Source organism: Solanum dulcamara, chromosome 4 (assembly GCF_947179165.1).
Source record: "Solanum dulcamara chromosome 4, daSolDulc1.2, whole genome shotgun sequence".
NCBI classification, from domain to species: Eukaryota; Viridiplantae; Streptophyta; class Magnoliopsida; order Solanales; family Solanaceae; genus Solanum; species Solanum dulcamara.
This window is the reverse complement of record NC_077240.1, coordinates 71,290,374-71,362,462: the sequence shown is the minus strand read 5'-3', so window position 1 is coordinate 71,362,462 and position 72,089 is coordinate 71,290,374. Positions and strand designations below refer to the sequence as shown.

Sequence of the window (72,089 nt, the reverse complement as noted above, 5' to 3'; positions counted from 1 at the left end):
ACTTCTTCTAAGAATTATCTATTTTTCCTTTGATTATGACAAGCTCACATTAGTATTCTTAAGTCATCCGCTGATGAATAAATAAGAAATGAGACCAAGTGGTTCTCTCAGAAGCCAGAAATGGTTTCTGAGTGCCGGCCACGCCTAGGGTACCCACTCGGGGCGTGACAAATTATAATATCGAAATCTCATGAGAAGACAGATAATTAACCCCTAAATTAGTGGAATTTGTGTGATTTGTCAAAAAAATATTCTCCTACCATTGCGACTTTAAAGTTAGTGAAATACAAATTTAAATAGATCTAGGATCACTTTAATTTTAATTGTTCAATATACTTTTTGAGCATCGTGATTATAAGGAAAGGCATGGGTAGCTAGGCTGGGAAAAATTGAATAAATAGGGCAGGACACTTTTCCAACTTACTACGACATGACTTTAGATTAAAAAAATATGGAGATCGGGGATTATGATAAAAGGATAGTATTGTCTAGTTTTCTTGTCAGTATTGTTATTATTATTTTAATTTCCTACTATCTTACTTTTTATTTTAGTATAACATGTTATTTCATTTGGTTCAGTTATCATATTTTAATTATTGTCACTTGTTCTCTTCTTAATTGTTCTCATGGTTCTTTGCAATTGTATTCGCTTTAAGTACTTATTTTTTAATACTTGAGTCGAGAGGATCTATAGAAAACAACCTCTCTATTTTTATAATATATATATAGACACACACCACCCTCCAACTTACCTTTTAAGTACTTATTTTTCTAATGATTGATGATGGGAAAAGGAAACCACTTCTTTAAGTTACTGCTCCTTCTGTAGGAAAAAAATCATTTAATTCATAGTACAATGAAGAAAACAAAAACAAGTGGTTAAAAAGGAGAAAATAAATATACTGTTTTTTAATTTTAAAAAATATAGATATATAACTGGAAAGTAGACTTCATGGTTGAATTTGAATTCAAGAATTTAAGAAAGTTCAAAGACTTTTGGCGGAATGATCTGAGAGACATTGATAAGTAGCTTGGATTGTCAACTGAACTCTTTTACTCATACTTTGCTAATTAAACACTTAACTTCAATAAAACACAATATTTTAAACACATCTTATCATTGACCTAATTTATGCAACATTATTGTTGCTAAGTGGGAAAAATGGGTGATGTATATGCATATTAAGAGCGTGAATTAATAATTTTCATTAAAAATAAACATATAATCAGGAAAAATTATGAAAAGATAAAAAAGAAAAGGCAAAAGAATTATGCAAAATCCACACAAATCCATTTCTCAAGTTATATGTTCCTATAGCATTTAGGTATATATAGATTTTGAATCTTGAGAATAAAGAAAAAAAACTGTTTTTACGTCCATTGTTTTATTGAGGCTATAATATTTTTCTACTTTTTTGAGAGAGAGAGAATTTACAAAATGAAGATGAAACGGTGGTGACTATGGCTTGTCGCCGTTGTTTTTTTTTTTTATGGTTAAAAATGGGTTTTCTTCGTATATCATTTATTTTTTAACATTTAATTTTTGACTTGTCATTAGAAAAGGATTGGGAATTTCAAGTATAGTTGATTGTATTATATGTGATGAGAAAAGAATTTAAAATATTGTGTTTCATTAGAATTAAGTATTAAGTTGATAAAGTCGAGAGTAACAGAATTCAATTGACGATCTGAGCCAAGTACAAAGGCTTTTCAGGTCATTTCACTAAGACATTTTGTAAATCTCTTTAAATGTTCTTATTTCTCACACACGAAGATGTGCAAAGAAAATCGATAAATCACACCAAATCGAAGTAAAAAATTAGCCAGTAATTTGATTTGATTTTGGAAAGAAAAAAACACTCATGTCTTATTTGGCTTTAAATAAAAAAAGTCAGTGTCAAACTAAACTCAAACCAAACCAGCATATTAATAATTATTGATTTTATAATTTAAGTATTTATTATAATGTGATTAAGTATTTCATAAAAAAAATTCATAATTCATGTTTTTTAACCTATTATTTCAAGTTTGAATTTATAATTTTTTATGGTACAATAAGTCGTCATAGAATCATAACTCTTAAATATCTAGTAACTCAAATTTTTTTCTGTAGTAACTCAAATAAAGTAATTCAAATTAATCCATGTTCATTTTCAATATCTCTTTTTAATAGTATTTCTTTTATGATTTTTCATTATCTTTGTTGAGTTATGTTGAATTCAAAGTTTTGATGATTAACAAGCATAACAAACAATATATGGCTAACTCCTTTTTGTTATGTGTAGTTCCTCCATTGTTTGCCGTAAGGAAGCTAAAAGCAGATAAAGCAGAAACTCTTTTTGCTCGACATATAAAACCATCTAGCATTGGTTATTACTGTAATGATCCTACATCCCCCTCCCTTGATATTAGCAACAATCATGCTCTGTCACTCTCTTATAATGATGCATATTAAATTATAAAATACTATTTTTTGTAAAAAAAAAATACATTTTATAAGAATCAAATTCTTAACATGCCTCAAATAAGTAACTGATAGAAATTATGATTGACATAGATTACAAAAGAAACAAACCCTTATCATGTTTATCGGAAGAACTAGATTACTCAGATGCATGAAGCAAAGGACCCCAAGTCCTTCACAGAAGATTGAAAATGCCAAGCAGATTTCACGTGCAAGAAGAATTCCTTGAGAAATGTGGTTTATGATCAGTGGCGAAGTCGGAAATTTTATTGAGGATGTTCAAGATTTAATATATATATATATATATATATATATATATATATATATATGAAAAGTAATTTTTGACCGATATATTTCGTACAATTTATTATATACATAATATAATTTTTCGACGAAAGATGTACAATTGGCCACCCTGACTTATATATGATTTTTAGACGAAGAGTGTCCAATTGACCACACTGACTTATATGTGGCTACGCTATTATGACATAAACATGTGGTTCATAAAGAAACAGAATTCAAGATGGAAATCTTACCATATTTGCACAAAAGAAAAAAGCTTTGGAATTAGAAAAATTGTGTGGAGGTTGAAAGTACTTTGTAAGAGTCAATTATCAAGATTTATTCTCAATAAAGAGTTGTCATTGTGAAAAGTAATTTGTGAGAGTCAATTATCAACAAAGAAAACTTGTTCCTATGGAAGTTGTACATTTCTCTAGTTGTTAGATTGTTTTTTTTTATTCGGAATATTGTAACTTTTTACTTTATTAGATATTTTGTAATAGGTAATTCCTCGAGTTGTAAAGACTATTAACTTAGATAGAATCTTGAAAGGGAAATTGAAAATTATAGGAGGGGTAAGGTACTAGAGTTAGTTCATGTTGTTATTGAGTTGTAATGTAAAAAAATCTTGAGCACTTTGAGGAAAATTTGACAGAGGTAGATCGTGATTTTTACTCTTTTGAACAACGAATTTTTCATAGTAAAATTATTTGTTTTGATTACGTTGGACACTTTATTTGTTATTAGGCAACTAAAGAACCTGGTTCTTTAGTGCATCAAGTGGCAACTTGAGCCTTAAAATAACTACCTTTATCGTTGCTGACACTCAAATTTAGCATAATGCTATAACGTATTTCCCTTTTTTTTTTTCTTCATAAGCGTCACATAAATATTGAATCTTAGTAGAATAAAAGAAATATTTGGAGACATTAATTATATGTTTTGTATTGCTTCTAATTAAAAAAAAATCACAATTTCCATTAAATCTAATTGCTAGAATTTATTAAATATTTAACTAAAACCAAAAAATGGTCGCTTTCAACAAACCTAAATGACTAAAGCTACTTAGGAGCCAAAATTAAATGTATTTTCAAGCATAGGAATCCGGCTATTTTCCATTACATTTTCTCTCCATTTCGTGGAGTACATATTTAGATAAGAAATGTGTGTCTTATTTAATCTTTAAAGGTCAAGATTATATTACATTAACAAGTATCTTATAACCATAGTTAAGTAAATAAAATTAGAAAAATACTCTTCAAATTTGATAAGAAAAAAGATATTTTCCAATAATTTTAAAGACCCATTAATATCATTAATTTAATCTTATTTATTAATATTTAAATATTAAACTCTACAAGGCTAATGTATTTGGAGAAGGAAAAAAGAAACCTTACATATATATTATGTATTATTTTAAATGCGTGGAGGCAATTGTGTTGGAGGAAAAAAAAAAGGGAATTTGTTCTGTTTTTTCTTTAAAAAATCTTTTATCAATTTTTTGGTGAAATAAAAGAAAACATTGTTCTAAGGCTAAAATATTTTTGAATGTTCTAAAGCCAAAATATTTTAGAAGATTACTCATCAGGCTAAATAAACATGTTAAAATTATGTTCTTCAATTTTAATATTTGAATAATATAAAAATAAGATTAAATTAATGATATTAAAGGATCTTCAAAATTTGTGGAAAATATCCTTTTTCTTACCAAATTTGAAGAGTATTTTCCTAATTTTATTTACTTAACTATGGTTATGATACCTGTTAATGTAATATAATCTTGACTTTTAATGATTAAAGAAGACAAATATTGTAACGACTTGTTCCTGTCGTTATGAAAAGGTCAATGGGCAAGGAAATTGGGCCAGAAAACTTCTTGAAAAATTTGAGCCTAGGTCAGACTTGGAAGAAATCTTAGTTATGCAAAGTCTAGGGTAATCCGGTAATGGATGGGGAATTGGATTCTGAGTTTGATCATTTGAGTTCATACCCAATACAATACGGAGCTTGTACGTCTTTACGAAATCGTATACGGACGAGTAGAATTCCCGTAATTGATCTTGGCGTGAAGTATTGAATTTAGAATATCATGGGTTGAGGGTGTGTTGCAAAATGGGAGCTTGGGACTCAAATCCCAATGTTTTGTCTCCGCGCATCCCATCAGAGCAAGATTATTCCTATCAAGTCGGGGCCGCTGTGGTGGGACGGCAGGCCAGTCGGATAAAAACAGAGAAAAAACCCCAAAACATTATTTTTCTACAAAAACCCGTTCATAAGACCAAAGAGGCGACCTAGGGCAGTTCTCTATCATCTTTCCACAAATTCTCGCGCCAAAGGTAAGTTAATTACTCCCTTAATCCGTACTTCAATTCTTAGAACTTAGGATCATGTTTGATTATCATTGGTGGAGGGTTTTGACCTGAAATTAATGGTGGATAAGGTCCTAGTTGGGTATTAGGATCATGGGTTTGGCCAAGGGTTAGTAATTTATTATAATCCAGATAAATTAAGTCATTTTAATGATCCTTTGCATATGTGTGATTGTTTTTAGACCAAGAACACACCGAAAGGTTTCGGAAAGGGAAAGATCCAACTGTTTAGAGTTTCCAAGGTTTGGTTTTGAGGTAGGTGGTGGTTTGTCTTTCTGTCTGTGTCATATGTGCTTGTTAAATACTCCATTGTATGCATATGTGTGTGTGAATAAGGGAAGGTGAAATGAACCAAATGAAATGGCTGTTTAGGATCAATTGTATGCAATAAACTCGTTCTTGATATTTATAATTGTTTAAAACTATTCATTGTAATTGTGATTGTGTTGTGTTAGATTGGATCGGGTGTCACATTTCGACACATAATTGGATCGGGTGTCACTTTCCGACACAATATTGGATTGGGTGTCACATTTCGACACACTAATAGGTGGAGTGTGGGTTCCATGAGAGAACCATTCTTTGACGGTTGCATACAAATTGAAACTGTTGACCTGTGTATATGTATGTGTACTGTTAAGAGATGACAAGTGGTAAAGTATTATATATGTGTGTGCTTATTGTGTTGTAGTTACCTGTTATATATCTCATTTACTGGAATAGCCGCGTGATCCTATCAGTACATCATTGTTTTGTGTAATGATACTGCACTTGCTCTTTTTTTGTTGAGTACAGGACATCTTTAGGCGGCTGTTGAGAGACCTCAAGTAGGAGATCGCTAATTTCAGAGTTCAAGGGTGAGCAATTCTTTCAAGCTTGCATGAGTTCTTCTCAGTCTTGGTCCCTCCTTTCAGGACGTAGACCTTTCAGACTCTTGTTTGATGTTATGGTTTTTAGGGTGTCATCCCTTTTTCTTTAGACTTGTTGGTTAGTAGAGTTTTGGTATGACGATTTTCAGGTTCTAAGGGTTGAATTTTCGCACGTTATGTTGTGTTTTGTTAACTTACTGAGTTTATGGGAACTCATCTTTTTAAACTGATATTTGAATGCATGTTTCTTGTTAACATTGCTTAGTTGGGTTGTAGTAATGGTTCTCCCACCAGAGGGTTAGAGTGGGTGTTAATCACGTCGGGTCAGGATCGTGACAAATATCTCTCATCGAAACGTGCACTTGACGAAATAGGGAGAAAGTATAATGGAGAGGAGCTGGGAGTGACCATTTTTGTTATTTTCTATTGGTTAAAATCTTCTTAAAAAGAGAAATGCACAAAGATATTCTTTTTCTTATGTTTCTTATTAATATTATATGTTATGGAGTAATGGAAAGAAAAAAAAACACTAGAAAGAGAGAAAAATCAATACATAAAACAAGACAACTTGTTTATGTTTTTATTCACCCAACCTTTATTATTTTCATCCAATAAATTTACTATTCGTTCGTACTGTTAAGTAGCTACTAAACAAATACTGAAGCAGCAATTTATTTATAGGCCAGTCTGGAATATATACAAGTAGAAATCTCTTTTAATACATTCATTTTTAAAAAAATAAACTCACTTAGTGTTCATATTTTTTTTTATTTTCTATATGGTGTCCGATATCCACATTGGAACCCGACTAAATTTGAATTTATGCCAGAAAATTTCACATTGGGGATAAAGGGCTCCCTAGCAAATGATTTCTACTTTGTGTTTGGTACCTATATTAGGGCCCAACAAAATCTATAATTCTGGATTTGTGTCGGAAAGTCCCACATTGGTATATCTAACCTGAGTAAATTTGGATTTGTACCAAAAAGTCTCACATTGGGGGTAAAATGTTCCCTCACAAAGGCTTTTCAGTCAGTATCAAATACCTACATTAGAGCCCAACTAAATGTCTAAATTTGTATTCGTCCAAGGAAGTCTCACATTGAAGGTAAAGAATTTCCTAACAAACAATTCCATACCCAATAAGACTCGAACCTGAAATTTTTAATTTAAAATGAAGGAACATTTTCCGCTTTATCACATTACTGGTTGGTATTAATAAATCCATTTAACATCAAGGAAACAAAGATGTAGAGAATACTAAGGGAGTTGGGTTTGAACCTAATGTAGTTATTCCATTTGTTAGAAAACTTATTATTGTATCATAAATATTTGTTCATACTGTCTGCTAACATTTAATTTCTTGGGTGTATTTATACATCAAAGTTAGCTTCCTACTGAATAACAACACAACTTAATTACAAACATTATATTATATTTTTACAACTTTTTTGCTCTTTGTAAGACAAAAGAAAATGGGAAGGTCACCATGTTGTGAGAAAGTAGGACTGAAGAAAGGGCCATGGACTCCTGAAGAAGACCAAAAACTCATGGATTACATTGAAAAAAATGGTTGTGGTAGCTGGCGTGCTTTGCCAACTAAAGCCGGTACGTAATGTATAGTGTAAAAATATTTCTATATTATTAGTATATTTTAACATGTCGTAGCAAGTAATCACATATTTTATTTTTAGGTTTTTAAAATCTTATCTTTTTATGAACGATGATAACATGTAGTTAACTTTTAGGTGATATGTTAGTATGAAACTTTTTTGCGTCATATATACATGAGATGGTTTAATCAATATGTTTGATGTCAACCTACAATTGTTTTTATTAGTTCGTAAGTGTGAAACTATGGTGATTGAAGGTGTTAAAAGGGATAAGATAGATTTAAAATTACATAAAAAAAATTGATGTTGTCTCAAAAGGCGTACAAATTCTTGAAATTAATGTAGAATTAGCTAAAGAAATGAGACATGAAGGAAAAAAGATTCATATAGATGATATCTAATATAGTTGCTGGGAATATATTTTAGTCATGCTAAAGGACTTCTAATTATTATGTAAATTTAACTTATTCTTGTTCTTATTTTTATTTGATATGATTATGATATGAGTTCAACATGTTTGATCAACGTATATAATAGTTATTGTGGAATATAGAAGTTAAACTCTAAAAGTTAGTAATATTATACATAACTTAACAATCCATTTTAATTTGGTTCGTTACAAGTGTATTTTAACATGTTAAAGTACATACTTCATCCATTTTAAAAGGAATGACTCACTTTTCTTTTTTTCGTTTGTTTAAAAAAGAATGACCATTTTCTTATTTTGGGAATACTTTAATTTCAGTTTTCCACGTGGCATGTTTAAAGCCACAAGATTAAAGGGCATTTTGGTACATTTAACATAACTTTAATTTAGGACCACAAAAGTGAAAAATCTTCTTTATCTTCTTAAACTCTGTGTCAAGTCAAACTAGGTCATTCTCTTGAAACGGAAGGAATAAATATTTTTTCAGGTTGTCAATCTTTTTTTCTAATGAAAAGTTAGTTACCTTGTAGTTATCTTTATAGATGACATATGCATGTATATATAGTGGAAGAAAATACACTTTCTATATAAGTTAAACTCTTAAAACTTTGTTATTTTGCATTAATGAAATTTTGATTATATATATTGTAGGACTTAAGAGGTGTGGAAAGAGCTGCCGATTAAGATGGATAAATTATCTAAGACCTGATATTAAAAGAGGAAAATTCAGTTTGCAAGAAGAACAGACAATTATTCAACTCCATGCCCTTCTTGGTAACAGGTAACAACCCAACTATTCATGCACAATTATTGAAAAGTTCAATCTATATTGTTCACATTTTTTAATAATGTTATCTTATTTGTGTCAGATTATTAAAAAACATACTATTTTTGAAGAATTCGATAGACATCAACGACATTTTTAAAGAATAGGATTGAATAGTAGGAAAAATAATATAGAGAAAAAAGTACTATCTATAATTATTCCAATACGACAACAGAATATGTATCTTAATTTGTACTGTTCATTCAATAGAAGTGTACATCTATAAATATGGTCTAACATAAAGAGATTCTAAATATAATTAAAAGAAAAGAGTTAAATATATCTCTAACTATATAAAATGAGTCAGTTTTATCCTCTGTTATATTTTTAGCTCAAAAATACCCTTTTTATTTTGTTTTTGGCTTAAATATGCCCTCTAACTAACAATAATATATTTCCAAAATACCCTTCTCACTAACTATTGCTAAATGAGTCAATTTTGCTCAAAAGAGCTTTTATACAAATTATCAAAATAGCTTTTTCATGTGACAAGATAATTTGTATAAAAGTTAAATACCAAAAAACTGATATGAAAAATATTGTTATCATATGTATGTGGTAGCAGATAATTTTCATGACTCAAATTTATTCACTATATATCAGCTTCTAATATAGAATTATTTGAATTTAGAATATATTCGAGTTTAAGTTATATAAATTAATAAATTAAAATTAAAATTAAAAGATACTTGTACTACGCAATTACTACTTACAATATAAATTCATTATTTTTACACTGACAATGTACACATACTAATATTGATTTTTGATTTTCAATTGTCTAGGTGGTCAGCTATAGCGACTCATTTGGCCAACAGAACGGATAATGAAATCAAAAATTACTGGAATACACATTTGAAGAAGAGATTAACCAAGATGGGCATTGATCCAAATACTCATAAACCAAAATCCAACTTTTTTGGTTCTGCAAACCTAAGTCACATGGCTCAGTGGGAAAAGGCTCGTCTCGAAGCTGAAGCTCGGCTTGCTCGCGAGTCCAAAAAACAACAACAACAACAAATTATTTCGAACAACAGCAATAGCAACAACATTAATAATTATAATAATATCCACTTTGGTGCTAATAATTTGACGACTACTACTACTACAAATGTTTTACTACCCCTTCAAAAAAAACTACCCTCACCACCTTGTCTTGACGTGCTAAAAGCATGGCAAAGAGGGGTAAATTGGTCAAATATGCCAAAAATTACCAAAGACAATTTTTTCGATAATTCTCCAATATGTACCTCAAATTTATCGAACAACTTATTATTCATGGTACCAAATAATAATAATATTTCAGGAGCTGGATTAATCGACAATTCATGTTTGGTTGGTGTAGGAAGTTTCATGGAGAATAATATTAATGGTATTTCATACTCTAATTATCCAAGTTTGAATAATATTCAAGGGCTTACACACTTGGAAAATGTTCTTGGAAGCTGTGAAGATGAAGACGACGACGACAACAATTATTGGAATACTATACTAAAATCTTGTTCTTCACTTGTTGATGGTTCACCAGTATTTTAATTAATTAGAAAAGAAGAATTGCCTAGAGTTTTTAATGATTTATTAGGGCATTAAATAAATTGTACTAGCTAGTAGTGTAGTCCTTTAATTTGACAGCTTATTAAACTTGTTAGTTGTCAGTATCTATCAATTTGAATTTCATGTTTATGTTGGTGAACATTTTCAAGGATTCGTATTTATGGTGGATCCATTTGTGTTTTATATCATGGGCTCCTCCATGTAGCTTGTTTTTGGAACTGAAGATTAAAGGGAGTCAAATCGAAATGTGCTTTTAAAGTAAAATAAAAAAGGGCCATTTGGATACCGATTGGCCAAGTAACCAAAAAAAATAAAATAACGAGACGAAAATTGAAAAATATTTTAATGTACTTACATAGAGATGAGAGTGAGTTACAAATAGAGATCAACTGCAATTTTATTTCCACATTCAAAAGCTGCATATTTCTTCTAATACATTGCTAAGTGCTACAAGATCTCGTGCATTGAAACCAATGATTATGGATCCGAATCCGTTAGTATGGAACATTTTCTTTTCCAAGTGAAATCCCCTAGTATATGAAAGAGTGAAAAAGTGGGAAGCTTTGCAGAATTATTATGAAGCTATGTGACTAGAAATTGATCCCTATGATTGAAGTTATATACTACTTTATAATATAGGGCTTATCCACACAAGTAATGGAGAACATACGAAAGCTTTGGAATATTATTTTCGAGCACTAGAACGAAACCCATTCTTATCACAAGCTTTTAATAATATTGCCGTGATCTGTCATTACGTGCGACTATCTCCACTATAAAAAGCAAAAAAAAATCTAGTAAAGTAACTACTAGAACCAAATAGGTTGCAAGTTTAATATTTTGTAGCTCTATACCAAAATTGGACAAAAAAGAGAAGCAAAATTGGACAAAAAAAAGAGAAGCAAAATTGGACAAAACTAACAGCCTAAACTGGACCAATAAACAACGTTAAAAGTGGACCAAAATCCACTAATAATTGTACAATAGAAAAAGCGGTCCAAAACAGCAGCAAAAAAGAGGACCAAAACAACATAAAAACTGAACCAAAACTGGTCCAAAATGTAACAATTGAAACCAAATAAGTTTTTATTGTATTCTAATTTGATTCGAGGACAGTAGATTGAATCAAATAAGGAGTTCATCCAATTTCACTTCTTCTCTACTGCAGTCTCTTGGTTTGTAATTTGTAAACTTGCATCATTTAACAATTTGTACAACAACATAGGCTTCTAGCACTACTAGAAACAAAGGTTTTTTTCCACCGAACGAATCAGTGAAAAATTTATGCTATAAAACATGACTTTTCCACTCATATCCGGCCGAACCAGCTCATTAAGAAAAGGTATGGTGGAAAACATATTCTCACTTAAATACTGGGGAACTTCCTAATTTTCCATATGAAAACATTAGTAATATTTCTTCTTTTCTCACCTATTCTATCAAAATATGTGTGGACAACCCACTAATTAAATATCTTGCAGTGGAAAAATAGTAGTAATTTTTTATTAGTGTAGTTGAATATATTTTTTGGAGGAAAACTAGGCAATTGCAAACACACAAGGCTTGAGGGGTTTACCCTTAACAAAGAACAAAATGCATTTACTAGGAAATGACCTAACTTTGTATAGTTGAATGTTGCAAAATAGAATGAAAGAATTGAAAGGAATGCAAGAAAATGAGCTTCAAAGCCTCAACCACTTCCAATAGTAAGAAGAAGCACGGATGGCACCAATCCTTTTTCCCTTCTCATGTTGAAGCTTACGAAACAACTCATCTATCGACAACACATCTCTTTAAGAAAGGCCACATTTTTTGCCTTTCTCTAAAGAACCTTGACGTGTAAACGAAAAAAATTTAAGCCTTTGGCTTTTCTTTTTCTATATAAAAAAATGTCTGTGCATTAGGTTGTGGAACCGAATACCTATGTAATTCATGATCTTGGTGGACATGTCTCATTGAACTTCAGTTGAATTATCAGGGCCTTCACATCTAGCACTCTCACAGAGACACTCCTGAGGATTTGCATAAAAGTAATCTTCTTCTTTGGGTTTGTCCTCAATAACTCTTCGACGAGCTGGTTGTCCGATTCTTCCCTCGTGCAACTGTCGCACAGCAGCTGAAAACTCATCCCATGAAAGGGTCCGGTTGTGATGCAAATCCAATAACCCAACTAGAGTTTTGCGATCCAATTGGATGGTTTTTCTATAACCACGATACCTGCAACAGATCTAATCAGGACCGTCTTCAAGATATACATAAGGAACATTCATAAACAGAAATAGTAGATCGTATGCACCTACGATGACCTTCGACAAGTTTAGCCATGTTGCCATCATAACTAGGAATAAATATGTTACTGGCGGTTGATACTATGAAATCCAGAGCTGCCATTTGAGAAGAATGATTCTGGAACTGCTGCAACTCTTCGGGATCAAGCAACATTTCCTTTTTCACCTGCAACATAAACATAGATCAGAGATATATTAATTGGATGTAATGGTCAAAACGATGAAGATAGAATCAGCTAACGATTTACAGTTTTGCATGTGAATTAGCCATGTTGGAGTTTGCAGCATTAAACATAGGAGCATGAAATTCAGAATAATAAACCTACAAAATAAGCAAGCAATCAACTATCCGTCAACCCCAAAATAGTTTGGTCGGTTATATGGATTCTCTGTAATTCATTTCCATTTCATTCAAATATACTCCCTACACCAATATTTTTTATTTCAATAAGTGTGGTGTCTAGATCAGCTTGCACACACTTGCTACATCCCATCAGCATAGGTACTGAGGAACTCTAGCCACCAATGCTTGGACAAACGAGAAGAAATCACCTAGTGTTTTTCGCCTCTACTGGGAGTTGACTCTGAGACATGATGGTTCCCAATCCATTTCATTGACCATTGGGCCACACCCTTGGGTGCTATTCCCTACACCAATATACAAGTCTCTTACCAAAATAAAAGATTCTTGACAAATATCAGACCTAATGTAAGTGTAACAATGCTAATCCTTAATCCTGGCTAATTGATATCGCCTATACGAATTTATTTTATATAAAAAAAAAACTATGGGCTTATTGCCAACTCCTATTGGCACATAGGTTCGAGACATCGAGGAGTATGGTCCCCCTCCTCTATCTCCCGACTAAAGTACCACGGCTTGCCATAACATGATTCCAACCGGTGTCTAACCCACACATCACTTCTTGGGTCTTTGTTGTCGAACCAAAGCCCTATAGCATATCGTCTATATGGATATTCTACTTTTCTTCTCTGTTCTAAACTAAATTCACATTGATTTTGAGATGTAATAGACCTTTTAATGACAACTTCCCTTCAGTAATTTTGTATCTACCTCGTCTCCACTTTACCACTTTTAAATCTATAGAAACGAGTAAAATGGAGTGTAGAACATAGTCTAATCATCTCAAACTATTTTCTCTCTTTTTCTTATTGGTAAAACCATCTAGGCTAAAGTCGTACGCAGCCCCCTAAACTTGTCCTCATCTTTAATTTTGACGCTAGAACTTGGACTTGTTCGCATTAGACACTTGCACTATTCAAAAATGATCCTATCACACGTTTATGATAACCTGCCAAAAATATGAAGAGTGAGCAATACACTCGTGGATGACGTGGCAAAGTCACCAATTAACTGAGGACATTTGAAATAGAGACGCAAATTAATCATTAAAAAGGAATTATGAATTTTTCAAAAAAAAAAGAAGAAAGAATTTAGACTTAAACCTAATCCCAACCCTAAGCAACAACCACCATCGTATTCATCCACCGTTCCGACTGTATTTTTCTCCCCCTTACGTCTCCTTCCCATTCCCCATCAAGTCTACCTTTTTTGTTTCCAATCTAAATGATGGCCAGAGACGAGTTGAAAGTTAAGCAGAAGGAATTCTAATGATTCCTTGGGGGAAAATAGAGATTCCTTGAGTAGTGTAAGTGTCTAATAGGAACAAGTCTCAGTTATAGTGTCAAATGAAAGCTGCGGACAAGTTTATGGGCCCTTAAGTCTTTGGCCAAGCATTTAACTATAAACAGACGACTTTCTATAATCGTAACCTTTGTGTATGTTACATGCATCCTCTACTGAATGTTATCCTCTCTCATTGTTCCTGATCTATCTTCTTTATAACTGAACAATCATCTTCATATCTATATTTTTATGCATTCAATTTGTGAATATAGTTATCACGTAGAGATCCTTCTTCTGCTCAGTATAAATTCTCATCAACCATCCTAACAGAATTAGTCTTTGTAATGGATCTACTAAGTACAAATTAAAATTCATTTTCTATCATCATTATGATGTCCGGGTCCCTAAGTCTAAACTCTATTCTTTATTCCAAAGTTTTATCATGACTTCTTCATCAATCATCCTAACAGAATTAATCTTTGTTATTCAAATTGATTCTCTATCATCATTATGATGTCCAAAAGTGGCTCAAGGGAAAGCTAATGGAGCCTTTACTTTAGGCCCACCAAAAATTGGGGGCCCAAAAATTTTAATTAATAGTGAACTTTATGATTTTATTTTTGTTTAAATAATATAAAATTTAATTAAAAAAATAAAAAATGTTAAAATATTAAGTGGGTGGATGTCCATAAAATTAGGGACCCACCACTAATTTATGTTGTGAAATCTATCCCTATAAAAGAGGCAAAATACTTCAATGAAAGATACACTGGATAAGCATATTACCTTACTCCTCTGCCTATTTCTTCTACTACCACTTTTCCTCTTCCTTTCTTTCTTTAGTTTTAATATTTTGTTTTATAACAAGTTATTGAGCTATTTTTAAAAAGTAATAAAAGGTAAGAATTTTATTTTTTTAAAATATCGAATATCTCTAAACTTGAATTTGTTGTTCTTGATATATCTGAAAAAAGCTACTCATCATGGGCACTAGATGCCGAAATACACCTAGAATCGATGGGTCTGGCAGATACCACCAAAGATGACAATAAGGCATCTAGTCAAGACCGTGCCAAAGCCATGATATTTCTCCGCCACCATCTTGACGAGGGTTAAAATTACAGTACCTCATATTAAAAGACCCTCTTTAACTGTGGAAGAATCTAAAAAAAAAATATGACCACCTGAAGTTGGTCATCCTTCCACAGGCACGTCATGATTGGCTCAATTTGAGATTAATAAATTTTAAAAATATAACTGAATATAATTATGTCTTGTTTAGAATTATAGCACAATTAAATTTATGCAGAGAAGAAATCACTGAGCAAGACAAACTTGAAAAAACATACTCCACATTTTCACCCGCAAATATGCTTCTGCAGAAGCAATATCGCAAAAAGGATTTTAAGAAATATTCTGAATTACTTTCTCACCTTATTGCTGAACGCCATAACGAACTGTTAATGAAAAATCGTGATAGTCGGGTCTGTTGGTTTTTTGCCACTCCCTAAAGTGAATCAGGCAAACTATAACCAACGAGAAAGAGGTCATGGCCCTAGCCGTGGTCATGATCGAAGAAGAAATTACAATCATCATGCTCGACTGCCACCGAGAAATGATCAGCAATATAAAAAGAAGAATGAAAAGCAAAAATTATACCAAAGAAAAATTCAGAAAGTATATGTCATAGATGTGGAGGTATGGGGCACTGGTCACGGACCAATCGATCATCAAAACGTCTGGTTCAGCTATATCAGGCACCCTTGAAGACAGCAGAAAATAATCCAGAGAGAAACTTTATCTCTGAAGACAATATTGAGCCTATGCATCTGGATATAGCTGATTTCTTCAATTTTCCAGAAAGAAATATGAATATTGATAAGCCTGATAATATTTAAATAATTTTCTTTTTATTTGTCTTTAATAAATAATATATTTATATTTTTCTAATTCATGTAAATAAATAAAATTTATATAATAAGTCATGCTTTAATTATAATGTTTACTTTATTTCTTTTTGAAGAAAAATATGGATATGCCTCAAATTTTGTTTGGATCAATGATCAATCACGAGGATATTTGTGTAATTGATAGTGGAACAACTCATGCCATTTTTAAAGACAAAATATTTTTTCTATTTGCTTAGAAGAAAAGCAAACGTTACTACAATTTCTGGTAATTCGAAAATGATTGAAGGCTCCGAAAGAGCTACTATATTTCTGTCTAAGGGGACAAAGATTGTTATAGAAGATGCACTGTTCTCTTCTAAATCCCCAAGAAACTTGTTAAGTTTTAAAGATATCCGCAGAAATGGATATCATGTTGAGACACTAAATGAAATGAATATTGAATATCTTAGTGTAACCAAGAGTGTCTCAGGCCAGAAATATATTTTGAAAAAATTACCAATTTTGTCGTCTGGACTATATTATGCAGAAATTAGTGCAATTGAAGAACATTTGATCATAAACCAGAAGTTTACTGATCTAAATACATTTGTGCTATGGCATGATCAAATAGATCATCCGGGATCAATAATGATGAGACGAATTCTTGAAAATTCAACTGGACATCCGTTAAAGAACCTGAAGATTCTTACAAATGATGAATTTTCATGTGTTGCTTGTTATCAAGGCAAATTAATTGCCAGACCATCAACCCTGAAGGTTGGCATCGAATCTCCTAGCTTTTTAGAGCATATACATGGGGATATATGTGGACATATTCATCCACCTAGTGCATTATTAAGATATTTTATGATCCTAACAGATGCATCATCAAGATGGCCTCATGTGTGCATCTTATCATCTCGCAACTTAGCGTTTGTGAAGTTATTGGCACAAATAATAAGATTAAGGGCGCAATTCCTAGACAATCCAATTAAAGCTATTTGCCTTGATAATGCTGGAAAATTTACATCCCAAGCTTTTGATAATTATTACTTATCAATTGGGATAAAAATTGAACATCATGTTGCTTATGTTCATACTCAAAATGGTCTTGCAGAGTCATTTATTAAGCGCCTACAATTGATAGCAAGACCTCTACTTATAAAAACAAAATTGTGGATTACTGTTTGGGGTCATGCTATCTTACATGTAGCAGCACTTGTACGTCTCAGACCAACAAATTATAATAAATACTCTCTGTCACAATTAGTATTTGGTCATAAGCCAAATACAGCACATCTACGAATTTTTAATTGTGCGGTATACATGCCTGTAGCACCACCACAACATACAAAGATGGGCCCTCAACGAAGATTGGGCATATATGTTGGGTTTGAATCATCCTCCATAATTTGCTACCTTAAATCGTTGACAGAAGACTTATTTACTACTCGATTTGCCGATTGTCAGTTTGATGAAACAACTTTCCCACAATTAGGGGGAGAGAAAAAAAATCCGAAAGAGAAATTGCGTGGAAAGCTTCATCACTATCTAATTTTGATCCACGTACCCGCACATGTGAGCAGGAGGTCCACAAGATCATCCACTTACAGAAAATAGCAAATCAAATGCTGGATGCATTTACTGATTTGAAACGGCTAACTAAGTCACATATTCCTGCAATGAAGGTGCCTATCCAGATTGATGTCTCAAAAGGACATCTACTAGTATCATAGCTTCTGAATCTCAAACACGCCTGAAGTGTGGTAGACCATTGGGTTCAAAGAATAAAAATCCTAGAAAGAGAAGCGTGAGAAATAATAAAGATGATACTACAAAAGAACCTCCTAAAGAAGGTCAAGATTTGAGTAATCCTAACATTCATGAAGAAATCAGTGAACCTGAGATTCAAGTGAATGAAGAACTTTTAATAAGTTCTACCGATGATGAGATAAATTTAGATCGATCGAAAATCACGATTGATAATGTTTTTGCATATAATGTTGCACTTAATCTCATGCAAGATAATGAAAATTTTGAGCCTAAATCTGTCGAAGAATGTCGACGTATGGCAAAAGGCAATTCAATCAGAATTAGACTCACTTGCTAAACATGAGGTTTTTGGACCTGTAGTCCAAACCCTTGAAGGTGTAAAACCAGTTGGCTATAAATGAGTTTTTGTGCGAAAACGAAATGAGGGAAATGAAATTGTAAGATACGAGGTACGCCTTGTTGCAAAAGGATTCTCTCAAAGACCCAGGGTAAACAATGAAGAAACATTATTCACCTGTTATGGATGGAATAACTTTTCGATATCTCATCAGTTTAGCTATATATAAAAATCTTGAAATACATCTAATGGATATAGTTACAGGTTACCTTTATGGTTCACTTGATAATGAAATTTACATGAAAATCCCAGAAGGATTAAAATTGCCTGAAGCATGTACTAAATCTCGGGAGATGTACTCAATCAAATTGCAAAGATCATTATATGGTCTGAAACAATCAGGGTGTATGTGGTATAATCGCCTTAGTGAGTACTTGATAAATGAAGGTTATATAAATGATGTCATTTGTCCATGTGTTTTTATTAAGAAAACGGAATCAGAGTTTGTTATACTCGCCGTTTATGTTGATGACAGAAATCTCATTGGAACCCCTGAAGAGATCCAAAAGGTGTTTGAAAATATAAAGAAAGAATCTAAGATGAAAGATCTTGGAAAGACAAAACTTTGTCTGGTCTGCAAATTGAACATTTAGCAAACGGGGTCTTTATCCACCAATCTGCTTACACTGAGAAAATCTTAAAATGATTTTGCATGGACAAAGCACATCCATTAAGTACTCCAATGGTTGTTCGATCACTTGAAGTGAAAAAAGATCCATTTCGACCTCCAGAAGAAAATGAAGAACTTCTTGGTCCTGAAATACCATATCTTAGTGCTATTGGTGCACTTATGTATCTTGCTAACGCAACCAGACTTGATATAACATTTTTTGTTAATTTTCTAGCAAGGTATAGTTCATCCCAACGCGGAGATATTGGAACGGTATCAAGCATATTTTGCAATACCTAAAAGGTACCACTGATATGAGTTTGTTTTATACTAACAAAGGCTGTGCAAACCTTATTGGTTATGCAGATGCAGGTTATTTATCAAACCCACATAAAGCTCGATCTCAAACTGGCTATCTATTTACATACGGAGGAACTTCTATATCACGGCGATCTACAAAGTAGTCTATTATTGTTACTTCTTCAAATCATACTGAAATAATAGCAATTCATGAAGCAAGTAAAGAATGTGTGTGGTTGAGATCGATGATACAGTTCATCAAAGAAAGATGCGACCTGAAAAATGATGTCAAAGTACCCACAGTTATATTCGAAGGCAATGCCGCGTGCATAGCTCAATTGAAAGGTGGCTTCATAAAAAGAGATAGAACGAAACATATTTCACCAAAATTATTTCACACATGATCTCCAAAAGAATGGTGATATTGATGTACAACAAGTTCATTCAAGTGATAATCTTGCAGATTTATTCACAAAGGCATTATCAACATTAACTTTTGAGAAGCTAAGATATAAGATGGAAATGCATCGTCTCCAAAATATCAAATGAAGTTTTTCATCAAGGGGAGTAAAATACGTGTGTACTCTTTTTCCCTTAACCAAGGCTTTGTCCTACTGGGTTTTCCTGGTAAGGTTTTCAATGAGGCAGCAATCAAGGCGTATTACCAGATGTGTGTACTCTTTTTCCTTTACTAGAATTTTTTCCACTGGGTTTTTCCTAGTAAGATTTTAACAAGGCACAACATCTATGGGTGTTCAGGATAACTATGTACATTGTTTCTTGTAAAGTTTTTAATGAGGCACATTACACATGGACATCCAAGGAGGAGTATTAAAATATTAAGTGGGTGAATATGTCCATAAAATTAGGGACCCACCACTAATTTATGTTGTGAAATATATCCCTATAAAAGGGGCAAAACACTTTAATGAAAGATCAACTGGATAAGCATATTACATTACTCCTCTGCCTATTTCTTCTACTCCCACTTTTACTCTTCCTTTCTTTCTTTAGTTTTAATAATTTGTTTTATAACAAAAAAATAATTATAGAATAAGTAGACTAGTTTGTATAGTAGATAATATTTTAGAATTTTTAATTAAACTACTCACATTTTCATATTAATAAATACAATTTTACACAACATTATCCAACAAATTGTATTGCAAACAAATGACCAACATCTTATTAATCCCTACTAATATAAATTATTAGCAATTTCCAAAGTCCTACTCCATAAGAAGCATTAGAGGTCTGGATACTCAAGTTATCATTTTCCCCATGTATAGATTTGATCACCTCTTTCTATAGACTTGGTTCTTCTGTGACATACATCCAAAGCCATTTCACTAATAAACTTAAACTTGGTTCTTCTGCGACATACGTCCAAAGCAACTTCATTAATAAACTTTTGTTGTGAGCTGACAAATTTCTCACTCCTAGCCCTCCCTCACACTTTAGTTTCAAGACTTTGTCCCACTTTATCAGATGAATCTTGTGGGAGCTGATGTTGCCTTCCCCATGAGAAGTCTCTCCTAGTCTTATCCAATTTTTCTAACAGCTTACTAGGATAGGAAACAGAGACATGAAATAAGTGGATATTCAATCAAGTACACTACTGATAAGGGTAACCGGGGCCCCTAAAAATAGATACTGAAGTTATCATGAAATCAACCTCTTTTCAAATTTTACAACCACCTCATTCCAAATTTCACCCAGAGGAAGACCCAAATATATACTCTGAAGATACCCAATGTTGCACCCCAGAATTCCATCCAATTAACTAATGTTTTGAACATCGTTGATCGGATAAATAATGTTTTTCAACTTCTTGTTATATAGTCTTGACAAGACTTCGCAAGGGAGGAGTGTGAGCTTTAAATGTTGCATTTGAGTCTTCAACTTCATAGAAGACCAACGTATCGTCAGCTTACAAAAACTGCAAGACTACAATTGGGGTTTCGGTGTTTGAGCCACCAACACTGAACTCTAGATCCGATGTAATTGATTGGTTTTCCCCATCATTTTGCTTAATCCTTCCATTGCTAGAATGACTAGAATAAAGAGAAAAGGAACACTGCATATTCAACAGTAGAAATACTGTATCTCATCCATTTTAACCACTTCACACCAAACCCGTCTTACTCAAGATTGCATCAGATGAGACCAATTTAATTGATCAAAAGCTTTTTCAATATTTAATTTGCACATAATTTCAGAAAGTTCAGATTGATCCTCCATTCTAGTAGCAAATGAGAGTTGCATCAGTTATCTGTCTTTATTTGATGACGGCATTAATAACCTTCTCCGGTCTCTCTGCTAACCGATGAGGTGAGGCTTATTGGCCAGAAATGCCTAAGTTTAATGGCACCCTTATTTTTGGGAATAGGTTGATTAGTTTTATAATTTATCTCTCCGCAATACTTCCAAAACATTATTGGCATGCCATCTCTATCATAGGTTTTTCGAATATTCATACTTTTTTCATTGTGCAACTTCAATAGACATAATTCTCTAATGTTGCTAAGGTTTTCATTATATCAGAATTATAAATAGTTTATTAAAATAGAGTTTTCGTATCTCTATAAAGGGGCAAAACACTATTTTAATAAACTTTTATATCCCAATAAAAGTTTGAAGTTTTTCAACAACGTTGAAACTTTAAATTCAAGTTAGAATCAGAAACAAAAAATTATGAGGAAATGTTGTTATAGATATTCGCATTTCAGTTTTGGTCTGTAACCAACTTGTACCACTAGTTAGTCAATCACATACCGCTCATAATCAGCTTTATTATTCTACAGCTACCACCATGATGAAATTCTAGGTGATCAGTAGTTACAAAAGTAAAAGAAAACTAAGGTGTAAATGGGAACAAAAAATTGATACTAGAAATATTCTTGCGCTATAAGAATTTGCTCTGATATCTCACCACTTGTGAGTGTTTCCGAGAGAGAACATCAGAGGCTGCCTTCTCTTGTTTTACTTCTCTTTTGCCTAGGTTGGGAGAGTTGGGTTAGGCATTATTCTACATTCGCTGCCAAAGGGGTCTCAAAAGAACAAACAAAAATCAAAAAGCTATTCTTCAATGTCACATGTATCATCAGGTATCATCGTATAACTACACGATAGGAATGTCAAGGCATGGAAGCCATTCTAAATTAATGTGTAACAAGGAGCTATCTAGATAAACAACCAGACATGGAGTTGCTATGAGGAGCCAGAAATTAAATAAGCATTACAACAGTAGCAACAACACTACACCTTAATCCAAGTAAGTTGAGGTACAATCTCATCCTCACTATCCATGTCACTCCAATTAAGCTTTTTCCGTGCAATAAATAAAAACTTAGTTTCTAAAGCATTATAAATCCCCTACATTTTCCACTAGCATATAAATGTTCAATGAGACTAAAAAATTCCTATCAAACATTAGAGCCTAGGTAACGTAATAATAATACTAAAACCTCATTTTTAATTATGGTGTTGTTTGTGCTAGTTTGCGCAACTCGACTATTATGTCGAGTACCTATCAAACTCCCCAACACATGTATCGGGTAACTTCGCCCATTAAAGGCATAAGCAAGTGGGAAGAAATCACATAGTGTATTTTGTATCTGGTAGGCTTTGCATACTGGTCTCTAAGGCACACTTTATTGACCACTAGGTTAGACTCTATGATGCTGACTAAAACTTAATCCCAACTGATTGGTACCACCCATATAGATTTTATTTCTTCTGTTGTGCTCTACTTTTTATTAGATTTAGTGAATTCCAAGAGATCATAGGTTTTTTAAGATAACTTCCTTCCATGTGATTTTACATCTACCTCATCCCAAAGATTGACAACCAGTAAGAAAGAACAGAAAAAGGTGATGCCATCTATCTTGACCAATTTCTCAAGACATTGAACCAGCTTAGAAAATCACCATTGCTATTTATCCCTTCCTTCCGCCATCAAAGAAATCATCCTTGACGATTTCTCATTCCTTCCTTGTCAAGCCACCTCTTTGGCATTCGATGCTTCCACCCTCCCTTTCTATAGCATAGACGGACACACTTCTTTCAGGCACTAAGATGAAAATATCAATCAAAGCTTCATCTAAGTATAGCTTTGTCTGTTGTTGTTTCGACCCAGGAGAGTTTATTCGACCCATTCCCTACTCTCTTGCACTGCTCAAGTAAGTGTGTGACTTCGTACAGGACCTCCTCCACTTCTTCCCACACTCTGTGAACACAGTTCTCAAAGCAGAGGAAGGGCGGGCACAAGTACCACATTTCCTGTTAAGATCTCAACTCTTCACTCATCATGGTTTCACACATACGAATCGGTGCATCTGGAACTCCATGTAGGAGTCAAGACATAAATAAACCATCTCAAGCTACCTTCTCTCATATAATCATCTATGTGTGCTACTTGCACCTTCTGTCGAATGTAGTCACTTAATCTTGTCTAATCTTCTAAGTCTGTGTACCCATCTTAACATCTTCATTTTTGCTATAGTCGCACATCTTATGGACATATGTGGATTTTAGAGGCCCAACATTCACTTCCATGCAACATTGATGGTCTTACAACCATTCTAAAAGACTAATCTTTTTAATTTTATAAGTACCATTATATCATATAACATGGCAATAACACTTCTTATTTCAACCAAACTATTTTGAATAAGCTTGTAACATCTTCATCTATCATAACAAATCTCCATGAACATCAAGCATCGATATTTGAATTGTTTGCTATTAAGCATGCAATCCCATCTAATCTCACCTCATTTTCACTCTTTTTATGCAAGTATTCTGTAGTTACACATTCATTTTTACTTACTTACCCTAAAACCCTTTGGGTTCATTTGGTTCAGAGACTATGTTATCCCGGAATTATAGTCCTGGCATTATAATCCTTGGACCAATTTATCCCATCTGGGAGGTCAAATGAAATAACACAAAGTTTGATGGGATAAGGTGGGATATCTAGGACTAAGTTTGGGATTGAATTTATACTTTATTTGATTGAAGGTATATTTTTTCCCTGGATAAATTTATACCTTCAACCAAACAAAGTATAAATTTAAGCTCAAACTTAATCCTAGAATATCCTACCTTATCTCATGAACAACAACCCCTTACTCTCTAAAATTACTTCTCTATAGTTCAAGCTTTTGGTTGACACAGTCAGTAGTCTCGTCAATTACCATAATAGCATACACCAAGGGACCTCCTCCAATATAATGATAGTTAGCTCATTCATGACCAAGGTAGAAAGGTATGTACTCAATGTAGATTCGTTGTGTAAACCCACGGTTATGAGAAATAACTTTGCATCTAATACTACTGTTCTCACACCACTGACAATTTATTCATACATATTCCTTTATGGCATTCATATATTTAGTATGAATTCTTTTCTTCTTCAATGCCCACCAAATACCCACCAAAGGACTCTATCTTGGCATTCGATCATATGCTTTCCGGTGTAAATTTTTATTCCGCTGCCAATAAATTTCCATCAATGTTCTTAACAAGAATATAGCCTTCACGGATGGTGTAGATCTAACATGCATAAGTCCAAACTGATTTTGGCACTCTTGTAGTGCCCCTTGTCTAAGTTATATCACTTTTTATGGAGTTTCAAATTAGATAATCATTAGTTTATCCAAAAAGAAAAGAAAGATAAAAGCCCATGTACCTAAGTAGGTAAGAGAGGAAACGCCTATTCTTTAGACAATCCTTGTGCCAGATGTTACTAAATCTGATCATGACTTGTGCATGACCAAATAAATGATGCTACCTGCACATCATCATATACTCCCTCCGTCCCAATTTATATGAGCTAGTTTGACTTGGCACGAGTTTAAGAAAGGAAGAAAGACTTGAAACTTGTGGTCTAAAATAAGTGAGAGATGTTTATGTGGCTATATAATCATTTCATCAAGAGTAAAATGGGCATTTTAAAGTTAAATTGTTACTAAATATAGAAATATGTCACTCTTTTTGGAACTGACTAAAATTGAAAGTAAATCATATAAATTGGGATAGAGAGAGTAGTAACATTAAACTCAACTATTATACCTATGTAAAACGTTACACAATCTTAAGCAAAGATACATGAGTGTAATGTAAATACCATACGTTACTTCAATTGGTAATCACCTTAACTGTTTGAGCTCCTCTGCTTCCTCCTCGGTGCAGCCTTGAGTGCAACCAGAGAAAGCCAACATATCCATCTCATACCGTAAATGCAATGCTACAAATGGTCCTCTCTGCTGAAGTATATGGACTAACTTTTGTCCCAATGCCTCAATCTTTTGTGTGAATTTCAGAGCCTGAAAATTGACCTTACATCTAAGTCTCTGAAGCTCAAGAGGGATCCCATTATTTGCTAGCCTAGCATCTGTCCTGTTGAAGCTTATAACCTGATGCTTGCTGAAGAGAGGCAGAATCTGTTAATACATATAATACGCATTAGACCAAGATCTTCTACTGCTAAATAACATGTAAATGTTCAGTGTGTGACACAAGGAATATTCAGTTATCAAGGCTACTGATTTTTAATGATTACGAAATCATCGTTCGACTGATTACAATGTCTAAGTAGTACATGAATGTACACATAGCAACAACATCACTTCGTCAAGACTTGTGAAGTGGAAGTACTTATATAAGAGCCTGTTTGCTTAGCCGATACAGTTTAAGTGATGAAAAGCATTTTAAGTGCTGAAACTAATTTTTATAAGTAAGCAGTTACGAGTTATGTGTTTAAATAGAAGTGTTGAAACTGAAAATAAGTAGTTGATGTACTTGGTAAGAAAATGCTGATAAGCTAATCTTTGTTAAAATGACTAAAATACCCTTAAAACTTTTACCAATAATTAAAAATTTACATGTATCTTTGTAAAGAAGAGGAATGAGAGATATGGGGTGAAGACTGAAGAGGAAGTCCTACATTTTGTTTTGGAAAAGGTATTTTGAGAATTAGAAAAAATATGAAGGATAGAGTGTTTATAAGCTGAAAAGCCATATGTTGGGGATGACCAACTTACAGCTTATGATTAATTTTGGCTTACAAGAACTTAGGTATTTACCAAACGCGTAGATAAGTCAAAAAGTGTTTATAAATCAGTTTGACCAGCTAATAAGCTAGCCAAACACCCTCGGTCTTCTAAATGATGACTAGTAATATTGTTGCACAATCATGAAGAATAACTAATTCGGTCAGGTCAATCATGCATCTACCAGTTAATGAATTATATGATAACAACGTACTGCAGAAACAAATAGACCAACCTGTTGCAAGTAGTACTTTTCACTTGACCAGCTAACAGGAGGCATTACAATTGGATGGTATCCATCGCTCCTGGTAACCTTCTTTGGCAGTCTCCTTATTATGCGGATTTCATCTCTTAACGAATCAATGAAGTGTCTCACATCAAAAATATCCTCAAAATCGCTGCCAAGATATGCTACAGTTATTATAAATCACTAAGCAACAGGTCAAGGAAACAGTAGTACATAACACCAGAATTACCTAGGATCTGCCCAGAATGATGATTTATCAAGCTCTGGGACAACCAGAGTTAAATTTAAAAGTCGTGCAACAGTCACCATGTCACAGATCTACATTCAAATTGGCTGAATTTATCAGGTTAGGAGTTTGTATCCAAATTTTGTGGGTCTAATATAATTTGAATGTACTTGTACAATTTCCAACTTCCTCAACACCAAAAAGAGAAAATTGATATACAAAGAGAAAGCGGAAAAAAAACCAACCGCCGCACGCATTTGGTTCAAACCACCATTGCAGGACACTTGAAGAAACCCATTACTTGTATAATTTCCTGCAAGGTATGAGAAATTAATGGAGTTATGACAGCTCAAAGTTTTGTGTGGTTCCTACTCATTGTCATGTATGGCAGAAGCAGAATTTGGATTTGCAAAGAAGGATTCAAAGGTTTCCTCTTTTCATAAATGCTACATTTATAAGATGAGCTGTAGCACTTCTCATGAAAACACGTTTTGTTGGCGCACTAGCAACATTAACAGATTAAGATACACTTCTTCATATTCATTAAATATAATCACTGATGCATTTCTCATCTAGAAAGCATTTCTTTTTTTATACAATTATCAAGAAAGTATTTCACATTCCATCTCCTTAAGGTTGAGAATATTTCATCTGACAGCATCAGTTGACGCCATAAGAACTTCAGAGAAAATACATGTATACTTCTACAACAGCAAGATATTTGTCCTTGTGGAAGGAGGGAATGGTATGAGGCTTTTTCACACATTCTAATTGATTTTTTTTATTGTGGTATTTTACAACAGAAAAGGAGGTAAAAACGAATACTGCTGAGGGGTTTAAGAAAAGCATTGTTATTTTAATTAATGTCTTGCACTAAAGAGAGTGCTGATTACAAATAGTATGAAATATAAAAAGGTAGCTTCTTACTAGATATGTAGGGAGCTAATAAAATCAAAAATATTGTCTGTATCATTTCCAGACACTTAATATAGACTGGACTATTTTAGATCCTAAACATGTTTTCTACATCCTTCAGAACTTCTGCTATTCCTCTTTTTTTATGAAAAGGGAAACTCGCAGCCACTATCATTTGGGTGCGCACAAGGTAAAACCTCACTTCTATGCAATAGCTTGCAAACCGCACAAGAGAGGTAACCCGCACTAAGCACTTCTGCTATTCCTCTCACTCTACATATAATCAAGATGATGCACAATGGCATGGCATACACCCACTTAACTTCAAACAGGTTGAGAAACATTTCCATATCTAACCCCTTCTCGTAAAAGATTATCTCGTGTAAGGCATGCAATTTATCTGAGACGAGATCCTTGGGGAACCTTGGTTTTCCAAATCATTTGTCATGGTCACTTTTGCTAACGTCATTCACTAGAGCTTTGTCTCCTGATTAAATTGTGTAAATCCCTTTGCAGACCTTCGGCCCTCTCAAAGGATCTGGTACCTCTCTCTCCATTTGTTACCTTCTAGTTAGCTGAACAACTGAATAACACTATCAAGTTCCAAATCCTAGCAGTTACTTCTAGGGATGGAAATGGTGCGGGGTGTGGCGGGTTACAGTGTTTGGGGGCAGTGCAGGTTAGAGCTTTTGCAGGTACTAACATTTTTTTAAGAAAAAACACGCGGGCCGGGGGTTAATCTTTTAAGCTAAACCTAAAAGGCTAAAGTGGATTTAAAGCAACTTTTATAATGAATAATTGAAGTAGACAAAACAAAACTAGGTGAAATAAGATTAGATGAAATGGAGAATATGTATATTCGTGCGGAGAGCATAATGAAGTTCATCGTTGTCAAATTCAAGAACCAGTCTTTGGCAAATTCAAGAAACAGTTTTTGTGTAACAACTGACTGCTTTCTGTTCTTACAACATTCTGTTGTTTCGTTTTTTTACAAGATTTTAATAGGAAAAAGAATAATGTATCGCAGACATCCAAAAGAGTCTATTTAGCTTTACAATATTTCGGAATGTGTCATGGCTCTATGTATTCATTAAAAAAAGAAGAAAGAGCTCTGCATCTCGGGTGAACAAATAGGCATTGGGAAGAGAGGTGGGGGGGGGGGGCTACGAGCCCCCTCTAGATTTTGTTCCCGGACCACAAACTAAACAGAATTCATTATCCTAAACTACCCAAGAAGGGAAACAACAACAACAACATACCCAGCGAAATCTCACAAGTGAGGTCTGGGGAGGATAGGATGTACGCAGACCTTACCGCTACCTCATGGAGATAAAGAGGTTGTTTCCGAAAGACCCTCGGCTCAAAAGTCACAATCCCAAGTAATAGAGAAAAACAATATATATATAGCATAATGGCAATAAAACGAAAAGCGATGCAAATTTTACAAGACAAAAATAATAACAATATCAAAGTAATGTGATAAAAAAGGCACTAACAATACAATTATAAAGGCACGCCTAGACCTACGACCAACCTAAATCGACACACGGCAAGACAACATTCTATCCCTACTAGCCTTCTATCTAAGGTCATGTCCTTGGTGATATGGATTATGGAGTAGAGCCATATCTTGTCTAATCACCTCTTTCCAATACTTTTTCGGTCTATCTCTACCCCTCGGCATAAGCTCGCACCTCCTAACTGGGGCGTCGACAACCCTCCTCTGCACATGCCAAAACCATCTCAGTCTCGCTTCTCTCATCTTGTCTGCCATAGAGGCCACTCCCACCTTCTCCCGAATAACCTCATTCCTAATCTTATCACTCCTAGTGTGTCCACACATCTATCTCAGCATCCTCACCTCCGCAACATGCATCTTCTAAACATGAGAGTTCTTTACTGGCCAGCACTCCACTCCATATAACAACGCCGGTCTAACCACCATTCTATAGAACTTATCTCTAAGTTTAGGTGGTACTTTTTTATCACACAGGACTCCAGAGGCAAGCCTCCATTACATCCACGCTGCCCAATGCGATGCGTGACATCATCATCGATGTCCCCACTACTCTGGATGATGTTCCGCTTTCTGTCTTGGGGATAGGTTGAATAGCAAGCCTCACTTCTATGTCCTCTTCATCCATCGCAACACTAAATTTGCATTCTAAGTATTCTGTTTTGATCCTGCTCAATCTGAATCCTTTGGACTCTAGAATTTGTCTCCAAACCCCCAACCTATCATTAACGCTGTCCCGAGTCCCATCAATCAAAACTAGGTCGTCCGAAAATAGCATACACCATGGAACCTCCTCCTGAATAGACTGTGTCAGCTCATCCATTACCAAGGCAAAAAGAAAAGGACTCAGCACAGATCCCTAATGTAGTTCCATCGCAACAGAAAAATGATTTGAGTCACCTCCCACCGTCCTAACCGAGTCTTGGCTCTAGCGTACATGTCCTTTACCGCCCTAATATACACCATCGGGATACCTTTAACCTCTAGAGAACATCACTCGAAACTTTGTCATAAGCCTTTTCAAGGTCAATAAACACCATATGGAGATCCCTTTTTCTTTCTCTAAATTTCTCCACCAATCTCCGCATAAGATGAATTGCTTCAGTAGTCGACTGCCCCAGCATGAATCCAAACTGATTCTCTGAGATTGACACTCCTTTCCTCACCCTCATCTCCACCACTCTCTCCCAAATATTCATAGTGTGGCTTAGCAATTTGATACCCCTGTAATTATTACAGTTTTGGATATCACCTTTGTTCTTGTACAATGGAACCATAGTACTCCACCTCTATTCATCGGGCATCTTAACAGTCTTCAAAATAACATTAAACAACTTAGTCAACCATTCCAAACCTGCCTTGTCAGTGCTCATCCAAAAGTCCACAGGAATCTCATTGGGCCCAGTCGCTCTCCCCTCCTCATCCTGCTAATAGCACGTCTAACCTCCTCAACCCTAAAACACTTTCAGTACCCAAGGTCTCGAAGACTATAAGAATACGTCAAATCACCTAGTACAATGTTTTGCCTCCTTTTTCATTTAAGAGTTTGTGAAAGTAAGTCTACCACCTTTGCTTGATAGAGGTCTCATCCACTAACACTTCACCTTCCTCGTCCTTGATGCACTTTACTAGATCTAAGTCGCAGGCTTTTCTCTCTCGCTCGCTTTGGTGAGCCTATATAATCTCTTATCCCACCTTTTTCCCCTAACTCGATATATAAGCATTCCAAAGTTGTCGTCTTAGCACTAGTGACCGCCGACTTCGCTTTCGCCTTTGCCTTCTTATAAATATCTTTAAGCCTACTCTTCTCCTTCTCATCCTCGCACTCCGACCACTCCATATAGGCAACCTTCTTAGCTTTCACTTCGCGTTGTACTTCTCCGTTCCACAACCAATCTCCTTGACGACCACCAAAGATTCCTCTCGATACACCTAGAACCTCCGTAGCTATTTTCTAATGCAATCAACAGTCATGTCCCACATGTTGTTCACATCCCTCCTACTACTCCAAGCCCCTAAAACCAATCAACTTCTCCCCCATCTCTCAAGAAAGGGCGGGAGTTAGGCCCCCCATCTAACCCTCGGTCGGTCATAAAGGGTCTTCTTTCTCCTATCCCTCTTAATTTTCTAGTCCATCACCAAAAGCTTATGTTGGGTAGTAATATTTTCACTCAGAATAACCTTGCAATCCTTACAAATGTCTCTATCACCCAGTGTTGTGAAAAAGCGCTAAAGCGCTCGCTTTAAGCGTGAAGCGAAGCGAGGCGAGGCACTAGCGCTTCAATACCGTGAAGCGAAGCGATATCAGAAAAGCGTGTGCTTCATGAAAGAAGCGAGAAGCGCGCTTCATGTAGAAGCGAGAAAAAAGCTCGCTTATTTGTTAAAAGCGGCACTAGGGTTTATTTTAAAAGAACAAATATGTAAACTTACAATTAATTATTCCAAGCTACTGTGACTTCTTCGAGACTTCGTCAGTTCAAACTTCAACCAGGTTAGTTTTTCTTCTCTTCTTCTTCTCTTCTTCTCTTCTTCTCTTTCTCTTTATATTTTTATTTCTACTCAGCAGTTCTGCCGTCTGCGCAACTGCTGTGATGTTCTTCTCTTTTTCTCTTCATCACTTCTTCTCATCTTCTTTTTCTGTTTCTATCCAGCAATGCAGTTCTGCGCAGCTGCTGGTATGTTTTGGCCATTTTTTTTTTTGATTTGGGTTCTCAGTGGATCTCTGTTTTGTTAAGCTATGCTCTGTTTTTTTATATCTGTATCATGATTTTCTTTTTCTCATAAATCATTTTATCATATAATATTAATTAATTTGTTGAGCTGAAAAATTTGGTTGAATTTTTTATAGTGATTTTATTACACAAAACAAGGGCTGCTTTATTACACAAAACAAGGGCTGCTTTATTACCCACTGCAGCTGCTTTATTTTTTAATACTGCTGCAGCTGTTTTATTAGGCTAGTGGGCTGCTGATATGAAGTGGAGAATGGTTATTGAATGTTTAATTAACTGCATAAAGGGAATTTATCAAAAAGTGGAGCCCATAGACCACTTTCATGGCCAATTTTTGACTTAAAACTCACTGCAGCAGGCCAGCAGCTTTATTATTTTTTTTTTAATTTTGCTCAGCTGCTCTATTACTGCTTTATTAATTTTGCTGCCATCTGTCAACTGCTCTATTATTGTTTTGACAATTTGACTTGTGTGACTGAATTATTATTTTATTTTCTTTGTAGTAAGTTGTATTTTCTTAATGGCACAAAAAAAGGATCCAGCTTGGGCATATGGAATTGCCATGGGAAGTAACACAAAAATCAAATGTGTTTTTTGTGATATGACATATAATGGCGGAATATTTCGTCATAAGAAGCATCTTATTGGTGGTTATAAAGATGTTAAAGTGTGTCCAAAGGTCCCGAATAGTGTGAAGGAAGAAATAAAGGAGTATTTTACGAAAAAAATGAATTTAAAACTCAAATGAATCATGAAGCATCCATGGTTAATCTTGTTGATAATGATGAAATGGATGATGAAGTTGAAGTGAATATGCCAATGGGACCTCCCTCAAAAAAGAAACCTTCAACTAGTGAAAGTGGGTCATCCACCGCTAGCAATGTCAAAGGTCCTCTTAATCTCTATTTCTCGCAAAAACCAAATGAAAAGAGAAAAGGTGGACCTATTGATCTAGAGGCTTCTAGCAAAATTTTACGGGATCGTGTTGTATCTGCTTTTGCTAGGTGGATGTATGATGCAGGATTGCCTTTCAATTGTGTTAACTACACCGAAAGTTTTGGTGAATTCATTGAGGCCGTAGGCCAATATGGCCCTGGAATGAAACCCCCTACCTATCATGAGGTAAGAGTTCCTTGTTTAAAAAAAAGAGGTGGAAAAGACAAACAAAATTGTAGAAGATCATAAGGTTCAATGGAAAACGTATGGTTGTTCCATTATGATGGATAAATGGACAGCAAGGAATGGGAAAATGATCATCAATGTTTTGGTGAATTCTCCAAAAGGGAGTATGTTCCTTGAATCTCATGATGCTAGTGACTCTTGTACTGATTCTAATAAGATGTTTAACTTGTTTGAGAAGACTATCTTGAAAATAGGCAAGGAAAATGTGGTACAAGTTGTGACCGATAACGCAAGTGAAAACAAAAAAGCGGGTGACATGTTGAAGGGAGTGTTCCCGCATATTTTCTGGATTCCTTGTGCTGCTCATTGTATCAACTTGATGTTTGGTGACATTTTCAAAGAGGCCCCGTATTCTACAAGTGAACTTGAATCTTGATATTTAATGTTCTTTTTTAATCTTCATGTTAGTTTTCTTACTTATTAACTATTAAATTTTTTTGAATAGTTTTTGGTAAGGCTGTTAAGATACATTCTTATATCAGTCAAAGGGCACTGTTGTTGAATATGATGAGGAGATACACAAAGCAAAGAAACTTGGTAAAACCTGCTAAGACAAGATTCGCAACAGCTTTTTTGACATTGCATAGTTTTTATATGCAAAAGAAAAATCTGAGAACCTTGTTTATGTCCACTGAATGGAATAAGAGTGTCTATGCAAAGGAAACTCTTGGTAAAGAAGTTGCGAGACACATCATCAGTCCATATTTTTGGAATGACACTGTTCAAGCACTTAGAGTTGGTGGTCCTTTAATTAATGTACTTCGTATGGTGGATGGGGAGAAAAAACCACCAATGGGCTACATTTATGAAGCCATGGATAGGGCCAAAGAAAGTATTGAAAAGGCATTCAATTATGATGACAGGAAATATATGAATGTTTTCAAAATCATTGATGCAAGGTGGACGGATCAACTTCATCAACCTTTACATGCAGCTGGACATATTTTGAACCCGGGGCTCTATTATAAAAATAATGAGATGAAGACTTTAACTGAAGAAGTGTGGTTGGGATATCATGCATGTGTTGAGAGGATGATCCTAGATAAAACTTTACAAGACAAAATAGGGGATGAGCTTGGTGTGTACATGAAAGCTGATGGGCTACTTGGAATTGAGTCGGCCATTAGAGCTAGAACCTTAAGGTCACCAGGTGAGCATTTCAACATTTAACTATTAGAGCTTTAACTTTTAAGTTATTACATATTAACTTTTAAAATAATTCTTCTACAGTTGAATGGTGGATGCAATATGGTCATAATGTCCCAGACTTGCAACAATTTGCTATTAGAGTGCAAAGTTTAACTTGTAGCTCATCAGGTTGCGAGAGAAATTAGAGTGTGTATGAACATGTGAGAACCTATATTACGTTATTACTAAATTAAATGGTATCTTAGTTGTCCAAAGTCCTCCCATTAATTACTTTCTACATATTCTATGCAGATTCATACAAAAAAAAGAAACAACTTGAGTTAAAACGCCTGAATGATCTAGTGTTCATCAAATATAATAGAACATTGGTGCGTCGCTACAATGCTCGCAATACCATTGATCCAATTTTGTTGGATAATATTGATGATGCAAATGAATGGTTAACTGGAGCACCCCAAAATCATGAAGATGAAGAAGTATATGAAGGAGAAGGTCTCACTTATGGTGAAGTTGCTACGGCTAGTGGTGTGGAGGAGAATATTTATGGTTTTAGGGAGAGTACTTTAAGGGGCAAGGAAAAAAGAGTAGCTATAGGTTCAAGTTCATGTTCAAAATCAAATAGAAGTAGAACTCTTGTTGATGAGTCCTCCGATGAGGAAGAAGATGAGGACCAAGTAGAAGTAGAACCCTTGTTGATGGCACTTCAAGAGTTTGAGGATCTTGTTGAAGAATAGGATTTTGCTCTCTTTGTGATTTGGTTATGCATTTGCTTTTATATGTTGTTACTTATGAGGATTATTGACTATCTAGTTACTTTTTAATCTAAGTCTTTTGAGTTCTTGATTATTTATCTATGCATATTTTATATTTTATATTTTTATACTAAATAGCGCTTTTTCTAAAAAAAGCATGCGCTTCGCTTCACGCTTCACGCTTCTCGCTTCTGTGCAACGAGCCCCCGTTGCTTTTTTCCGCTTCTCGCTTCTCAAAACACTGCTATCACCCTTCCGGAGGAGTAAGTAGTCAATCTGAGTTCTAGCTACCGTGCTACTAAAGGTAACCAATTTATTATCCCTCTTCAGAAAACACGAGTTAGCAATAACCAACTCAAAAGCTTTAGCAAACTCCAGGAGAGATACCCCGCCGCCATTCCTTTTCCCAAAACCAAAGCCTCCATGGACATCATCAAAACCATTAGAAGTTGTACCGATATGATCATTGAAATCTCCACCAATGAAAAGAATTTCAATACTTGGTATACCTCTCACTACCTCATCCAAATCCTCCCAAAAGAGCCTTTTGACTTCTTTATCCAAGCCCACATGGGATGCATATGCACTAACAACGTTCAAAATAAGTCTGCCTATAACTAGCTTAATAAACATCATCCTATCACTGATCCTCTTTACCTCCACCACACACTCCCTAAGATTCGCGTCGACTAGATTACCTACTCCATTCCTATCTCTTGGCCTCCTGAGTACCATAATTTAAATCTGTACACATCCCGAGCTTTGGAGCCTACCCATCTAGTCTCCTGAACACAAGTTATATTAATCTTTCTCCTCTTAAGACTCTTCACTAGCTCTATGGACTTTCCTGTAAGCGATCCTATGTTCCACGATCCTACTCTCAACTTACGAAAATCCATCTCCCTCTTATCACTATTTCCCCTCCCCTTCAACCCCAATTGAGGGCATGACCCTAGTCCACCATCAGTAACCAAAGCCACTAAAACGATATGAACTACAAAGTGAAAAATTGATAACAAATAAATCCAAAAAAGACAAGCAATGAGATAATAATTGACAATATAAAATGTATAATAGAGAGACAACACACACTAGTTAATAGGCAAATCAAGAACACTAAACACTAAGTGAAGAAGAAGAAAATCTAAAGTAAGGAAGATCAAGGAAGAAGAAGAAAGCCTAAAGTATGCAAAGTACAGCTAATCACTAGGATGTGGTAGATAACATGGTTGCATCTCACAAGTACATTTTGACTTGGATTGAAAAGGAATAATTTATTATGCATCAATGATGCTATTTGATAGTATCAACTATCAAACCCATTCCAAATAGTCTTTTTTAAAATTTAAATAAAAAGAATCAGCAAATTACGTGGGGCGAGTTTACGCAGGGTGGGTTTATGAGGGGCGGGTTGAAAATAGCAAATTATGCTATGCTATGTGGGTTGAACTCTCCAGAGGCTTTCCTTGCAACCGCAGCGCACCGTATTCCGTCCCTAGTTCTTTCTAATTAAAGGAATGAGGATGATATTCAAGTCGTCATTTGATATACATCGAATCATAGTAGCTAAGGCAATTAAAAAAATGTGGGGAGATATATGAAGATCAAATAATATATAAACCATGAACTGAACATACATTTATAATTGGGTGTTCGATCGGATCATACTAAAATAGGGAATATGTATATAAAACAACATTGTAATTGGTTGGTGATCAAGTTACCTCTTTTCTCCACCATTACACAACATTTGGTCCCTCTCATTATAAGCAATGAAATTATAGTCATATTAGGAGCTTAAGCAATGGATTAACAAACATTACTAACAATACCACTTCCCTTTGTATTGACAATGAGGATGTTCCATTGAACACACAAGATTGTTACCACAGAGTGCCAAACAGCCCCTTAGAATATTTTATTGGAAAAGTTAAGCTCTTTAGGGTAAGGACACTTCCTTCCACCCACATGACTCCCTTTCCCTTTGGGCATAGGGCCTTTTTTTGTTTTCATCAATATGACTGACTATCGGCTGACTCCCTACTAATCCCGTTGACTTGTTCTTCAACCTACTAAGCAGAAATTCTCTGAGTTAATGGCCTAATTAACTTTTAAAAATTAATAAAGTTGAAGTTCATTTGAAAGACTATTACAATTGCAATCAAGGGATGGACATAGCACCGGAAATAAGGAAAAACAAGTGTATCTGTCAGAAGCAAACCATATAAGTGTAGCAGAATACTGGTAAGCCAATTGGCACAAAGAGAAGACATTTGAAATCAAATACAAACCACCAAGTCTAAAATAATATGCTTACTTGTATTCCCGAGCTATTGGGGTTGGGGTTTTGTTTTCATATCATCAAGTGTGAAAAAGCTACTCTTGGAGAACCAACTCATTTAATTTCTTCTCATTTTCATTTTTCACTATACTTGTGGAACTAAAGTCGTCAATATCAAGTGTCTAGTTTACCACATAAAACACAACCCAAACTAAAACAGAAACTTTTTCCTTCCTTTCTTTCACGTTCATTTTACAAGAACAAAAATTTTAAGCTTGACTTTTCCCGAAATCTCACTACTATGAAACTATCCACAAGCTCAAGTGAATCCCTTGTCCCCTAATGACTATGTAACAAACATTTAAATGTCTTCCACGCTAATCCACCAATAAAATTACATATCGATCAATCGATTGATGTCAGCTATATGAAGTAACCAGGGTCAATTTCTCAAATGTACACCCAACTTAATGAATTTATCTAGTAAAGTCATTTTTCTTTGTTTTGTAACAACAAAGTCACTTAACTGTTCATTTTTTCTCTAAAAAAATCACGCAGGAAACATCAATAAAACCAACGAAAAACTACCATTAATAATAACTTTTTCTTTATAAAACCACCGGAAAAATTACTCTTTTTTTCATACTTCATCAACTTACTCGACAGTGAAGTTGTTGACAAAATGTTTACTCAGATTGGGAGCCTTTTGATGATGCCATTGCTAATGCCCCTGATCCCCATTCCCTCCTTCAGGCCTTAATGCTCTCTTATTGGCATACATGTGTCATGTATGCAGAACACACATATATGTATGTTATATCTCTAAAATAAATAGGAAAATAAAGCTGTCATTTGTCCATTACTCTTGTGATTTTTTGTTCAAGTGAAAAAATATGCAGGTTAATTTGATAAATTTTATCTATTGTTAAATAGAGCCAGAATGGACACAATTATCAATTAAATACAACGAAAGAGTAAGCTTTGCGGTGGTTTTATAAAAAATACGTTACTAATGACAGTTTTTCGGTCATTTAATCTAACTTTTTAGAGAACAAAGAAAAGTTAAGTGACTTTATTGATACAAAACAAAGAAAAGTGACTTTATTGATATGAAACAAACAAAAAGTGACTATTGATACAAAACAAACAAAAGCATTATGAAACAAACAAAAAGTGACTTTACTGATACAAAACAAACAAAAGCTAATTTACTTGAAGCAATCACATAAGTTGATAAAAATTGACCAAATAAAAGATAAAACTTATTGATAATCACACAAAACATCAAGATTCAGGCAAATAGAGACTCACTAAGTGGAGGAGAATGCATTGTCTCATCAACACGAACCGATACTTTAGTTAAACGATTGAAACCCGAAAGCAGTCTCAAATGCCAGAGCTGAACCAAACAGGTCCATAGCAAAATGCTTGAACAAATAGTAATAAACCACAGTTTCAACCTAGTCCTATGTATCACTACCCCTTGTAAAGGTGGTTGTACCCTCACTTGTACCACACTCTCCATTTTTCTCCTCTTCTTCACTCCTCATTGCCAACAATTCATTCTAAAAATCACAACTTTATAACATTACAAACAAACCCATTTCTCCATATTCAAGAATCATGTATATTATTCAAAATGGGAAATATTATTCAACATCCATTATAAAGTTTTGATTTTTAAAGCAGAATCAAGAAGGGCATTGGGAAAAAATTTAACCCTAGAATTCAAAATGGAAACAAAAGATTCAAGACCCAGTATAAAGATTTGCACTTTGGAGCAGAATCAAATGAAAAAGGGGAAATTTGGGAGATCTAAAGGCATTGGGGGTCTAAAAAAATCTAATCAAGAACTCAAGATGCAATAACATGAATGTTCCTTCTGATTTTCAGAACAGTCTCATGTCTGTAAAAATAGGGGGAAAAACTAATATAAATAATTTTTGGTTTTATTTATTTATTTATTATTGAAGGAAAGAAAATCTCACTGTGAGGAAAGATAATACTCTTCTGAATAACTATTTTCAACTTTATATGATGATTAAAATATTATTAATATATTATTCGTCTGATACTTGGTATTATTTATTATTTTTATTACTTTCTGTACTTTCTGTATTTTGATTGTTCTATCTTATCTGAACTGCTTTCGTTACTTGCTTTTTCATATTGCTTTGAACTTCTTATTCGTATCTGACTTCCTTTTTTGATTTTACTGAGTCGAGGGTCTTTCGGAAACAGCCGTCCTACATTGGTAGGAGTCAGGTCTACGTACACTTTACCCTCCCCAGACCCCACGTTGTGGAATTTCACTGGGTTGTTGTTGTTGTTGTTGTATATTAAAAGACTTTACGATTTTGCCCTTTATTTATATTAATGCAATATATATAAAATATAGAAATAGTTAATATTGAGAATTGTTTATATTCAAAAAGTCATATGAATTGTATGGGTAAAATAGGAAAAATTTAATTAATCCTATCTTAATTTAGTAAGTGATCAAATAATATGGGACAAATATTTTTAGTAAGATGTCTATTTAATATAGGACGGAGCTAGTATAATTTACTGATTTGATTTATTTAATACAAGCAAAAATTTTAGTGAAAATTAACAGAATTTAGGAGCTTTAAGCATGATTAACATGTTTTTGGGCGACAGATTTTAGTTGTTTAATTTATAAATCAATTCAAATATGTGTGATAATTATGACCTACTTGTTGTTCTTATCGAATTATAATTATTTAATTTTAATTTTTTTAGCGACCTGAAATAAGGGAGAAGATGAGATAAACTTTCAAAAAACAAAGTATTTATAGTCGAGATTATGGTCTAGTCGTAGTCTTTGTTTAGCTTCTAAGTTCAGAAAAAATTATTTAGGAAAAAAATTGTTTGTTTTTTTATTGTTGAAAAAGATTTAATATTGTTTTATTATCATAACTCCAACGTGTACAGTAACTTCGAAGTGAACAGTGTTTTCCGGCGGCAACCAGGTTCATTTCAACTAGAGTTGGTACCTCCGGTTTTCATATCTTTCCCTATCTATTCCTTGCTCATACAATTGTAGTTACATTTTGATGACTTTAGACATTTGAATAATTTATTAGTTCATACGCGTTTTCGTGGCTTTGGATAGTAATGGTAGACCAGGGTCATGTTCTCGCTCGGGGACGGAGACGGAGACTAGGGTTAGAAGGGGTAAGTGGGTTAAAGGAGCGTCTAGACTGAGTGTAGGTTCTTGGAACATTGGGACGTTGATGGGAAAATCCGTAGTGCTAGTTAAAATTCTAAAGAAGAGGAAGATTAATATAGCTTGTGTACAAAAGACCAAATGGTAGGTTCTAAACCTAAGGAGGTAGATTGGTATAAGTTGTGGTTCTCTGGTAGATCGAAGTATAGGAATGGGGTAGGCATTTTAGTAGATAGTAATTTAAGGGATCGGGTGGTAGAGGTTAGGAGAGTCACTGACAGGATGATGTCGATTAAGGTGGTCGTTAAAGGGATCACGTTGAACATTATTAGTGTTTATGTGCCGCAAGCGAGCTTAAGCGAAGAGGATAAAAGGCGTTTTGGGGAGGATTTGGACGAGTTAGTGGGAGGCATACCGCCTACTGAGAAGCTTTTCGTGGGAGGGGATTTCAATGGGCACATCGGGTCTATTTCGGGAGGATATGATGATGTGCATGGAGGCTTTGGCTTCGGGGACAGAAATGGAGAAGGAGTCTCACTCTTGGATTTCGCAAAAGCTTTTGGGTTGGTGATAGCCAATTTGAGTTTCCCAAAAAAGGAGGACCACTTGGTAACCTTCTGGAATGCGGTGGCTAAAACTCAGATAGATTTTTTACTTCTTAGGAAGGATGATAAAGGTCTATGTAAAGATTGTAAAGTCATCCTGATCGACAACCTTACGACCCGACATAAGCTCCTGGTGATGGATTTAGGGATCAAGATGACGAGGAAGAAGAGGGTCGAGGATGACCGACCTAGGATTAGATGGGAGAGTTTGACCACGGCTAGTGCCCTGGAGATGGGAGAGAAATTGAAGGATATGGGGGCCTGAGATAGTAGTGGGAATGCGAACACTATGTGGGATAGGACGACTAGTTGTATTAGGGTTGTAGCAAAGGAAGTGTTGGGAGTCTCGACAGGTAGCCATGGCCGGCATCGAGGGGACTGGTGATGAAATGGAGAAGTGGAAGGGAAGGTGGAAGCAAAGAAGATAGTGTACGCGAAGCTGATAAAAAGCAAGGATGAGATGGAGAAGTGGACGAATAGGAAACTTTATAAGATAGCGAGGTAGGAGGCAAAGTCTGCGATTTCGACGGCAAAAATGGCAGCTTTTGAATGCCTTTATGCTGAACTAGAAAAGAAAGGCGGGGATAGGAAATTGTTCAAGCTAGCCAGGGTGCGGGAGCGAATGGCACGCGATATGGATCAAGTGAAGTGCATTAAGGACGAGCATGGAAACGTATTGGTAGAGGAGACCCTCATTAAACAGAGATGACAGTCGTACTTCCATAAACTCTTGAACGAAGAAGGGGACAGAGAGATTGTGTTGGGAGATTTGATACATACAGGGAGTCTTCACGATTTTGGGTGTTGCAGAAGTATTTCGGTCAAAGAGGTTAAGGGTGTTGTGCGTAGGATGCACTGGGGAAGAGCGACCGGACCTGATGAGATTCCTGGGGAATTTTGGAAGAGCGCGAACTCGATAGGTTTGGAGTGGCTGACTAGATTATTTAATGTCATCTTTAGGAAAGCAATGATGCCTGAAGAATAAAGGTCGAATATAATGATCCCTATATACAAAAACAAGGGGGATATCCAGAGTTGCAACAACTATAGAGGTATCAAGCTGCTAAGCCATATTATGAAAGTGTGGGAAAGAGTGGTGGAGATGAGGGTTAGGAGAGGCGTGTCTATTTCAGAGAACCAGTTCGGATTTATGCTGGGACTCTCAACTACAGAAGCCATCCATCTTATGAGGAGACTGGTGGAGAAGTATAGGGAGAGGAAGAGGGATTTGCATATGGTATTCATCGATCTAGAAAAAGCTTACGATAAAGTTCCACGAGAGATACTATGGAGATGTTTGGAGGCTAAAGGTGTACCTGCGGCGTATATTAGGGTGATTAAGGATATGTATGAGAGTGCCAAAACCAGGTTAAGGACAGTAGGAAGGGACTCAGAGCACTTCCCAGTTGTGATGGGGTTGCATCAAGGATCAACCCTTAGTTCGTTTTTATTTGCCTTGGTGATGGATGGATTGACGCGACAAATTCAAGGTGAGGTGCCATGGTGTATGCTTTTTGCGGATGACATAATCCTGATCGATGAGACTCGTAGCGGAGTTAACGCTAAGCTAGAGGATTGGAGACATACCTTGGAGTCTAAAGGGTTTAAGCTGAGTAGGACCAAGACAGAGTACTTAGAGTGTAAGTTCGGTGAGACACCTCAGGAGGCTAGCGCGGAAGTTAGGCTTGGTGACCAGGCCATCCAAAAAAAAAGTAGTTTCAAGTACCTTGGGTCTATCATGCAAGGTAGTGGGGAGATTGATGATGATGTCACACATCGTATTGGGGCAGGATGGATGAAATGGAGGCTCGCTTCTGGTGTGCTATGTGATAAGAAGGTGTCACTACAACTTAAGGGCAAGTTCTACAAAGTGGTGGTTAGATCGGCTATGTTATATGGGGCAGAGTGTTGGCCAGTTAAGGTCTCTCACATTCAAAAGATGAAAGTAGCTGAGATGAGAATGTTGAGATGGATGTGGGCATACCAGGAGCGACAGGATTAGAAATGAGGCTATTTGGGACAAGGTAGGAGTGACCTCGGTGAAAGGTAAGATGCGGAAATGCGACTAAGATGGTTTGGGCATGTGAAGAGGAGAGACACAGATGCCCCAGTGAGGAGGTGTGAGAGGTTGTCCATGGATGGTTTTAGAAGAGGTAGGAGTAGGCTGAAGAAATATTGGGGAGAGGTGATTAGACAGGACATGACGTAGTTACAGCTTACCGAGGACATGACCTTAGATAGGAGGGTGTGGAGGATCCACATTAGGGTAGAAGGCTAGTACATAGTCTCATTATTCTTCTCTATTAGTAGGCACATATAATTTCTTTTGTGGAGGATTCAGATTAGGATAAAAGGCTATGTGACTTACCCTTACACCATAGTAGTTATAGTTCTGCTCATTGTTTATTATCAGTTGATTTTTGCATTGTATTGTTGCTTATAGGTGTGGGGCCATTGTACGTTGATTATCTTATTTATTTTTAGTAGTGAATGCCTCTTTCTTTCCGTACTATTCTACCATGACTTTCCCACTTTTGCTATTCCTTATTTTCATCTTGTTTTCGATATGCTTGTCCCTATCTGACCTTTTATCTTATTTTTTTCTCTTGAGCCGAGGGTCTTTCGGAAATAGCCGCCTTACATTCCAAGGTGGGAGTTAGGTCTGCGTACACTCTACCCTCCCCAGACCCCACATGGTGGGATTATACTGGGTTTGTTGTTGTTGTTATTATCATATATGCTCTTAGTGTTTTATTATATATTATTCTATTATCAATTTGTCTAGGTCTTTAATATTATAAACGTTGCTCAAATTTACTCTTTGCTAACTTACCATATGAATCCTTCTTCTTTTATTACTATCAAAAATCACCAGTAGTCCAATACATTTATTATATGAAGCTACGAGCTTTAAGTTCTTAATATGAAAAAATTCTTGATAGAAAATGTTTTCTCCTAATAAGTCCGAAGAGTAAATCCCAATGTGATATCAAACACTCAATGACTTCATCCTCCTCTATCACCATTACCACCAAAAAAATGATAAGGAAATCAGGTCTCTCATGATCAAATGCCACAGAATCTTGAAGAATTCTTGCACTCTGTGGATCATCTTCAGTTAATTCAAGAACTTGTTTCAATATAACATTGAATGTGAACATCAATGTCATATCACTAGTTTTTTTTACTATAAAATCAAAATTTAAATTTTATACGCTGACAGTATATTAAGTTATAAAAATTGCACATTTAATCGATATATATTAAATGAAAATATTTACAACCCTTAGTGGATATACATATAATATACGATAATCATAAATATATGATATATTTATTGAGTTTTTTAACAGTAATTATTTAAGTTAATTTATTATGTATATATGATGGTACGTATGGTGAAGTGATTTTGGATAGTGGAGAAAAAAGAAAAATTGATGTGGTAAGTTGACATGTCATTTTAGCTTAAATGGATGAAACAAATGAAACAAAGGTAATGAGTCATGTTTATAATTAAGGACAGATACGGATCGATAATATAATATTAAGAACATGTTTGGACCAATAGTAATAACATAGGGTAATATTAAACCTTTTACAATAATAGAGAAAAAATATGACCATATTCCCAATTATTTAATATTTATTATGGAGCAAATTTATGAAAATTATTTTGCTTAGCAAAGTAGACTAAAATTTTTTCTTAGTATTTAGACATGAAAGATCCTAGTTACATAATTAAAATGTAATGCCACTATATTAATATGAATAATAAACATAGTAAATAGGTGGTATGCTATTTATGCATTTGATGCTCCTAGGATTTGAGAAGATCTTAAAAAGAGATTTGACAAAATAAATACATTTAAAACATATATAGGAGGGAGGGTGAATATTACTTCTTCGTATTTCATTCAGCTAGTATTGATATATAGTCGACTAGTTAGGCAAGCAGTAATATAAAGTAAATAACAAAAATATTATATTATAATTTGATAGTGGATGCTCCATATAATGGACCCACTTTGTTGCTTATCCTTTCTTTATCTCTTATCTTCAGCTGTATTTTGGCTATAAATAGTCATTTGCAGTGTGTAAGAAAACACACGAAATTCATTGAAATTCTCTCCATTCTTTCTTTCTCGTACTATCTCTTATTAATTTGCTAAGTTTAATTTGTTTTATAACAAAAAAATATAATTCTTTCTCATCTTTTCTAGAGACTTTATAGCGTTTATTAATTATTACTTTAATCCTTTATTTGTGCCTTGTCAAAATTCTTGATTGTAAACAAAGAATTTTCAATTCACGAAATTTTTAATTCGCCATTTATACTTCTAAATGACGGCAGTCCCCAGTATTGTGTCTATGTGTATGAAAGTCACAAATTAGGTCTGAATTCCTTTGATTTAATAATATTTGAATATCTTGTATTCTTGATTTGTCTGGTACTAATACCTAATCCGACCAAGTCAACGTTAAAGCTATATTCGGATAACCTCGGGGCCACGATATTATCCAGCTATGAAGTTGATGACCCTACATCTTTTGTTCAACAATCTTCGATTATTTTGGCTACGGTCGTTCCATCTATCAAACCTCAACACCTCTGATGTTCAAAGGCACTTGAGCCTTTCCTTTACGTTGAGCATTTGAATCCACACAATCTAATCACATATATAATCCCCATAAGAAATCATGAACATCGATACTCAAAAAGATGATTTTGAAAATCGGGTTCAAATCAATCCAAAAAGTCAATCTCGAGGGCTAACGGTAGGAATTTTCATATAAAATCATGATACCCAAAGGCTTTGGAATTCACAAGTGAAATCGTATCAAGAAAACGAGTTGAAAGGAACGTAAAACTCTAATTGTTCTAAAAACTCAAGTTCATAAAAAGCCCTATAAGTTTGAATTCAAAACAAAGATTTGATATTAAAATCACGAAATAATCAATGGGTAATGAAGGGTAGGGATTAAAATTACTTACCCACGAGTTTTATCTTGATTTTTTTTTAAAATCACCCCATCGAGCTCCCAAGGTCCAAAAATGGTGAAATAAGAGAGAAACTTTGATTTTGTAAATTAATGAATCTGCTAGGTAAAATGGCCTCTGTAATCGTGGAGGCCAACCAGTTAACCCTTCACGATCGCAGTCAAGGCTTCACGAACGCAAAGGTCAAGCCCCTTACCTTCCGCTATCACAGTCAAGCCTCCGCGAATGCAAAAGTCAAACTACAACACCCTTCGCAAACGTGATCAAGCTCCGTGAACGCAAAAGAGAACTAGACATCAGACCACAACAAATAACAAAGCACCAAAAATTCACCGTATGGACCCTCGAGATTTTTTTGGAATCCCATGCATATAAATCATATATGTTGCCCTACTAAATTTGATGTTTCAGGCTCAAAACCATCGAGATACGGATCCGAGGTCTCCTAGACCCGATACCCATCAAAGCCACAACTAACTAACTTTTCACCAAAAAATTCAAAATACCCTCGGAACCTTCAAAAAATAAATCGAATCTCTACCTAGGCGTATAATCACCTCTTGAATCCATCGGAATTCCAATTCGAGCGTCTGAACTTCGAATGTTGACCAAAGTCAAATTTTAGCCTTAACTTCCACTAAATCACAACTCAAGGTTCCAAATCACCATACAAATCTTGAAACTGGAAACGACAACACTCCTAGACCTAATTCCGCATTTCAGAGCTGATGAAATTGACGAAATTCCATTTCGAGACTAGTAGTTCCGATGACTACTAAAATCATTTTTAACAACTTAAGACTTTTAAAACTCTAAAACTTCCAAAAATCTCATTTTGTTTGATCCAGTTTCAATTTTAACCTTAAATATTGATCAAACATGACTTGAGACAACTATCAGGAAGGCCAAAACGATTTTATTTCAAGAATTTTCAAAAATGAACTTGAGGGTCATTACTCATGTGTATCAATTGTTAAACTCAGATTTGATGTCCTTTAATATGAAGGTTAAACTAATTTTATAGGGGTGATGATTCAGGATTTAATGATCGAGAATCATTCCCTCTTAATTTATATTGATTGAGAAAATAAATAATATTTAATGCTAAAAGAATAATAACATGTTTTTCCTCCGGAGCACATCTGTAACGATTGATATTATTCACTTGCTTTTCATTTAGGTGTTGCATTTTAGTTCGGTCTCATTTTTTTGGAGTGCGCATAGCTTTTACCTTCAAAATTTAAATGCAACATATTCGATTTTTCAGATGTTTTCAGCTACCTTAAATACGTGTTTTAACTATTTTTATTCTTTTATAGCTTAATTTACTAGACTTTTTTAAAATTTAAATTAAAGATTGAGAATAAAAAAATATTAAAAAAACTATTTGACGAGAAATTAAACCTCCATCAATACATAAAAGTTTAGATGGTCAACCACCTAATCACTTTTGACATTCCCTTCTATTAATAAAAATATAATGCTAGTACTTTTTTCTTTCTTCTTATTATTCTATTGAATAAAAGTAGTTGTTGTCACATCATGTTATTACCACTTCTAATTTTAATTTAAAGAAGAATCAACACTAATAAAAAGTGGAGAAAAAAGAAAAGTGGGAAGTAGATCACACAAATACAAAAATCCCAGTCTTTTGACTTTCTTCAATATCTCTTCCTCCTGTCTTCTTCCCTAAAACAAAGCTTCCTTCAACTTCAACTTCTCCTCCGGTCTAGCTAATTTTTTTCTCTCAATTTTGTCCCTTTTTTTTTTTGGTTTTCTTTGTTCAATCAACAGTAGAATGATGATTTCGAGTAGTAATCCCCTATTTCTTCTTCTAATATTGGGAATATTTGTGACCCAAATTGAATCTCTAAGATTTGAACTTGAATCTGGTCATACAAAATGCATAGCTGAAGAAATCAAAGGCCATTCCATGACTGTTGGCAAGTATCACATCGTTAACCCAAATGATGGCCATCCTTTGCCTGATACGCACAAAGTCACCGTCAGGGTAATTTTTTTTTTTTTTTTGTAATTTTCGTAGATTTATATTAGCTAGGTTAAAAATGGGTTTATGTTTATTTTTCAAATTAGCAACTGGTTTTATTTAATTGGAGCTTTATATGTCAATGAGTATTTTTTAGATTAAGGATTATAAAAGACTATAAAAGGTTGTAGGTATTTTTGTGTAGTTCTTAAATATATAAGTCTCATTTTAAAGAAAATTTAGAAATTTCGAGTTTACACTAAAGGTTAAACGTGTTTAATCTTTAATTCTGATTTTTTTTGAGACTATTACAAGTTTCTTTAGCTTTGTATATAGATGTTTAGTGTTAAAGCAATGAATTTTGTTGTGTTATTGATGGGGATATGCTAAGCTTCATTTGAAAATTATGGTTGGTCAAATATTTGTCCACTTGATTTGTGTTTATTCTAGAGTCAACGGAAAAGTCTGAACCTTAGTTAATTAAGTTTTGTTTGGTTATTGTTTTATGCAATTGCAATCAGTCAACTATGGTTCAATCACGAATCAGTTGGGCTATGCTATATGAATCATGTATAAGTTTCATTGTATTCAGATCCATCTTATGCCAAGACTGTATAATTTGTCTTGAAGGCAATTTGTTCTGATGGTTTCATATACTTATATTTTGAAAATTTGTCCTTGTTCTCCAGTGTACCTTTGATTATTTGGATTTGTTCTGATGGTTTAATATGCTCAAAGTTTGAAAATTTGTCCTTGTTCTCCAATATACATTTGATTATCTGGATTTCTTCTGTTTTTTTTTTGTGCTTTAGGTAACGTCTGCACAAGGGAATAGCCATGCTCATCACTATGCGGAAAATGTTCACGAGGGGCATTTTTCTTTTGAGACTGCGGAAGGTGCAGACTATCACACTTGCTTTACTGCTGCTGATCACAACCCTCCGGTTAAGTTGACTATTGATTTTGAGTGGAAAAGTGGCGTTGCAGCTAAAGACTGGACAAATGTTGCCAAGAAAGCCTCTGTTGAGGTAAGCCCTTATTTTTCTTCTAATTTGCGTACTGTGTAGCTCAATTTCATATTTATCAGGATCTGTCTTATCTATTTTGTGTAGACAAATGTTGACAATTGACATCCGTTGACCCCTGTATTCATGTAAAATTCAATTTTCTTGAAATATGTCTGTGCCTCCTTTTGATTTTGAGAAAATTAGTGACTATTTTATAGCATATAGTGCTGCATGCATTCTATAATTCGTAATGTTGAATAGGCTGTTCAGTGAAAACTTCTAAATATCCCTGAACTTTTAAAGTTGGCTTGTTTGATAGATGCATCTTGTTTAGCTTGAGAAACGGCAAGGATTGCCTCTTTTAACACATTTGATCCTTGGATACTTTCAACCTTTTGAGAGCCCAAATTTCAAAGAAGAAAAGAACGAAATGATTGGATTAGAAGGGCCTGTGTCCTTTCTTCTTTGATAAGTAAGATATCAGATTTGGGGGCCGTTTTCTGCTGTTACAAAATTTGTGATTCTTTTTACAGAAAAGGGCCAAACATTCATTTTCTTAACTGATTGCAGAATCCTACTTAAAAGACAGCAATATTAGAGGAATATGTGAGGAATAAAAAGGATCACAGTGGGGGTTCATAATCAAGTCTTGGATTTAATTATATGGGTGAGTTGGATCAATTCATATGGGTTGGGTATTTTAATTCACATTGGATTAACACTTGGATCAATTCACATAACAAGTTTTATAAATAGAATTGACTGCACAAGTTGTGTGGTCAAGCCCAAAAGTCAGAATTACAAGATGTCCTGACACCTAAGTTGTTCGGACTCAGGTGCGGGTGTCCGAGACGGATGCGAATCCGAGAGTCGGATTCGGCATAATATAAATTTTAAGATTCGGGGATACGAATTCGAGTATGGATACGGGTGCGGGGATTCAGCTAAAAATATTAAATAATATAAAAATATAGTTATAAAGATAAAATATTCTTCCCCTCAGAAAAGAAAAAGAAAGCCATTCAAGACGTTTTACCAACTCTCCTTACAAATCATTGCTACTGTCTACCAAAAGTCGAAACACAACCGCTTGAATATTTAGCATCTCTCTGTTTGGCTTGAAACATGAAGCAATGAATATTGACCAAGAGGAAAAGCTAAAAAAGAGACAAAAAGATTATAATATTGAAGGTATTCCATTCCTCATGCCTTTAAATCTATTTTATCTTTTATCAAAATCTCATTTTCCCCCCAAATTTGTCTGTGGACTCTTGGTCAAAGTATTTGATGTGGGTTGACCGAATACCACACGTATCCCGCACCCGCACCTGCATCCGCATCCATCTCGTATGACACGGGTGCGGCAACACAAATGAAGAGTTCGCCCAACTTAACCCGACACCTCTCGAAATGTAATCTAAAGCATCAACAATATTTTGTGTCTCTGCTATACATTCTTGTTTACACCAAAAATAAAATAGGGCTAGACAATTTATTTTAAACTTCTGGATGGAGCTTCCTTTATCTTCAAAGCATCTCTGATTTCTTTCTTTCCATATTGTCCACCAGATGCAAGCTGGGAAAATCCTCCATTTCTCTTTCTGTTTGGCTAACCTACCCTCCCTATCCTAACTGACTATAGATAGTCTCTGGCATAGCCTGTCTAAACAGGCTCTAGATAGTCTCTGGCATAGCCCGTCTAAACAGGCTCTAGATAGTCACATCTGATGCCCTTGAGGTTGAGGAAAATTTTCCACAGTTTGTCAGCCCATTTGCACTGTAAAAAGAGATGGTGGATTGTTTTGCTCTCCACAAAGATAGCATCTTGTGCATAGCTGAAAACCCCTCCTAGATAGATTCTCCTGTGTTAGGACTGCCTTCTTAACCAGTAACTAAACAAAGCAAAGCAGCAGACTTTGTAAGGGATTCACTTTGCATATCAGCTTCCATGGACAACAACCAAACTTGTTATTTTGATTGTCTATCAGAAACAACCCCTCTACCTCCCAAGGTAGGGGTAAGGTCTGCGTACACACTACTCTCTCCAGACTCAACTTGTGAAATTACACTGAGTATGTTGTTATTGTATCCTATAAGCCGACTTCACTCAAAATTTCCCTTTGTTGCTGTCCAAAGCATGCTGTCTTCTGTTGAGGAAGTTCCATTAAACTGTACCAGTGAAATAAAGAAAGCAGTGATATTTTCCAGTTCCCAATCATTCAATAATTTCCAAAAAGTGAGGTTCCACCCTTGTTCTGTCCGTAGCTCTCCCACAGTAGCTCTCTGCTGTTGACACAGGTTGTAAATATCAGGAAAAAATTGTTATAGGGGCTTATGGGTTATTCCTGCATCATCACGAAAGGATACCTTCATGCCATTTTCTCTTGACTTGCTTAGGGATGTTGGCCACAAATATCTGACGGATTTCCAAACCCCTACCCTATAAGGGGTGGGGACTGGTTTGGTAATCCAATTGGAATCTTAATCATATTTAGTTCTGATCAGCTCCTTCCATACAGAATGTTCTTCAGAAGCCATTCTCCACCGCCACTTCATTAACAAACTCTGATTCTGGATCTTTAGATTGAAAATACCCACACCTTCCTTTTTGCTCTCTGTCAAGGTCTCCCGTTTGATCAGGTGTATGTTTTTCTTATCAGAATAAATTTCTTCTCAAGGCATCCTACTCTTGATAACATTAGAGCAGACAGGGAACTAGGATGTCATATATGCAGGCATGACATCTAGTACATTGTTCAACAGGATCAGTCTACCCCCCTAGTGACAAATGTTGGCTTTTCCGGTTTGATAGTTTCTTTTCACACTTTTCAAGAACTCCATTCCATATTCCTATTGATTTGCTTTCATATCCAATGGCATACCCAAGTATACTGTAGGAAGCTCACCTATTTCCCCCCTAGGATTTCAGCCAATTTATGCAACTAAAGCACTTCATTGACTGAATAAGTATAACTCTTGCCTCAGCCCCAAAACTGTTTCAAACAGAATACAGATAACCCTTAGCATTCTGATTTGTTCCTTTTCAGCTTCACAAAAAATCAATGTGTCATCAGCATATTGGAGTGAGAAATTTCCATACTGCCAGCAGAGCGGACCTAGGATTCACTTTGAAACCCATGATCCAATCCTTGCTTGAAGCATACTTGAGATTAAAATCCTCAGCATTTCACTCATTTTTGTAGTTAGTATTCTTTGAGTTTTAAGACCAAATATCAGAAGAAACGAATTAGTATTTTCTTAAAATAAAAGAAATTGTATTCCGTTTGTAATGCAGTGTATAACATAATTTGGATTGTCTAAAAGAGTTGAATTTGCTATCTTTAAGGGTTATTTGGTCCTTACTTTTGTATTTAGTGCATAGGGTAAAGTATGTTAGGAAAATAGCTACAATCTGCAATTTTTCCATCAACCTTTCATTAAGCAACAACACACATGTTTTCATCTAGCAACTCTTAACTCTTATGCATCATTGAAGAGGTACTCTAAGCATATTCCATTAATTAAGACTAGGATTTCTTAAACTCATTAACAGCAAATAGAAACAAAAGAAAAAGGAATATCGGTGTTCTCAAATTGATTTAGCAACTAGGTACATTGTTCTTTTTCTTTTGTTTTTTTGATTCATATGGCAAACTGCATCCGTCTAAACATCTCGCTCAAGATCCAACACCTTTCTTTTTTCAACACCTCTCTTGCTGACTCAAACTTCCAGCCTCTTGGTTAGATATGCAGGGCCCTCTTTGCTAAGCTATTCCTCGCCTGTCACTCGGTACCCAACTGTTTTATCATGCACAACAGGACTACATCGTTTTGCTTAGAGTTTCAGGGCTCAGTGTGCAGTTAACTCCTGAATTGTGAGCTTTTTGCTGGCTGGTGGAGTGGTTGAAAAAAATCTGAAGTTCCTCAAACACGGGGTTCTGAAATCCATTGATTTTTTAGTTAGCAATACCACTGCATAAAGTTATCTGTGTTTCATGTGAAGTGCCATCATTCACTAAAAGCATCCCCCTATTACTTTCTTCAACCTCTTAAAGATTTGATTATGTTGAGAACTTCGTTCCATCCACCTTTCTCCCCCAACAAATAGAAATGAAAACACAATTGAAGTTGTACATGTGATCATCTCTTAAAGCTTGTTTTGTCGGTTTTCTTGCCTTTATTGTTAAGTTAATTGCTAGCAGAATTGTAATTAGTCATATTCCAAATTTGCGTCGAGGTACATCAATCTTGTTACATGTAGTTCTTGATGACCGCATTTTCGGAAGTTGAATTAGACATATGTAATGATTTTTAATCTCTGCTCTTACTACTTACTAGGCAATGGAATTAGAACTAAAGCATATGCTTGAGATTGTTCAAGGCGTCCACGATGAGATGTTTTATCTCCGCGAAAGGTGTGTTTAATCTTACCTGTTGTAATTTATCCAAAACTCATAAATTAACGCTGAATAATTAACGAGTCGAATCATTGACATGTCACAGGGAAGAAGAAATGCAGGAACTGAACAGAGATACCAGCTATAAATTGGCTTGGATGACTGGTCTATCAATTCTTATATGCTTGTCTGTGGCAGGTTTGCAAGTGTGGCACTTGAAGACTTTCTTTGAAAAGAAGAAGCTTATTTAAATTATTCTGATTTCAAAATTCACCTCTTCTGCTGTACATTTTTTTTTGGCATACACTTAGTTGAAGATTGACTCAAATGTGTAATATGTTAGACGATTTAATTGTCAATGAAAACACTATGGTCTGATTTCTAGCGTCCTTCTCTCCCAACCATCAGAAATAAGTGCTTTTTAAGACAGCACCAGTATTTTTTGGTCTTATCAAACACAATCCCTGCAGTACTATTATTGGATGCTTGGTTTATTGTTTAATGGTGTTTTTAGTGCCTGTTTGACTTAACTTATTTTAAGCAGTTTATAAGTTGTTTTAGATTACTTAAGCCAAATAGATTCAATTATTTTTGAGCTTATTTTAAGCACAAAATAGCTTTAGGTTGGTCAGTCAAACACTCAAAAAAGCTAAAAACAGCTTATAAGCAACTTATAAGGCAATCTAAACTGTTAGTTCTCCTTAAGAAAACTACACACTCCTAGAAAGTACTTTCTCTGCTTCATATTACTTGGCTTGTTGAATTGGTAGAGTCCGTTTCCAAAATGGACATTTTTTGGGCATTACATACCAAAAGAGACCCTCCCTAAAAACACAGAACAAAATGGCCCTTTCGCCCATTTGTGGGCGAATTGTGACAAACAAACTTAACTTTGTCAGTTCACCCTAAAGGCCAAAATACATCACAAAAAGTTTAAAGGTAGTTTGTATAAATGGGCGAAAGACAATTCTTTTTATTAGCTTCTCACGTAAAGGTATATCATATCTAAATTTTACACTACTAAAAACAGGCCAAAAAACGATGGGAAAAAATGCGACGAACTGCGTCTCTAAAAAAGCAACGGAATTTGAGACGCAGTCCGTCGCTTTTTTATTTTTTTAAAATAAAAAGCGACGGACAGGGACTACTTATCCATTTTTTGGCGGATTTTTGCGCCATATGTATATATAATTAAAAATTAATTGTAAAATATAAATAGTGACGGAGTCCGTCGCTTTAAATTTAAAATAATTAATTATTATTTAAAAATTACGTTGCCGTTCATCGTTTTTTATTACATTTAATTTATTAATTTTTTTAATAAATAAGAGACGGATGGCGGCTCCCAGTCCGTCGCTTTTTTAGTCAAAATGGCGGTCAACTATTTAAAATTTACAACAGACAGAACGACGCTATCCGTCGCTTTTTCTGAAATATTTCATATCAGTTCGCATTTTTTCTTATTTTTTTGGTCTCTCTCTCTAAACTCCTCTCCTCCTTCTCTCTGAACTCTCAACCCTTCGCCGCCCTTCGCCGACGGACGACCACTGTCACTCCCTCCCCCGTCTCCGTTGTTGCCGCCGCCACTGCCCTCCGTCAGCCTTCTCTCTCCTTATTGTTAATAAGGCTAGCTAACTAGTTAGGATTTTAATTTTGGAAAAAAAAATTAATTTGTTGATTTGTTAGTTAATTTATTTCATTCAATTTGTTTAATGTATGTTGTTAACATAGTTAATTTGTATATGTGATTTTGAATTGGTGAATGTTAGAAATTAGATTTTAAGGCTTTGCTTTGAATTGAGTTTTTTGAATTAAATTGTGAATTGAATATTCTTTGAGTTGGAATTAATGTGTTCTTAATGTTCAAATGTTATTAACATAGTTAGTTAGTTCTTGAAGTTAGAATGTGAATGAAGATTTTAGGGCTTTAATTTAAATTGGGTTTTTTAAAAAAATTAGATTGTGAATTGAGTATTGTTTTAGTTGGAATTGAAGTATTTTTGAAGATAAAATTAAAATTAGAACAAAAAGTAATTAGAAGTTAGAAGTTAAGATTTTTTATGTTTGGAAGATATTCAAGTTAGAAAAATATTGGGTTGAATGATTTTTGATGTTTGGAAGATACTCAAATTATGAACTTGGACTTTAGGATTTTTGAACTTAGAATTTTTTTTTTATTTGTATAAATTGTGAACTTTAGACTTTGGAACTAATCATAACTTAGATACTTAAATTTTAGGATACTTGAATATAATATAGAACTTGAACTTAGAACTTAGAACTTAGAACTTGAATTTTGAACTTGAACTTAGAACTTTGAATTTGAAATTTTGTCGACTTTAGAAATCTTGTTGAATTGTAATCCTTATGAACTAATTAAGCTAATTAGAGTTAGACGATATTCAAAGTAATGAACTTAAACTTTAGGAATTTTGAAGTTGAACTTTGAAAATTTTAGGTTTGTATATGTTTGAACTCTTTAGACTTTAGAAGTAATTAACTAGAACTTAGAAGCTCATGTGGTGATTAACTTGAACTTTAGATACTTGAATTTTAGGAATTCAGAACTTTATAAATTATTTTGGTTTGGATAAATTTTGAACTTTTAGACTTTAAAACTAATTACTTAGAAATTTATGTTGTCATGAACTTGAACTTTAATTAGATACTTGAATACTCGTATTTTAGAACTTTAATTTGTATATACTTGAAACTTGTAATTTTGTTCTTATTTAACCTAGAACATCTGGCTTGAATTAATTAGAACTTGAATTAATTATAAGTTAAAATTTAATTATGACTTGAATTAATTAAAATTTGAACTTAATTATAAGTTGAATTAATTATAACTTGAACTTAATTATTATATGAATTAATTAATTATAGCTTGAATTAATCATAACTTGAACTTAATTATTATATGAATTAATTAATGATAACTTGAATTAATGACACTTGTAGTCTCGATGAATTATAGTCTTTATGAACTAATTAATTAAGCTTGAATATATATAATTTTGTAGATGGATCATCGTTTGTGGATGTATAACATGCATTATGAAGTTGGTGTTGGTTTGAAACCGGAATTTATTGACGGTGTAAGAAGTTTTATCGATCATGCAATGACACTTGATATTAATAAGAGAAATGGATTGGTTAGGTGTCCTTGTCGTGAATGTAGGTGCTTGAAATTTTTTAATCCAGATATAGTTACGGTTCATTTGTATGGTAATGGATTTAAACCTAGATATTTTGTATGGATTGATCATGGAGAAATAAATGGATTGAATAATATATTTTATAATTTATTGTTCGTGGTTAAATATAATATGTTTGCACCACATGGTCAAATTAGGGTTGAACATGATAGGGTTCTACATGATAGAGTTCAACATGATAGAGTTCTTGAAATGATCAATGATGTTTTCGGGGTTCAAGGTGGGATGAAACCCGAACAATATTTTGATGAAACTCTTAATGAAGAAGCAAGACGCTTCTATCAACAATTAGAAGAGGCTAGTCGTCCACTATGTGAAGAGAGTCCACATTCTGCTTTGTCAGTTGCAGTTAGGTTAATGAATATTAAATCAGATTGGAGTGTTCCTCATGCGGCTATGGACTCAATGGTTGATTTTTTGGGCGAACTAGTTAATTCTGTGTTTAACATACCTAAGAACTTCTATCAGGCAAAGAGATTGGTTTCCAATTTAGGATTATCGTATGATGGAATTCATTGTTGTGTTAATGGCTACATGTTGTTCTACAAGATTGATAATGAATTAAAAAATTATAAGTTTTGTGGACAAGCTCGTTATAAGAGAACTCCTGCTGGAAAGATGATCCCAATCAAGGCGATGCATTATTTATCTCTTATTCCTAAATCAAAGAGGTTGTATGCATCGATGAGGCCTGCCCCACATATGAGATGGCATTATGAATATAGAAGGTCGCCGGGTGTCTTGTCTCATCCATCTGATGGAGAAGCATGGAAACATTTTGATAGCATGTATCCGGATTTTGCTAGTGAACCAAGAAATGTAAGATTGGGGTTGTGTGCAGATGGATTCACACCATTCTCTGCTGCCTCACCTTATTCTTGCTGCCTGTATTTCTTACCCCGTACAATCTTCCTCATAAAATGTGCATGACAAGTCCGTACATCTTTCTAAGCTGTGTTATTTTGGGTCCTCGTAATCCTAAAAGTTTGATTGATGTCTACCTACAACCATTGATAGATGAGCTTAAACAATTGTGGGTTGAAGGCATAGTGACTTATGATATATCAACTAAGCAGAATTTGGTTATGCGTGCTTCTTTAATGTGGACTATTAATGATTTTCCTGCATACGGGATCTTGTCTAGTTGGATGACTGCTGAAAAGTTTGCTTTTCCTCATTGCATGAAAAATAGTAAGGCATGCACCTTAAAGCATGGTAGAAAAAATTTATGATTTGATTGTCATCGTCAGTTCTTGCCAATGGACCAGAGCATGAGTTTAGAAAGATGAAACATGCATTAAAAAAAAACAGGGTTGAAAATGACCCTCCACCCCCATCACTGAAAGGACATTAAATTTGGGAGAGAGTTTCTCAATTCCTAAAGTTACAGAAACTCCATCTTCTAGACTTCCTGGATATGGTGTTGAACATAATTGAAACAAACAGAGCATATTCTGGGAGTTGTCGTATTGAAAGGATAATCTCCTACAACATAATCTTAATGTGATGGACTTAAAGGACAACCCAAGAGCTAGAATGGACTTAAAGGAATACTGTAGGAGAAAAGAATTATGGTTGCAAGAACTACAAAATGGTAAAATTGTCAAGCCTAAAGCCAATTTTTCATTCATATTGTATGAGAAACGTAAAATATGTGAGTGGGTTAAAAAATTGAGAATGCCAGAGGGATATGCTTTGAATTTGGGTAAGCAGGTAGATCTGAATGAAAGAAAGTTGATAGGTATAAAAAGCCATGATTGTCATGTATTCATGTAAACTTTGATTCCTATCGCTTTTAGCCATCTACTTGACAGGATATGGAAGTCAATCACAGAGGTAAGTCTTTTCTTTAGAGATTTATGTTCTGGAAATTGTTGGAAAGTAGTTTAGAGAGGATGGAGGAAAATATTTCTGTTATTACTACAAAGATGGAGAAGATCTTTCCATCTGATTTTTTTTTGATGTGATGGAGCATCTTTCGATTCATCTTGTAAAAGAAGCCTGCCTTGGAGGTCCAGTTCAAACAAGATGGATGTATCCATTTGAGAGGTAATGTTTTTCTTATATAAGTAATTAAGTTATTTTTCTTATATATACTATAATTATTAATATAAGATATATTGATATATACATTCAGAAAAATTGTAAGCTGCAAACAAATAATTAAACAAAGAGGAAAGATCGAAGGATCAATAGTTCAAGCTAAGATTGCAAGAGAAATTAGTGACTTTTATTCTTATTATTTTGGGGATGAAGTTCCATGAAGAAGAAATAGGCCTAAACGTAATGATGAAGGTGATAGTGATCCGATATTTCCACTGATTTTAATTTTTAATTAAAGTGGTCGAGGATCTAAACAACGTGAAAGACGAGGCTTCACTACTATGAAAAGACAATTAGTTGTGACTCATATTCCGCTTAATTATCCAGAAATTCAGCCATATCTTAAGTAAGTGTTAAATTATATTACCTAATTACATAGTAATAAGTGATTACTAACTAACAAAATTGTATTTATCAATATCAGCTCGTTCGTAAACACATGGAGCAATGAAGTCATATATACGAGGTTTTCCAAATGGCTAAAGGATTATGTAAGTGTAAAAGCTTATATTGAATCAATAAATATAATGTATTCATTTTATAGTAAATTGTATTATTTTGAAATCAATTTGTAGGTTTATGATGAATACTCAAATGTCGAACATTTGCCATTAGTGAGAGAGATCGCACTTTGGCCTGAATCTCAAATTCATACAATGAATAAATATTGTGTGAATGGTTTTAAGTTTCAAATTGAAGAAGTTTCTATGCACAAGAAAACCAATAATATTGATGTGTGCGTTCAAGGTGATGTCGACAGTAATGGCCAAACTGTTGAATATTATGGTGTCATTCATGAGATTATTGAAGTAAGATATTCAGGTTGGCCTAAAAGAAATAGTATTATTTCGGTGTAAGTGGTTTGACCCATCACACAGAGGCACAACGGTGGACTAACAATATAATATAATTGAAGTTAAGCACACCAGACAATACGGAAGTTATGATCCTTTTATGATTGCCCAAAATGCTAAGTAAGTCTATTAAGCTCCATATCCATTGCGTAGAGATAAGGCTGATTGGTGGGTTGTTATTAAGATAAAGCCTGTGGGAAGAATTGAAATTGAGAATGTATTAGATGTGGCGTACCAAAATGATGTTGCACTAGTTCAAAAACAAGTTGATGTTGAGTTGGAAATCACACTAGAACATCCTCAACACATACTAGAAGAGATTTCTGATGATGAACTTATAATGCAAAATATTGAGGAAGAAGTAAACGAGGAATATGAATCATTTGAAGAGGAAGAATGGATGACATTGGATATGAAACAACTGAGGAGGAGGAATGGAAGGATGACGAAAATGAAACAAGCGGTAGATTATAACTAGTATGTAAGTTATTTATTTCGCTAACGCTAAATTTATTTAATTTATATTTTTTATATATTGTATTTCTACTTTACATACAATGTCATCTGGTGATGGTGATAGATCCCGGGATCATCTTGGGGTTATCCATTCCGGTAAGAGTAAAAGGAAGTCTAGGAGACTTGTTGATCCTCAGGATATCCCAGGACATATTTCTTCAGCGCCGGAGATACAGCACCGCCGAGCTAGTCCTACACATATTTATGTTGTGCCTTTTGGGACTATGGATCTTTTAGTTTACCATAGTCAGTTCCACTGACCACGCGTCTCTTCTTCTTCTTCACAGGTCAGATATACTTCATATGATCAGACCTACTAGCTATCCACAGAGATTATTGCTTGATCCCAAAGAGTAGCATCTTTGTCTACTCCATCTCCTACAATTCCATCTCCCGGATCTCAGTCTCCTCACATATCTACTCTGAGACTAAGAGATTCTAATGTTGAGACTGACACTCCTACAACATCAGCTTCACCTTCTTCTGCTGCTAGGCCAGAGGCAACACATGATGTGCCTAGGTTAGCTCCTAAGACCTTTTCCATTCTACTCAAGTCTAAGGTACTAAGTCACTCACACTCAATGTTTAAGACTCCTATGTTTCGGTTCTTTTGAGTCCTCATATGCATGCATGTTCATGAAGTTTAATTTTAAAGTTATGTTATATGCTTAAATTCAATGATTTCATGTTTGATGCATTTCAAGTATCATTGTATATATGTTGGGCTTCTAGTCCTCGTGCCGCGTCCCCCTCTATACTAATGAATCTCATTCGAGGACGAATGTTTCCAAGGGAGAGATATTGTAACGCCTTGAAAATTTTCATGTCAAGACCCGAATCATTCTTCATAGGAGTATAGGCTTGAACCCGACGACTTCTAATTTCATATATGGGTTAGGATCAATTCCTAAGTATTTGAAGTGTGTTTGATGTGTTTAGGGGTCATAAGGGATCTCTAACACCAAGCCAAGTCCAAAGAATTCCCATCGACTAAATTTCCGAATGAGTTCGTATAAGGGTCAACTTCAAACGACTATATATCCTAGAATATGACGAATTTGGGGTCCCAAAACCTACCAAATTAAAGGTCTTTGAGTCTTCTTTCCAACGCCACTAAGATTGCAATTTTTGGAGTTAGGAGTCAAAAGTTATGACCATTTTACTACACACTAGTACTACGGGAATTTCAGGCTTAGGCGACCACTACAGGATTTTCAGGCTTGGCGCTCCAGTGGCGCGACGCGCCACTATAGCCCCAGAAAATAGCCTCAGTAGTTTGGTCCTTGGCGCGATGCGCCACTATCAGATGTGCAGGTTTTAAGCCTATTTTGGCTTGGCGCTGCAGTGGCGCGACGCGCCACTATAGCGCCAGCAGAGTTTTAGCCCATTTTTTCCTGATTTTAAGGGCATTTTAGTCTTCTCTTGTGTTACAACCAAAAGTGAGGTCGTTTTGTTGGTGTATTTCACCTATTAAAGAGGCCTTTAAGTCTCCTTCACTCTTTTCACTCTCACTCCCACTCTAAGAACAAAAAGCCCTAACCTCCCAAGTGCTCTCAAAGTCTCCTTCTTCCTCCATCTCCAAGAATATCAAGTCTTCATTTCTTTTCAAGTTTTTCACTCAAGAGTTGACTCCTTTGAACTCCGGGAGGGTAGAGTAGAAATTAGTATGAGAAAATATGCTAAAGTAGTCAAAATGAAAGCAACAGCGGAGTAAGCTCCCATATCCGTGAAGGACTGCTTTCCAGCAGAGGAACCCAAGGTATGTGAGCTTCCATCCATGGGTCCTTCCACCCATGGAGTCCAAAAGTTCTTTTCAAAATTTATATTGAAATTTTAAGGGTGAATCTTCATAGGCTTTTATATGATGACTTTAAATGCATATATTATGGTGTATTTTAAGTTTATTTACCTATATTGATGTATTTTGACTCTCAATTGCATGAATTGAATAATTTGCTAATGTGCCTCTATGAAGGCTTGAAGGAGGGTTTTAACTATGAATGGTGGATTATTTTGAGATGTTTTAAATTGATGCATTTCATCATTCTCTTGCTTGCAATAATTCTTCAAAATACATTTAAAGGTTTTATGAAGAAAATCCACCTAGTTTTCCTCATGATTAAAGTAAAGCGAAATGAAGTTGGATTGAAAGTTTATGAAGCAAATGCCCATGATTAAGGGAGTCTTGAGAAATGATCGAATGATGATGAAAGGGATTTTAGCCAAAGAAGGGATTCAACGTGAAAGGATAATTCTCACATAGTTGAATCAAATGAAATATTTAATGAGCTATTCCACCGAAAATGATTTGATGTCTAAAGTTATACAATGCTTATGTTATTATGATATTTAAATGTTATTCCGTGGGATTGACCTAGCACCGAATGTAGCATGTAGATGGGGACTCGACCTAAGTGGTCCTTAAGTAAAAGTCTCATGATGCATTAACTTTGCGCCAACATAGGAGCCCTTGTAGGCTATTTAGGCTAGTGGATCCACAATTAGCCAATAAAGTTAAAGTTATAGAACGTTAAAGTTGACGGAGTCCTACCCGGTAAGTAGACTCCCCGTGCCAACGTAGAGGGTTATGTTGGATTCCACGTAATAGCTCTCATGGTCTTAAATGTCGGTTAAGGTCACTTCCCCACAAAAATGAATATTTTAAAGTTTCATATGATGATGTCTAATGCATGCATTCACTTATGCATATTACTGACTCATGTCTTTCTTATGTTCTTCATTTCATAACATACTCACATACTTAGTACATTCAAAGTACTAACGCATACTCTTGCCTACATGATATTACCATGTAGCAACTGACGTCGCTCCTCAATCTCCTCCACGTGGCTAACTCGTATTAGTTTGAAGATTTGCTAGTGGTGAGTTCCCATGTTTCGGGAATAACATCCCTTTTTATTTTAAGCTTTTGTTATATAGAATAGTAAGACTTTTATTAAAGCATTTCGTGAAACTTATATTGAGGGTGAGCTAGGGACATGTCTTAGCCCCCGTCAAATCTATTAGTAGAGGTATGTTTGGACATAAATGGATAAATGTTTTTATTTCCGCTTATTATTGTTTACCATTACCAATGAAATGCCTAATGAATGCTAAGAGGCTTGGGTGAGGTACCTTCGGGTGTCTCATTCGCCGTGTCGCGTTTAGGCTCTAGGCTTGGGTCGTGACAGTATCCGCCGGTAATACTTAATGAATTCAAGGTATATATATGTTTAAATCTATTTTTGTAAAGTTAAATTTAATATTTTTATTATACTTTACTTAACTAATTATTTAACGCTATTCATTTTTTCAGACTTTACGTACCTGAGAGCCAAGGTACAATATGGTCATTGCGACCACTTTTGAAAGAAATGCGAGCGCCAGACTGTCTAGCTGGCTAAAGAAAGCTAGGGATAATCAGACACCTTAGAGTTGGATGCTACCTCGTATATTTGAAGAATTATGTCGGTATTGGATATCGAAGAATTCAAGGCTTTATTCGATCAAGGAAAAAAAGCTAGAGCCAGCCTAAATGGTGGCTCGTTGCACACCGAAGGTGCAAAGAGTGTTGGTACAATTCAGGAAGATGGTAAGGTTTTTAAATTTTAAGTTTAAATTCATTTTCTTAAATAAATTATTTGATAAAATATTATTTCATTAATTATATTTTTATTTATAGAAAAAAGAATTGGGACGCACTCCTTATCGTCATGAAGTCTTTAAAAAGACTCATGTGAAGAAAAAGACTAATTCGTCGAATTCGGATGAGTGGGTGGAGGAAAGAGCCGAACGAGCCTATGTAAGTTATTTACCATAATGTATAATATATTTTGATTCTAACTTTTATTTTTAATATATATATTGATTAAAACTTTTTTTTGTAATATATAGCAAGATTATGAGCGACACATAAGTGAGATGAGAGATTCGGTCCAGCTAACGCCTGAACAGTCCACTCAAATTTGGACAGAAAAAGTGGTTGGAGGGAGCCACAAGGGCCGAATATATGGAATGGGCTCTAGGAATGACGTACGACGACTCCAATCAGGTTGAAAAGGTATTGGATCATCACGTCAAGCCGAAGTCGTTGACGAGGTTCAAATATCTACTATGTCTCAGCAATTTACAGAACTTACACGCGCATTAGCAGAATCTGAGGCAAAAATGGTTGAGGAGCAAAAAATTATGAATGAACAAGTTGACCAAATCAAAAAACAAGACTTGCTCGTCAGTCTCCGCCCCGTTCCGGATGACTCCGACGATAGTGATGAATACATAAGAAATAGTCCATAGGTTCCCTATGTTAGTTTATGAACATTTTGAATTTTTTTTGTTAACTTTGAAAGACTTTAAATCATTCTAAATTATGACTTTATTCATTTTAAGCGTTTAATTATGTTTGTTATTATGAATTTTGCATATTTCATTTGTTGTTAGTTATGTTGGAATGGGATGAATTGATATGAAGTGAATTGAATTTTGATTGCAGATGGGCAGTAGAAACTGCAAGTTTCTGTTGTCAAAAATGTTGCAGAAAAGCAACGGACAAGGTCTTTTAGTCCGTGGATGTTCTGGAGTTTTTTTAAAACTTTTTCAAAAAAAGCGAAAGACAGGGACTTTATGTCTGTTGCTTTTCTGAAAATTTTTAAGAACACCAAGAACAAAAGTGACGGACGCCGACCATTTATTCATCGCTTTTCTAGAAAATAAATTAAAAATTTAAAAAGAAAACAACACAGTCCGTAGTTTTATAATAAATAATTAATTTTAAAAAAATTAAATCGATGGAGTTCGTCGGTTTTTTATTTATATTTTTTAATTAAAAAATATTAGGGGTGATGCAGTCTATCGCATTTTGCGACCCTGTCCGTCGCTTTTTTGCGTCGTTTTTTCATAATTTTTTGGTAGTGTTAAGTGTATTTTGAAGTTTATTTGATACATAAAATCGTGAGCTTCTTCAATAACAAAAGTACAAAAATAATTGAGATTGTTTTTTCATAAAATGAGTTTTACTATTTATTTGCTTATAATCAAGAGATTTTTTTCCCCATAAAGTTCTCTTGATTTGCTAAAATGGACAAATAAAATAAAACATCTATTTTTAATATAAAAGTCAAGTAAAATGAAACAAGGAGAGTAAGAAATGTTTTTATTATTTTACTCTTAATCAAATGTCTTGAAAAAGTAGTTCTTTAATAATTTTTTGGCTATGTAAATTTTTATATATTTAACAAGGATAAAATTATAAGAAAAATAAATGTGTTCTTCTCTAAAAAATAAAATTATTACATCAGGGCAGGGGAAGGGAAAATGGAGGAGGAAATCACAAGGTAGGGGATTCAAGCCACACTAACAAGGTGAAAGTTTAACTAATCAATCAATTGTGCTACTAAGATTCCTCTAAATAAATAAATACTTAAATGTCTTCTTGATTTTGTGAAATACCACGTATTTGAAACAAAATGAAAAGGTTAGAACTTGTTACTCCCTCCCTTCATTTTTCACTTGTCCACTTTAGTTTATCAAGAAATAACATATCAAGAGAAAGAAAATTTTTGTTTACCCTTAACATTAACTACTTATTTCAAAGTCCATTGATATTATACACCAATTAATATGAATATTATAATGAAATATGCATTTTATTTATTATTTCTTAAAGGAAGTGTAAAGTCTATTGTGGACAAGTAAAAGTAAACGAAAAAAGTATTATACAATGTATATTTTGTGTATATCTGTAACGACCCATCCTGTTGTTATATCAATTGTTTGGATGTAAATATCTCGATAAAGTTTTCCTAGGAAAAGACTTGATAAAATTTCACTCTATGACAGTTTCTAGCGAAAATCTGGTGTTGTGGTGTTTAGAGATCATCTACATTTTGTACATATTTTATAAAGAGAAATTATTTTTAATATTTATTATAATTTTTCAATTAATTTATTTATTAAATTAAAATGTACATATTCAAATTTTCAATCAATATCGTGCATAGATGAGTAAAACAATAAATTAAATATTGATATAATATTATCATGGTGATTTAAATATAATTAAAAATATTAAGTAAAATAAATTTAAAAATTATTCCACAAATGAAATTACATACGAAAAATTCACCACATAAATAAATAAATATAAAGAATATATAAATATTCATATATGGTAGGAATATTTTGATCTTGAAATAAATAATTTTCTGCTTCTATTTTTGCTTTTTTTAAGAAACAGATTTTTTTTTTATCTTTTTCCCAACAGTAAAGATTGTTTTTGCTTACATTTAAAAATAATTTTACTAATTGACCAAACACCTTGATTTTTCGAAAAAAATATTTTTTTCTTAAAATAACTATTTTTGGTCTTCCAACAACAATGCCAAACTGGATCTAAATTGAAGAGAGTTATTAGTAAGTCAACTTCTTTTCCCGTTTGAACAACTCTCAAGATAATACTCTCTCTATTCCATATTAAGTGAATTGTTGGACCTTTTGTCAATGTTCAAAATAAGTGAATTGTTCAAAATTCAAGAGAATTGTTGATTTTTTTTTCATTTTTGCCCCTCATTTGCATTTTCTAGGTTATAATTTCAAGAGAGTTAATTGCTCATATTTATGATTTTACTTTGAATTATTTATATTTTCAAGAATAGTTTGAGAATAATTAAAAGGACAAAAGTGGAAAATGATGTTCAATTTATGTGCTAATTTTTTTTAATAAACATACATTGCCTCACAAATTCAATTAATATGAAATAGAGGGAGTAGTTAAGTATGACAATTAATTCCACGCACATTAAAATGATTAAACCTTGGTACATATTAAACATCCTTAAGTGGTTTTTGCAGATTTCCCTATAGCTAGAGTCTGACAATACTTTATCTATTTTAAAATAAGTAGTGTTTTTAGTTTGGACACATTCTTAGAAAGTACTCTCTTCTTTTTGTATTACTTGGCCTCTATTGATGACACATTCATTAAAATAGTTTTAATTAGAGCTGATGTTAGATGTGTATATCACTAAACTAATCCTATTAATGATGTTTTCGACTTCTAAATTTTACTATGACTATTTTACTTAGTTATTTAATACCAAGGGTAGCATGAAAAAAATAATACAATTCTCTTGATTTGCTAAAATGAGAAAGTAATTATTTTTATATAGGAGGTAAGTAAAATAAAACGTAGGGAGTAAGAAATGTTTTTACTTATTTACTCTTATCAAATGCATTGAAAAAGAAGTAGCTCTTGGTTGCACGATTCCATTTATTTAAATAAGGATAAAATTAGAAGAAACAAAATCTTAAAATGTGTTTTTTTTTTAAAAAATAAATATAATATTATATTAGGGTAGGGGAAGGGAAAATGGGGGAGAAAATTACAAGGTGGGGAGCTGAAATCTTGTCAACAAGGTAAAAATTTAAATAACCAATCAATTGAGCTACTAAGATTCCTTAAGTAAATAAATGTCTTCTTAATTTTGTGAAACACCACTTATGTCGAAACAAAATGAAAAAGTGGGTACTTATTAACCCTCCTAGCATATAAAAAAACACTTTTTTTTACCCTTAAGATTAACTACACTCATATTATACAATACATGATTTGTGTATATTCATAACTCTTTAATTTTTCACCTAGGAAATTTTAGTTACTTTATTCCAAATTATGCAAATCCTCCCTAAATCCTTTTCGTTTCGAGTCAAGAAAAAAAAATACTCGAATGGTACGATTCTTCCATCATTCAATATGACGGGAACTCCACGCAAATCGATCATTTGAGATTTTATTGTCAAATTGAATATTTCATCCTATTAGGATCAATCTAAACATGAGCTGGCACAAAATTTACAATATATAAAAAATTTTAGTAACTTAGTTGGTTGACTACTTGAACTTCCACCATGTTGGTAAGAATCTAATTCCCCCACTAGTAATCCCCTCCCCATTTCTCCTTTCTACCCCCTTTTTTTTTAAATAATAGTTAAAATATATAGATTCCCACAACTTAAGTGGGTATAGGTTTTGGAAAAGAAAAATTCAAAGTCCAAACATGATAATGAATTATGCTTAATTGTATGTCGATAAGAAAATGAAACCAAATGATGTACAAAACAATGCTAAGTAGCTTCTCCAACCAAAAGTCGCCAAATCTTAGTATTAGTCAATCAACAAATCGCTTTCTCATTTCTTGAATTTTTCCTCTCTCTAAAACTTTTATCTAGCAAAAGCTCTCAAGAAAGGGCAATTTAGTCATAAAATAAAAATGTGGGAGGACCCACTTTCGGACTTCGGAAAATTTCGATCGAAATATGGGATCGAAGATCCCATCGATACGAATCCAATGCAAGTTATTACAGTTTCTAATTCCAACTATAGCTCCTCGAATCAGCCAAACAATGAAGCGATCAATCCTCATGTCACTGAAGAGGAGCTACAAATTTTTCAAAAAATTACATATCTGCAAAGTCGTGGATTGATTCAAGTTAAAAGAACTGGAGAAGATGAATCTTCATCACTTGGACTACCTACAATCCAAAAATGGAATGAAAACAATACACCAATTGTGAACGCTCATCAGGCAATTTCTGAGAGACAGAACGCAGAGTCGCCGGAGTTGCGCCTTCATATTTGAAGGGATTCCGGCGACATTTGAGCCACCGGACCCTCTGGGGTTTGCTCACCAGGCCAAGACGCAGCTATGCGTTCAATTTTCACTAGATTACCCATCGCCGACGAAAACATCGACGGCGGCGCCGGAGCTTCGGCAACCAAAACCGACCAAACTCAACGCCAAATTGTTCCCGAGGGTCGTGTGCATCTTCCTAGTACCAAGCGCCAGCTCCAATAACAGCCCAGCTCTTCGAATGTAGCCTGCAACACTGCCAGGAATGGTGGTGCCGGAGCTCCGGCCAATTTTATGGTGGAAGACTAACTCCAAAATGACCACAGGGGTGATGCACACCTCCCCAACCACTCAAGGTATTTCGAAACTTCACCAAATAACTCAAATTTGAAAAGTCGTCAAGACTACTGTGGAGTCGCCGGAGCTCTGGCGAACCAATTGACGAATGACCAATGCCAAAATGTCCCTAAGGGTGTTGTGAAGCTTCCCAGACAAACCAGGGACCTCGAATCATCACCAATAAGTTCAAATTCAAAAAGTCGTCAAGAGGATAATCAAGATGAAGAACACGGTGGCTGTGGAACTGAGGCAGTGGCTCCTACATTAATTCACGATCAAGTTCAGCAACAAGGTAATGTTCAATGTCAAGAGGCTCAAACAAATAGTATTGATCACACATACAATGATTATCACCAGCAGAACCTGAGTTTGGGGAACAGAACCATTGCAACTGATCACAACACTTCAAGAAATGATCCTGGTTTTCAGAACATCACAGGTACATTTCAAGTATCACAAGGTAAGTCTTCTAACTTTACTAAGTTAAATGTACAGAATAGACTGAATTCTTCTACTAATGAAGTTCAATTGCAATCGAATGCAATTGAACAAAATATTATCCATAACAACTCTGTGCTGCAGCATATAAAATTGGATGATATCCATGATTGTGATGAGTTGAATACTGCTAAAGGTAGTATAAAGCAAAAGGTTAAGGGCCAAATTCAAGAAGACCATGATAGTGTCCAGCAGCAGTCCCATAAAAAAGACAAACATACTCCCTACATTCCCAATAACCAACCTTTGATAGTCTCTAACAACTTTGAACCAGTGAAAACTAAGTCTGTTAGAATTGAGCCTCTTAGACCCCAAGTGAATAGAACTAACCTGATTGTCACTCAAAATAAGCCTCCTAATACTAATATACCCACCCCTCCTAATCCTGTCATCCCTCATACTTTAGCTACTAAGCTGAGAGCTCAAGAGGCCATGAAAGCTGATGATATTGATATTACCCCTCCCAAAATTACTACAAAACAGGGATATTCTGCTGTGGTATTTACAAAAGAAGATTTCATGGTGAACCTAGCCACTGACTGTAAGTATACACTAGTAGGTAAATTTACCAACACCATGCCCAAAATGGAAACCATTAGAAAGGAATTCATCCTGCAAACAAAACTTAGAGGAGGAGTGAAACTTACTCATTTTAACTCTAGACATCTTTACATAGACTTGGACAATGAGTATGATCACTCTACTGTATGGTCCAAAGGAAAAATGTACATAAATGGACAACTTATGAGACTCCAACTATGGACTCCCACTTTCAAGCCTGAAGAAGAAACCCCTCTGGTTCCTATATGGGCTATCTTACTTGAATTACCATGGCACTGTTATCGTCTTAAAGTGGTAACCCCTTTACTGTCTCCAATTGGAAAGGTCTTGTTCTTGGACTTGGCCACTTACAAGAAAACAAGGGGTAGTGTAGCAAAAGTCAAAGTGCAAATTGATCTAACCAAACAAAGACCCCAGCATATTTGGATGGGCTTTGATGAAGATGAAAATGGAGATGGCAGGTGGCAATCCATTCAATATGAGGGAGTGCCAGACTATTGTCACTACTGCAAGCATCAAGGTCACACCATCCATGTTTGTATGTTAAAAAAAGGGATAAGGATAATAAGAAAAAGAAAGATCAAGAAGATGTAAGAAACACAAACAAGACCAACACTGATAAGAGAAAGGCACTGCAACATGATACTGATAGGAACAAGGAAACACAACACCAAGAAGACCAACACACTAAGGAACAACAAAACACTAACAGGGCTGAAGCTGAAAAAAGAGATCAAGAGCATGCAGGGTGGAAAATTCAAAGGAGAAGAGGCAAGAAAGATGAACAACACTAACAACATCAAACACAACAGCATAAAACACAAGTATTCAAGTCAAAAAGAGAAAGTTCAGTACCTCACCAACACAATATCAGCAACAACAATGATGGAAGAAATCAGCAGCAGTCAGGTATGCTTAATAACTCTAAATTTAATAATTGTAATGTCCAAACTTGTAATATTGAATTTGGAGTCTAGAGTCAACCACCCCCTCCCCAAAGAACAGTACATCCCATTCCCCATAATCCCACTCAGCAGATTGGAACTAGCAGACCAACAGACAAGGAAAAAGATCATAATATTGCTGCCAGGTTGGAACCAAATACTGATTTGAATATGGTGGAATGCAACAATGCCAAAAGCACAGGTATTGACTTAATAATCCCACACCCCCATGGCTCCCCCAACAACCAAAATATCACCATTTTTATCAAACCAAATCTCACCAATAAACCTACCAAAGTTTGAAATATTTATTTTTTCATGATGTCACTGATGACATCATAAGGACAATTTTTTTCTATAAATAGAGCAATCTTGATTATTCGTTAAACACAACAAGATACAACAACAACAACATACCCAGTGAAATCCCACAAGTGGGGTCTGAGAAGGGTAGGATGTACACAGACCTTGCCACCACTTCATGAAAATAGAGAGGCTGTATCCGAAAGACCCTCGGCTCAAAAGTCACAGTCCCAAGTAAGAGAGAAAAACAATATACAAAGCATAAAGGCAAAAAAAATGAAAAGCGATGCAAATTTTACAAGATTAGAACAATAACGATAGCAAAGTAATGTGATAATCAAAGACAATAACAACACAATTATAAAGGCACGCCTAGACCTACGACCACCCCTAAACCGACACATGGCAAACACCATTCTATCCCTACTAATCTTCTACCCTAATCCGCAACCTCCACTCCTTTCTATCTAAGGTCATGTCCTTAGTGATATGGAGTAGCGTCATATCTTGTCTAATCGCCTCTCCCCAATACCTTTTCGGTTTGCCCTTACCCCTCCGCCTAACCCCAAATCTA

General features: G+C 34.6%; 5 protein-coding genes across 5 annotated transcripts; 3 read left to right on the top strand and 2 right to left on the bottom strand.

Moving 5' to 3' along the window:
* Nucleotides 1–7,414: 7,414 nt before the first annotated feature.
* On the top strand, nucleotides 7,415–10,600 carry LOC129887535 (transcription factor MYB106-like). The gene is made up of 3 exons (XM_055962657.1): nucleotides 7,415–7,595; nucleotides 8,679–8,808; nucleotides 9,639–10,600. The coding sequence occupies exons 1-3, from the start codon at nucleotides 7,463–7,465 to the stop codon at nucleotides 10,387–10,389; spliced, it is 1,014 nt and encodes a 337-aa protein (XP_055818632.1). The 5' UTR covers nucleotides 7,415–7,462; the 3' UTR covers nucleotides 10,390–10,600.
* A 1,385-nt stretch (nucleotides 10,601–11,985) lies between these two features.
* LOC129887537 (rhamnogalacturonan I rhamnosyltransferase 1-like) lies at nucleotides 11,986–12,855 on the bottom strand. The gene is made up of 2 exons (XM_055962659.1): nucleotides 12,704–12,855; nucleotides 11,986–12,624 (listed from the first exon to the last, which is right to left on the bottom strand). The coding sequence occupies exons 1-2, from the start codon at nucleotides 12,847–12,849 to the stop codon at nucleotides 12,360–12,362; spliced, it is 411 nt and encodes a 136-aa protein (XP_055818634.1). The 5' UTR covers nucleotides 12,850–12,855; the 3' UTR covers nucleotides 11,986–12,359.
* A 12,609-nt stretch (nucleotides 12,856–25,464) lies between these two features.
* Nucleotides 25,465–39,270, bottom strand: LOC129884351 (rhamnogalacturonan I rhamnosyltransferase 1-like). The gene is made up of 5 exons (XM_055958666.1): nucleotides 38,679–39,270; nucleotides 27,086–27,153; nucleotides 26,844–26,932; nucleotides 26,603–26,765; nucleotides 25,465–25,758 (listed from the first exon to the last, which is right to left on the bottom strand). The coding sequence occupies exons 1-5, from the start codon at nucleotides 38,890–38,892 to the stop codon at nucleotides 25,465–25,467; spliced, it is 828 nt and encodes a 275-aa protein (XP_055814641.1). The 5' UTR covers nucleotides 38,893–39,270.
* LOC129887536 (uncharacterized) lies at nucleotides 32,373–36,268 on the top strand. Its single transcript, XM_055962658.1, has 2 exons — nucleotides 32,373–34,335; nucleotides 34,416–36,268. The coding sequence occupies exons 1-2, from the start codon at nucleotides 33,690–33,692 to the stop codon at nucleotides 34,517–34,519; spliced, it is 750 nt and encodes a 249-aa protein (XP_055818633.1). The 5' UTR covers nucleotides 32,373–33,689; the 3' UTR covers nucleotides 34,520–36,268.
* Nucleotides 39,271–47,788: 8,518 nt separating the features above from the next.
* Nucleotides 47,789–53,936, top strand: LOC129887534 (transmembrane emp24 domain-containing protein p24delta9-like). Its single transcript, XM_055962655.1, has 4 exons — nucleotides 47,789–48,172; nucleotides 48,961–49,176; nucleotides 53,494–53,570; nucleotides 53,659–53,936. Exons 1-4 carry the CDS (start codon nucleotides 47,960–47,962, stop codon nucleotides 53,801–53,803), a joined length of 651 nt encoding a protein of 216 aa, XP_055818630.1. The 5' UTR covers nucleotides 47,789–47,959; the 3' UTR covers nucleotides 53,804–53,936.
* The last annotated feature ends 18,153 nt before the right edge of the window (nucleotides 53,937–72,089 follow it).

Bases quoted from the DNA above. Each gene is read 5' to 3' on its own strand.
- LOC129884351 (XM_055958666.1), bottom strand. From the start codon at position 38,892: ATGGAGAGTGTGGTACAAGTGAGGGTACAACCACCTTTACAAGGGGTA. The intron at 27,154-38,678 runs GTGAGTCTCTAT...CATACCTTGCAG, and splicing joins AATGCATTCTCCTCCACTTA to GAAATTATACAAGTAATGGG. The intron at 26,933-27,085 runs GTTGGTTTTTTT...ATTTGAATGTAG, and splicing joins TGAACCAAATGCGTGCGGCG to ATCTGTGACATGGTGACTGT.
- LOC129887537 (XM_055962659.1), bottom strand. From the start codon at position 12,849: ATGTTGCTTGATCCCGAAGAGTTGCAGCAGTTCCAGAATCATTCTTCT. The intron at 12,625-12,703 runs GTGCATACGATC...GATCTGTTGCAG, and splicing joins CTTGTCGAAGGTCATCGTAG to GTATCGTGGTTATAGAAAAA.
- LOC129887535 (XM_055962657.1), top strand. From the start codon at position 7,463: ATGGGAAGGTCACCATGTTGTGAGAAAGTAGGACTGAAGAAAGGGCCA. The intron at 7,596-8,678 runs GTACGTAATGTA...TATATATTGTAG, and splicing joins TGCTTTGCCAACTAAAGCCG to GACTTAAGAGGTGTGGAAAG. The intron at 8,809-9,638 runs GTAACAACCCAA...TCAATTGTCTAG, and splicing joins CATGCCCTTCTTGGTAACAG to GTGGTCAGCTATAGCGACTC.
- LOC129887534 (XM_055962655.1), top strand. From the start codon at position 47,960: ATGATGATTTCGAGTAGTAATCCCCTATTTCTTCTTCTAATATTGGGA. The intron at 49,177-53,493 runs GTAAGCCCTTAT...ACTACTTACTAG, and splicing joins CCAAGAAAGCCTCTGTTGAG to GCAATGGAATTAGAACTAAA. The intron at 53,571-53,658 runs GTGTGTTTAATC...GACATGTCACAG, and splicing joins ATGTTTTATCTCCGCGAAAG to GGAAGAAGAAATGCAGGAAC.
- LOC129887536 (XM_055962658.1), top strand. From the start codon at position 33,690: ATGATGAGGAGATACACAAAGCAAAGAAACTTGGTAAAACCTGCTAAG. The intron at 34,336-34,415 runs GTGAGCATTTCA...ATTCTTCTACAG, and splicing joins TAGAACCTTAAGGTCACCAG to TTGAATGGTGGATGCAATAT.